Source organism: Salmo trutta, chromosome 37 (genome assembly GCF_901001165.1).
Source record: "Salmo trutta chromosome 37, fSalTru1.1, whole genome shotgun sequence".
Taxonomy (NCBI): Eukaryota; Metazoa; Chordata; class Actinopteri; order Salmoniformes; family Salmonidae; genus Salmo; species Salmo trutta.
The window spans coordinates 15,260,427-15,332,515 of record NC_042993.1 but is presented as its reverse complement, the minus strand read 5'-3'; the positions used below and the strand labels follow the sequence as shown (position 1 = coordinate 15,332,515).

The window sequence follows — 72,089 nt, the reverse complement described above, 5'->3', positions numbered from 1 at the left end:
ATCTCATACAGTATTAGCCTGGTCGCAGATCTGTTAGTGATGTTTTGGCAACTCCTATGGTTGAGTTGGCAAAACAGCACAAACTGATCTTGGACCAGTCTAATCATGTATGGATTCATACTCACACAAACTAAGCTAGCCATAGCATCATTCAACTATACACTAATCCTGTATGAAGTTCCAAGATTATAACAGCTAGCTGGAGGAACATTACAGCCAAATATGAGTGATGGTTAAAAACGGAGACCGCTAATTTTCTCAGATTAGCACTAATCTTAGATTGAGAAAAAACAGAGTACCTCGCAGCTAACGCTTCTTAGATTAACCAGGGGAGAGTGATAAATAGCTGACCGCCTGTCAGAGTCTTGAAGCCAACGCTTTCAGATGAGCCATCATCCTCAGATTGGGAAATAGCTGACCTAACCCCTACAGGCTAACACCCCCAGATTAGCTGGCCGTCAATACTCAGACTGACAGAAGCAAAGAAACATGGCTGCTGCTGCTGCTGCTGCTGAAAAGTCAAGCCATCGTCACCAGTCATTCAGGCTTACGGCTGCATCAAAGTATCTTCTAGGAGAATGTACACTGATCATGAGAAGTTAATGAGTTTAGAAGAAGTGTGAACTCGTCTTTAATCTTAACCGGAATTAGATTGAGTTAATGGGTTAATAGCAGAGGATGCACACAAGCATGTAGGCACACACACACACACACACACACACACACACACACACTGCCCTTACAAGGAGAAATGAGTAATGATGTTGGCTCTATATTTCTCCCCACCCTAGTGTGCCCTGTGAGGGGGTGGAGCAGGAGTGATGTAGCGTTGGCAGAAGGAAGACGCTTCCTCCCAGCTTCCCCCTGGGCCGCTCTGGAGAGAGGAGGATAGGGGGGTGTTCAAGGGTATCTGTCAATATCTTACTCTACTACCTCAGGAAGAAGGAGGGGAAAAAGAGCGAGAGAACAAAACACAGAGGCTTCTGAGGTCAAATGAGTGCTAGCGTAGGACATCTTGAAGTGATTTTCAAACGCGTTGCTACAAAACATGAGCTGGGCGGACAGGGAGGCAGGCAGGCCCAGAAGCCTTTTCCCTCACTGCAGAGAGTTAACATAGAAACACACCGCCTGGTGGAACTGCCTGGCTAGCTGTTTCACATGAGGGCTAAACGCCTTAGAGACAAAAAATACAGCATAAACTACCTACTGTAAATGTCATGCACAGTACACTAAAGACATATTATATGGAGTGAGCAGGCTATACTGACAGCAGAGATGTGAGCAATACCTTTTGGTTTGTTCCACAGTCATTGGTTTGATCATGAACAGACAGAAGTAGGACACCGATGCTTACATTAACCTACATACACCTGATCTGTAGTCCCTTCCAGTCACCTGATAGGAACACGGTGGTGGCAGTCTATTTTCACAGGCTCTCAGCAATTCCACATTCATTTCAGCGATGGATACATCTTAGAGAAAAATAGGCCTAAAGCAGAACAAGAAAGAACAATTGTTTACTCAGAGAGAAGTAAATGTATTCTTTTGTGACAGTATTGTGACCGAAGACATACATATGGAACTTGTTGTGTACAGTAGTCATGGTGATGTAGCCAATAGAAACATTTGGGGAGCTGACGCCATAATCTAGCCATCCTAATCAGATCAGAGGAGGAGCACCACAAAGCAGCCAGGAGACCACCCACAGAGAGAGACAGAGAGAGACAGAAAGAAAGAGAAAGTGAGAGAATATAGAAAGAGGGGAATGGAGCGAAAGAGAGAGAGAGAGAGTGCAGAGAGGAATGGAGTGGAAGAGAAAGAGAGAGAGAGTGCAGAGAGGAATGGAGTGGAAGAGAAAGAGAGAGAGAGTGCAGAGAGGAATGGAGTGGAAGAGAAAGAGAGAGAGAGTGCAGAGAGGAATGGAGTGGAAGAGAGAGAGAGAGAGAGTGCAGAGAGGAATGGAGTGGAAGAGAGAGAGAGAGAGTGCAGAGAGGAATGGAGTGGAAGAGAGAGAGAGAGAGTGCAGAGAGGAATGGAGTGGAAGAGAAAGAGAGAGAGAGTGCAGAGAGGAATGGAGTGGAATAGAGAGAGAGAGAGAGTGCAGAGAGGAATGGAGTGGAAGAGAAAGAGAGAGAGAGTGCAGAGAGGAATGGAGTGGAAGAGAAAGAGAGAGAGAGTGCAGAGAGGAATGGAGTGGAAGAGAAAGAGAGAGAGAGTGCAGAGAGGAATGGAGTGGAAGAGAAAGAGAGAGAGAGTGCAGAGAGGAATGGAGTGGAAGAGAAAGAGAGAGAGAGTGCAGAGAGGAATGGAGTGGAAGAGAGAGAGAGAGAGTGCAGAGAGGAATGGAGTGGAAGAGAGAGAGAGAGAGTGCAGAGAGGAATGGAGTGGAAGAGAAAGAGAGAGAGAGTGCAGAGAGGAATGGAGTGGAATAGAGAGAGAGAGAGAGTGCAGAGAGGAATGGAGTGGAAGAGAAAGAGAGAGAGAGTGCAGAGAGGAATGGAGTGGAAGAGAAAGAGAGAGAGAGTGCAGAGAGGAATGGAGTGGAAGAGAGAGATGGCAACTAGGGGCAACATTCCCAGTGTGTGTGTGTGTGTGTGTGTGTGTGTGTGTGTGTGTGTGTGTGTGTGTGTGTGTGTGTGGGTGTGTGTGGGTGTGTGTGTGTGTGTGTGTGTGTGTGTGTGTGTGTGTGTGTGTGTGTGTGTGTGTGTGTGTGTGTGTGTGTGTGTATGTATGCGAGTAGGTTCTGCTTAATGTCTGAGTGAAGTCAACTCAACGTCTGCTGCATTTCAGGAGGATCAGACTCACAAAGTGTAAATCTCTACCTGCTCAACAAACAGACAACCTAAAGTAACCTGGCATCGAAAGCTTGCCTGTCTAGGAAAATATACACACACACACAAACACACACTTGAATATATGTTTACAAAGAAGAGACCCTTGAGCTCCTCCGCAGTGCAACAGGACAGTGGGTGAAACTACACCCTCAGAAAACATTCACCCTGGTTCACAGAGAGGGATACTCCAACCCTACAAAATGGCCCCTAAAATGTCTCAGCCCTGAAAGAAACTGAGAAGAGGATTCTCTATCTAGCGTCTCACAGAGAGTAATTTCTGGTTTCAGAAACTATTCCTCTGACCTACTCTAACCTAATTTCATTCAGATTCCTTCCTTATCGTTCCCTCCCTACCACAGCTTAAAGCTTGATTTAATAATATTCGCTGCCTGATAGTATGGCTAAGCAGCTTACAGAGAGGAAGGTTAGCAGCACAGTGAGCGAAAAGTGTGAAATGATATCCTGCCGTCATTAAAGCCGGATGATTCCGGTCGGAATATTCAACATGCGGTACGGAACGGGAAGAAACCTCTGGGAATCATCTCTCTCTCCCGGGAACTACAGAGACCATAGAAATGAGTGAGACGTCAGTCGTCCTCTGATCACATTGTAAGAACTCACAGGTTTGGTTTCTCTCTATTTAAAAGCATATGGATCCTACCTGTTCTAATCTGCAGCCTAAGTTACAGCGGATCCAGTCCTACTTACAGATGAATGGTGGATATGTATCTGTCAGTGACAGGATCCACAATCTCCCAGTAGAGCTATTGTATATGATATCAACTACTGCACTGACTGCAGTGAAACATCACCTCTGCAAGGTCTCTCAGAACAACAGAAGGTGTGATATTTCTGATCCTGTCTATGATCCTGAAAGACAATGCATGTCATCTTTGATTATTTTATTTGAGTCCTCGACGATAACATTAAAGAGTGTTCACCATATGTTGTTGCCCACGGTGATGCTAACCGGGAGAGGGACGTTATCTAGATTCCTGGTGACCTCTGACCTTGTCCCTTATCTAGGAGACGCGGAGGACAGGAACGCTGTGGCTTGGGGATGGGGAGGACGGTAATCTTGAGACACATCCAGGGGCAGGAAGGGTGACATTGGCGAGCGCACCGCTAGGTGAATCGATAAGCCATAGGCGGCACCTGTGTGTGTTATCAGTGTGCATGTGCACATGCGTTATCAATGTTAGGGTGAAGGAAGGTTCTTATCGACACCATGGTGTTTCACACCGCAGGCCACTGCTGGTCTCCTGGTACTCTCCTCTCCTCCTCTCTTCCTTAGCCTCTACGGCCCTTACTCGTGCTTTTTTATCTTTCCTCCTGATTTCCTCACAGAGATGTGGCCTTTACGTTTCTTTTCCACACCTTTCTAGTTCAACAGTTATTGAATTCACGTGGAGATTTACTTGAACAATATTATAGGACATGAAAGTCAATGGGACCTGAAAGCAGGAACCAGTGAGTCAATCCCTGTAATCAACGCTACCACGCCCGCATGTTATCAATGTAGAACATTGATTGGATTTTTCAAAGTCACCAAAATACGGTGTTTTAATTGAACTTTGAACAATGAAGACTGTAACCAAAAATCAATAGGGGGTGTTTGTAGCTTGAGTTTTCTACGCATTTTGAATTCTCAATGGGAAGTGTTTTAACCGAATAACAATCACCACTGACCTTGGCTTAGAGACAGACGTGTGCGCTCGTGGGACAATATGACAATGTCATCAGGATCTGACAGCATTTCAAACGTCATTAATGGTGTGAGACAGACATCCAATACAAGCTATTCAAACTGTCACACCTCTATGTTACTCAGGAAAAATATGATATACATCCATAATGTCCCAGCTGCCCCTCCTCCTCTCCTCTCTTAACCACCAGTGGAATTCCAACCAGTTTCTAACAACAGACACTTGTGCTCTGAGACAGAAAGCAAGGCTAAAGTCTTGGTAAAGAACTGGAGTTCCATGGAGTCAGCAAGCGAGAGGTGAAGCAACAGGGAGAGAGTAAGAGAGAGTGCGAGAGAGAGTGCGAGAGAGCGAGAGAGAGAGAAAGATAAATCCATGGTCTATCTGGGTATTCTGCTGGGCTGTGTCCGTCCCCAAGGATCACCATGGCAGAATACGTGACAGCGCCTCTCTCTCTCCCTCCCTACCCCTTCTCCTCCTCCTCTCTCCCCCGTCTACCCCACCTAGCAGTTCCTCACTGGGGCTTAACTGTGACCCAACCCTCCCTACATCCCCTGACGGAGGAAACATTCACTATTCCAGGCATCTCTCTTCTGGCCATTTCTCTCCCTCCGCCCTTGGCACGCTAACATTCTAAGACCTGGGGAATGGCTCCAGCCTATACCATACTGCTATTCAAGAAGTGACTGACTGCTAGTGATGGCATAAAAGATGATGACACAGATGATGATGATGACAATGATGAAGGAGAGCACTGTTCCTCCCTTTGTAAAACCTTCAGATAACTCCCAAGGACCAAAAGGTGATTTGTTTCCTGTGAAATAAATGAGATTTTCCATCCGGTTCAGTCTTAACGGCTCCTCCACTAATATCGCTGGAGTCTTTAATGTGATAGATGAAGACGTTTATTGCATTCATTTCTGATCCTGACACCAAACACATGCAATTATTCAATGTGCCAGACTCCAATTCTGCTGAGAATAGATAATGAAGTTCTCGTGCGACAGAGACAGAAGAGAGAGAGTGTAAGAGAGAAAAAGAGAAAGGAGAAAATGAGGGAGAAAAGTATTATTAATAGCCAGAAATAATTGAAGACCTTGGCCTTAATCTAACAATATTTAGCAATTGTCATTATACAGAAGTTATTGTTTGCGTTGCAACACCTTTTAATTTCTCTGTGTGCATACAATGTCTGAATTGAAGACAAAGTGACACTCATGGAACTCGGCTTACATGTTAACTAAAATTGGATTGAGTCTATGGGGCAGCAGCTGAGGACGCGTGCGTGCGCACACACACACACACACACACACACACACACACACACACACACACACACACACACACACACAAACACACACACACACACACACACAGGCCATCCTTTACGATCTGCCCACTCTAATGGCTCAACATGATGCCCCCTGAGACTTCCTCTTAAGAAGAGGCAATTTCAGCATTCCTGTGTGTGTGTGTGTGTGTGTGTGTGTGTGTGTGTGGTGTGTGTGTGTGTGTGTGTGTGTGTGTGTGTGTGTGTGTGTGTGTGTGTGTGTGTGTGTGTGTGTGTGTTTGTGTGTGTATTACAGTGTCCCAGAGTTCTCTAACAGCCTTCTATAATAGAACAGTCATACCCACAGCAGTGTTATTTAACAATCAGCCAGGCCACATAGCACAGCGCCTGTGTTTCCACTAGAAGAGGGGAGCAAGGAGGGCAAGGAGAAAGAGAGAGAGAGAGAGAGAGAGAGAGAGAGAGAGGGGGGGGAGATGAAAAGAGAAAGATTGAGTGGCAGGGAGAGAGAGAAAGACAGAGACAGAGAGAGATATAGGGAGACAGAGAAAAAGAGAGAGGGACAGAAAGATGGGTAGAAAGGACAGAGAGCAGAGAGGTGTAGAGACAGGTAGAAAGAGGGGTAGAGAGGAAAAGAGAGAAGGAATCAGGGAGGACAGAGATAGGAGCAGGATGGGGAGAGAGAGGGACAAAACAGAGAAAGAGGGAGAGAGAAGAGGAGAGAGGGACAGAGAGAAGAGAGAGGGACAAAGAAAAGAGGAGAAAGGGGAAAAAGACTGCTGTGGATGACTGGTCTCTTTCTCTGGGAGTTATGACCAGATTATATCTCTTTCTGTGCCAGATACAGTCACATTACCTTGGAGCAACAATTTAATATCAAGACAAACTAACAGGGTACTGTTGCTAATTCTTCAGGCAGTGTAGTAGGCTAGCTACTCTGGGTACAATTTAATCAGACTCGTGGTGTTCTGCCCATGATGAATGGGCATCAGCTGAACAATGTAGCAAACAATGGGCCCTTCTTTAAGACACAAACACACGCCGGCTAATTCCTCTCCTTACTGCTCACTCAGAGACAACCTGGTGCTGCACAGGAAATGGCTATTTTTCTTTCCCAAATTCTTTAAAAAAATTCTCTGGCGGCAGAGACCATTTATAGCCAATGGTCCGGTCTATTTCCCAGGGCACCAGCTTCTTGGAACGGTCCGGTTCACATTATTTCACCACAAAAGTCCCAGTAGCATAAAATGGACTGGTGGTGGCGATATATCTAATCTATGTTCATCAGCGTAATCACAGGAAACATAACTAATGCCAATGTTAAATAACTTAGATTTTATATACAGACATTTTATATACAGCTAGACTCCAGTGCCAACACAAATAATGACTTGTCCAAAGCCCCAGTGATGGCAGTCTTAAAATGAGCATAATCACTTCCTCAGTGCAACCACAGAGCTGAGACTGCAGATTACAAGAGAGTGAGCGAGTGAGAGAGGGAGGGAGGGAGGGAAAGAGAGAGAGAGAGAGAGAGAGAGAGAGAGAGAGAGAGAGAGAGAGAGAGAGAGAGAGAAAGAGGGAAAGTGGGAAAGAGAAAGGGGGAGGGAGAGCAAGAGAGAGATAAAGAGAGAGAGTGAGACCAAATAATGCCATAATTAGAGGTCGACCAATTAATCGGAATGGCCAATTAATTAGGGCCGATTTCAAGTTTTCATAACAATCGGAAATCGGTGTTTTTGGACGCCGATTTGGCCAATTTTTTTAGACCTTTATTTAACTAGGCAAGTCAGCTAAGAACACATTCTTATTTTCAATGACGGCCTAGGAACGGTGGGTTAACTGCCTTGTTCAGGAACAGAACGACAGATTTTTACCTTGTCAGCTCAGGGATTCAATCTTGCAACCTTACGGTTAACTAGTCCAATGCTCTAACCACCTGCTTTACATTGCACTCCACGAGGAGCCTGCCTGTTACGCGAATGCAGTAAGAAGCCATGGTAAGTTGCTAGCTAGCATTAAACTTATCTAAAAAACAATCAATCAATCATAATCACTATTTAACTACACATGGTTGATGATATTACTAGTTTATCTAGCCTGTCCTGCATTGCATATAATCGCTTAGGTACACGTTGCTCCAACCATAAACATCAATGCCTTTCTTAAAATCAATACTCAAGTATATATTTTTAAACCTGCATATTTAGTTAATATTGCCTGCTAACATGAATTTCTTTTAACTAGGGAAAATGTGTCACTTCTCTTGCAAACAGAGTCAGGGTATATGCAGCAGTTTGGGCCGCCTGGCTCGTTGCGAACTGTGAAGACTATTTCTTCCTAACAAAGACAGCCGACTTCGCCAAACGGGGGATGATTTAACAAAAGCGCATTTGCGAAAAAAGCACAATCGTTGCACGACTGTACCTAACCATAAACATCAATGCCTTTCTTAAAATCAATACCCAGAAGTATATATTTTTAAACCTGCATATTTAGCTAAAAGAAATCCAGGTTAGCAGGCAATATAAACCAGGTGAAATTGTGTCATTTTGTTCATTGCACGCAGTCAGGGTATATGCAACAGTTTGGGCCGCCTGGCTCGTTGCGAACTAATTTGCCAGAATTTTACGTAATTATGACATAACATTGAAGGTTGTGCAATGTAACAGGAATAACATTTTGTTTTCGAGATGATAGTTTCCGGATTCGACCATATTAATGACCTAAGGCTCGTATTTCTGTATGTTATTATGTTATAATTAAGTCTATGATTTGATAGAGCAGTCTGACTGAGCGATGGTAGGCAGCAGCAGGCTCGTAAGCATTCATTCAAAATAGCACTTGCGTGCGTTTTGCCAGCAGCTCTTCGCAATGCATTGTGCTGTTTATGACTTCAAGCCTGTCAAACAACTGTGAAATGGCTAGCTAGTTAGCCGGGTGCGCGCTAATAGCGTTTCAAACGTCACTCGCTCTGAGACTTGGAGTAGTTGTTTCCCCTTGCTCTACATGGGTAACGCTGCTTCGAGGGTGGCTTTTGTCGATGTGTTCCTGGTTCAAGCCCAGGTAGGAGCGAGGAGAGGGACGGAAGCTATACTGTTACACTGGCAATACTAATATAAGAACATCCAATAGTCAAAGGTATATGAAATACAAATCGTATAGAGAGAAATAGTCCTATAATTCCTATAATAACTACAACCTAAAACATCTTACCTGGGAATATTGAAGACTAATGTTAAAAGGAACCACCAGCTTTCATATGTTCTCATGTTCTGAGCAAGGAACTTAAACGTTAGCTTTTTTACATGGCACATAATGCACTTTTACTTTCTTCTCCAACACTTTGTTTTTGCATTATTTAAACCAAATTGAACATGTTTCATTATTTATTTGAGGCTAAATTGATTTTATTGATGTATTATATTAAGTTAAAATAAGTGTTCATTCAGTATTATTGTAATTGCCATTATTACAAACAAATAAAAACAAATCGGCCGATGAATCGGTATCGGCTTTTTTCCGGGCCACCCAATAATCGGTATCGGCGTTGAAAAATCATAATCGGTCGACCTCTAGCCATAATAATAATAATTCAAAATCCAGAAAAGAGCTGTTAAATTCTACAACCACCTAAAAGGAAGCGATTTCCAAACCCTCCATAACAAAGCCATCACCTACAGAGAGATGAACCTGGAGAAGAGTCCCCTAAGCAAGCTGGTCCTGGGGCTGTGTTCACAAACACAAACAGACGCCAGGACAGCAACACAATTAGACCCAACCAAATCATGAGAAAAAAAAAAGATAATTACTTGACACATTGGAAAGAATTAACAAAAAACTGAGCAAACTAGAATGCTATTTGGCTCTAAACAGAGAGTACACCATGGCAGAATACCTGACCACTGTGACTGACCCAAACTTAAGGAAAGCTTTGACTGTGTACAGACTCAGTGAGCATAGCCTTGCTATTGAGAAAGGCCGCCGTGGGCAGACCTGGCTCTCAAGAGAAGACGGGCTATGTGCACACTGCCCACAAAATAAGGTGGAAACTGAGCTGCACTTCCTAACCTCCTGCCAAATCTATGACCACATAAGAGAGACATATTTCCCTCAGATTACACAGATCCAAAAATAATTAGAAAACAAACCCAATTTTGTTAAACTCCCATATCTATTGGGTTAAATACCACAGTGTGCCATCACAGCAGCAAGATTTGCGACCTGTTGAGACAAGAAAAGGGCAACCAGTGAAGAACAAACACCATTGTAAATAAATACAACCCATATTTATGTTTATTTATTTTCCCTTTTGTGATTTAACTATTTGCACATAATATGACATTTGTACTGTCTTTATTCTTTTGGAACTTTTGTGAGTGTAATGTTTACTGTAAATTTGTATCGTTTTTTTCCAATATTGTTTATTATCTAGTTCAATTGCTTTGAAAATGTTATCATATGTTTCCCATGCCAATAAAGCCCTTAAATTGAATTGAATTGAGAGAGAGAAAGAGTTCAGTCAGAGCCAGGGGCGGGCTTAGTGATTTGGAGGCCTCAGTCAGAGGCCAGTCTGTATTACCTTTTAATGTGAACACAACCAGTCATGATGTTTTTATCTGATTGTCAAATAATCACTTCAAAAGTAGGTTACCTTCGCACATTCATCCAAAATAATTCCAGCATCCAAACAGTGCACTGTGTACCCACCAACTTTCCTTCAATTCGCAAGAGGCTGAAACTATCTCACCGGCGAAAGCATCCGAGCTAGCGAAACAGCACCCCTCTGTCTTACAATATGTAGCCCATATATCTGGTTCGGGTTTCGTCGGAAGGAGTGTACCAAAGCGCAGCGTGGTAAGTGTTCATGATTTTTATTATCAAAAAACACTCAAACAAAATAACGTGAGGGAAAAACGAAAGCGCACAGTTCTGTCAGGTACAGAATAACAAAACAAAAAACAACTACCCACAAAAAACAGGTGGGAAAAGGCTGCCTAAGTATGATTGGGAACCTCTGATTGGGAACCCTACTCGGCCAAAACAAAGAAATAGATAACATAGAATGCCCACGCCACATCACACCCTGACCTAACCAAATGGACAAATAAAACTGCTCTCTAAGGTCAGGGCGTGACAGTACCCCCCCGAAAGGTGCGGACTTCCGGCCGCAAACCTGAACCTATAGGGGAGGGTCCAGGTGGGCATCTACCCTTGGTGGCGGCTCCGATTCGGGGCGTTGCCCCCGCTCCGCCCGCTGATCCCTCCGCTTTTGTGTCACCGGACCGTGGATCAACGCCGGAGGAACCGGACCGTGGATCAACGCCGGAGGCTCCGAATTGGGAACCCCCACTGGAGGTTCTGGAGTGCAGACCGCCACTGGAGACTCCGGACTGCAGACCGCCGCTGGAGACTCCGGACTGCAGACCGCCACTGGAGACTCCGGACTGCAGGCCGTCTCAGGAGGTTCCGGACTGCAGGCCGTCTCAGGAGGCTCCGGACTGCAGGCCGTCTCAGGAGGCTCCGGACTGCAGGCCGTCTCAGGAGGCTCGGGACTGAAGGCCATCTCAGGAGGTTCCGGAATCTAGGCCGTCTCAGGAGGCTCCGGACTGGGAACTGTCGCCGGAAGCTCTGGACTGGGAACTGTCGCCAGAAGCTCTGGACTGGGAACTGTCGCCAGAAGCTCTGGAACGGGAAGGCGCACTGGTGGCCTGATGTGTGGGGCTGGCACAAGTGGCGCCAGACTGGTAACACGCACCTCAGGGCGAGTGCGGAGAGCAGGAACAGGACACACCGTACTGGGCAGGCGCACTGGAGGCCTAGTGCATGGAGCCGGGACAGGTGGCACCAGACTGGTGACACGCACTTCAGGGAGAGTGCGGGGAGCAGGCACAGGACATACCTGACTGGGAACACGTACTTCAGGGAGAGTGCGGAGAGTAGGCACAGGACGTACTGGGCTGTGGAGGCGCACTGGAGACCTGATGCATAGAACCGGTGCAGGATATACTGGACCGTGAAGGCGCACTGGAGGTCTGGAGCGTAGAGCTGGCACAACCCGTCCTGGCTGAATGCTCACTTTAGCCCGGCAAGTGCGAGGAGCTGGCACAGGACGAACTGGGCTGTGAAGGCGCACTCGCGACACAGTGCGTAGAGCTGGCGCAGGATATCCTGGGCCGAGGAGACACACTGGAGACCAGGAGCGCTGAGCCGGCACAATCCGTCCTGGCTGAATGCTCACTTTAGCCCGGCAAATGCGGGGAGCCGGCAACAAGCGCACCGGGCTGTGAATGCGCACTGGAGATACAGTGCGCATCACCGCATAACACGGTGCCCGACTGGTCACATGCTCCCCACGGTAAGCAAGGGAAGTTGGCTCAGGTCTCAACCCTGACTCTGCCAATCTCCCCATGTGCCTCTCGTGCTTCCGTCGTTGCCGTGCTAGTTCCTCATATCGTCGTCGTTCTGCTCTCGCTGCTTCAATCTCCTCCTTCGGACGGCAATACTCCCCGGCCTGCCTCCAGGGTATGATTCCCAATCAGAGACAACGATAGACAGCTGCCTCTGATTGGGAACCCTACTCGGCCAAAACAAAGAAATAGATAACATAGAATGCCCACCCCACACCACACCGTGACCTAACCAAATAGAGAACTAAAACGGCTCTCTAAGGTCAGGGCGTGACAATATCTGATGCTGTCTGGCCAAAAAAGACATGCCAGACAGCGTCAGATAAATGGGCTACACATAATGTAATGTCCTCTGCTTAGACGACGATGGCAGTTTTATCAGCAGCACCTGCCTTTTTACTGAAGAAATGTGTATTGTATCCTCCTAGAGTCCAAGTACGCAGGGCTGGGTCAAGAACCAGTCTTTCCTAAATAGCAAAATGGGGTGGAGACCAGACGTAAACCATTGCAATGTTGCAAACTAGTATACGGACCAACTCTCTGCAAAATGTGTCCTATCCGGTCAGAAAACAGTGCCGAACATAACACCTGGGACCAATAGGCATGTGGGGGAGGGTTCTTGAAAACACCCAATCAAAATATTGCTGCTAGGAGCCAGAGGACCATTCAAACTGTTTTTGCAATACAAAATTCTCCACACAGCGACGCGATTTTGGAGGTATGGCAACGTGAGACTACTTCTAAACAAACATATGGAATTGTTTTAAGATGCTCATACCACGGACGATTTAGATATTTGATTTAGAATTTTAGGTTACAAAAATATTATTTGATGAAATATTACATTTGGCCTTACTGCTATTATCCTATAGAAACTAATTGAATGATATATTCATACATGAAAACCTGTATACCTTTGACGTGGAAATGCCCTATTCACTTCCATTCATTTTTCGCCCCGGTACCGAGTTACCTAATTTGACAAACATTGCTGTAGCTCTGCCACCTTCCGCCAACATCGGTGGATATCTCTATCTTAAACACAGATTGTGATGGAGATGTATTTATTGTCTCGAGTGGAGGGGGGGGAATTTATTTTAATATTATTTTAAAATGCCCAGCTCATGAGGTCCATTGATGATGTGAGGCCTGAGGCAATTGCCTCTTCTACCTAATGGTAAGTCCACCAGTGGTCAGATTCTCTATACACAAGCAGGGAGAGGAGATGCTCATTATGAACTGACAGGTGGTAGGGAGAGAGGGACAAGGAGAGAGAGAGCGAGAGAAAGAGACAGAGAGTGACAGAGAGGGCAGTGAGCACCAGTCCAGGCCAGTGTTATGTAAAGTCCTAAGAGAGATGTTGACCCGTGGCCTGGACCTCAGAAAGGAAAGAAAAGGACAGAGGAACATAGAGAGAGACAGAGAGAGAGAGAGACAGAGAGAGAGAGAGACAGAGAGAGAGACAGAGAGAGAGACAGAGAGACAGAGAGAGAGAGAAAGAGACAGAGAGAGGAGAAGAGACAGAGAGAGAGACAGAGAGAGACAGAGAGAGAGAGAGAGAGAACAGAAGGAGAGAAGAGACAGAGAAGAGAGAGGAGAGACAAGAGAGACAGAGAAGAGGAGAAAGAGACAGAGAGAGAGACATAGAGAGAGACAAGAGAAGAGACAGATGAGAGAGAGAGAACGAGAGAGAGAAGACAGAGGAGAAGAGAGAAGAGGAGAGAGAGAGACATAGAGAGAGAGAAAGAAGAGAGAGGACAGAGAGAGGACCAAACAGAGAGAGACAGAGGAGAGAGAGAAAAGAAGAAACAGAGAGAGAGAGACAAGGAGAGAGAGGAGAGAGAGAGACAGAGAGAGAGAGAGAGAGAGAGAGAGACAGAGAGAGAGAGAAAGAGAGAGAGACAGAGAGAGACACAGAGAGAGACAGAGAGAGAGAGAAAGAGACAGAGAGAGAGAGACAGAGAGAGAGAGAGAGAGAGAGAGACAGAGAGAGACACAGAGAGAGACAGAGAGAGAGAAAGAGACAGAGAGAAAGAGAAAGAGAGAGAGAGAGAGAGAAGAGAGACAGAGAGAGACACAGAGAGAGAGAGAGACAGACAGAGAGAGACAGAGAGAGACAGAGAGAAGAGAGACAGAGAGAGACAGAGAGAGACAGAGAGAGACACAGAGAGAGACAGAGAGAGACAGAGAGAGAGAGAGAAAGAGACAGAGAGAAAAAGACAGAGAGAGAGAGAGAGAGAGAAAGAGACAGAGAGAGAGAGAGAGAGAGAGAGGGCAGCAAAGAGTAATTGCCCATCACTTTTATAATCTGTGTAGGGCTTTGCAAGAATACAGGGACATGGGAGGAGGGGACATCCCCAGAGATTTTACACTACATGACTTCTAAAATCTTAACAACTTGGACGTGGTCACATTTCATGATTTCCTTGTCCCAAATCTTTCCTTCCTTCCATCCTCAACCCCAGGACGTGGCTGCTCACTTTACACAATGATTCCCTAGATGATCCTGCCCTGCGTTTCTCGGTTGTCGTAGGAAGAAAATGCTGACACGCAAACAGTGAGCTGTTTTATAAGTGTGCACATTATTATGTGCAGAAACATTTTTAAAAAGCCGGAGGCGCAGAATATGAACTTAAAATGAAATAATAACGATAATATGAATTTATCTTTTTGGTTTATGTCATGGTAGGACGCAGACGTAATATTGGTAGAGTTCGTTTTGCGTGGTGGGTGGAGATTTTACTTAAGGACCAATGGAATGAGCAAACTGCGCTTATCTGGGGCACCGGGCCATGTAAAACGAACTTGCACATTGAAGGCAGCCAAGTTCTCTCCACAGCTCCACCAATCTGTCCTCCATCACCTCGTTCCACACGGTGCGTGTTGTTGTTGCTTTCCTTCACGCCATCATTGTTTTGGTCTCACATGCTGACTGCTCATTGGCTATTGGCAGCAGTCCTTGCCCAATCTCGTCGTAGCACTGCTCATACTACAAGATGCACAACCAAAATTATCGGGACATATGACAGGGGTCTGGAGAACGCAACAGCCATCATCGGTGCGTCCTTGACCCACTCAAACTATGCGAGTCCCGACGTATTGATCCTAGCCCAAGTTCAAAGGATTTCACCCCGATCGGGGACGGCAAAAATGTGGGGAATTTGTGGCAAAATTGTGTAGTGTAGAGCTGTTCAGTTAGTTAATGCAATCCCTGGTTTGTCTGTACCATCACCGCCTTCATAAGCTGAACAGATAAGGTTATCATTAACCAAAGCAAGATCAGCAAACATTCACACTGGCTGCTGACTCCTCAGTCTCTCTACACCTTGTGTACTTGAATTTCCAACTGGAAAAGGGAAAGGCTTAGAGACCACAGGAGTTAAGCCTTATCTTTCACCTAGAACATCTCTTTAGATACCAATCTAAAGCACCGCATTGAGGGCTTGGGAAGAAAATCTATGTTACTTCAACACAAAAGAGCAAGCAAGCAGAATTTCCCTGCCAACGCATTTAACATTTACATCCTAGTGTCTACGGCCTTATCGGCTTCCTCATCAACACACGCGCGCATGCAAGCACACGCATGCTCGCGCACACACACACACGCGCGCATGCAAGCATTGTTATACATTGGGAAAACATTCTCTAATACTTTCATCATTCTGATGTTAGTTTCTCTGTCCACAGAATAATGTGTCTGGTTGGCTTCCTAGTGACAAACACTGGCCCAGAGGACTAAGACTACTGAGATGATAGGACAGCCCTGATGCAGTACACATAAATACATTACAAATCCTATCTAATGACTGTTCATAGAAATAAATTACTGAACTGCATACAGTACCACCACAGTATTGTCTGTCTATGAATTCAATCCATGATACCACACAATAAACACAATAGGCATTAACATCAAATATTGTTGTATTGCACTGAAAAATGTGCCAATCATTTCACCAGCTGTCCAAATTTCATTGGTTTTGAACTCACCTCATCAAAGCCACTGTCCTCTTTCTTGAAAGCTGAAAATAGAGAGAAGAAGAAAATCAGGCTCACATTGACATCTTTTGAACAGGGAACAAAAACAGTGACTACAACCACAGTGTGTACTCACTCATAACGAACACACACACGTACAGTACGCACACACACAGCCCTGTAATGGTGTCCTGATTTCCTATTCATGTGATATAGATTCATTATGCTTCCTTCATTAAGGCAGACACTCAGGCAGACAGTCCGAGGTCAATCAACATGATCCGACACTGGCAGCGTTCAGAAGAAGAGTTTGTTTGTGCTTTATTAGACTGACCTTTCAGACACTGCATCATCATTAGTGAATGGCTGGGAACACACCTGGGTTCACTTCAAATAGTATTGGAAATCTTTAAATATACTTTAGCTGTGCTTGATCGATCTTGCCTGGCGCAACAGAACCCAATAGAATAGTCCCAAAAGTGCACACCCCACCCAAATGGCATTCTAGGCAGGCTTAAACAAACACTAAAAGTAATTTTGAAAGATTTCAAACAATATTTGAACCCAGGTGTGGCAGGGAAAGAGCAACACAACACTAGCAGCCCATTGTTGTGACTGAGGAGCTCTTGTCTTCTCTCTCCACTATAAATATAATTACAGGAAGTCATAGTGATTGCACTGGACAGCTATATTCTTCGTATTTATGAAAAGGAAGGTAAACAATGCTGTGTTGCCGGTGTGATTGTTTCCTCCTTGACAGCTAGATGTACTGTATGGCACATTCAGTGCCAACCAGATCTTATCTTTAGCTTTGTTTTTAACTGTGAAAGACAAACCAATCCACATTGCCTGGGAGGAGTGCTGAAAAATGCTTTTCGGAAACATAGCCTAATATATCTTTTTAATTACAAATTTCTCATAATGAAGTCAATAATAATTATCTGATTGGAGGGTATCACAACTAATCTGTCAGAATGAGAAAGGGGAAGTTGCAGATGGGAGTAACAGTATTTTGTTTGGCCTTGATGTAAAATGACTTATTCATGTCAATGGCATTGTTTTGAGGCAGAGTCATCTAGACGCGGAGCCAAAGAATTGCATCTTTCTCATCATAGAACAGAGACACATAGAGGAGAGGAGAATTTCCTCAAAGTAGAAAACACAGCAGGATCATTACAACTACAGTAAATGGGGACTTGAGTCAATACACAAGACTCTGTACCATTGTTATTAGTTTGAACACTCCTTCACATACAAGTCTGACATATTGAACATTTCCAAAACAGAACTAAACACGGACTCGTATTCTAGAACATAAATATAAGATACTGTAAATGATATCACCTGTCTACAAGTCACTGTGTTATACCATGGTAAGGAGGCGCATAGAAAAGAAAGAATAGTCTACATCAACTGCATGCATTTCTGATCATCAAGTAAAGAACTGTGTGGGAGTCATACAACATAAAGGGAGAAAAACAGGGAGACAATTTTTGCCCAACTTCACTCGAAAGTAAAGAAGAAAAAACAAATACTCTCACACTTCAGAAAACCAAATCGGCCCATAACTTCTACTGCTTTCCTTTATATCCTACATGAAACATATCCCCCTTGAAGCTACAACTAAACTAACCTCCTTAAATCACTCAGGCTACATTTGTATTCCATGCTTATGGGATGAATGTGAATTTGTAAGCAGAGGAACAAGCTAAAATAAAATGCATGCCATTCTCTTTCCAAACAAAGACAACAAACGATGCAACGTTTCATCCGTGTGGGATATATATATTCATTATTCAACAGTAAAGCAAGTTATTATTTATGGTGACAAAGTAAAATATAAAGGTTAAATAAAGGTTAAATAAAAGTTGTTTTATATATATTGACATGTACAGTAGGCCAGGGTTCCACAACTGGTGGCCCACGGGTGATTTTATTTTTTTGAATAAAATCATACTTTTTTTATTATTGTTATCATTGTTGGACATAAAGAAAAAAATTGAGAAATCGGTTCCAAAGTATTCCCACACATAATACAGAGATATACAGTGTATGCGATCGTGTACAGATGTAAGAAAGGTTTAAAATTCTTATGTTTTAGTCAATTTGCAGTCTACAAATGATTTGTAATTATGTTCCGGCCCCCTGACCATCCGCTCAAGAAGAAATCAGCCAGTAGCTGAATCTAGTTGATGATCCCTGAAGTAGGCCAACAGTCTCATCCCAGCTAACCTCAGAAGGCTGCATTGTCATAGTGATGTACTGTAAATACACAGTAACAGTCAAAAGACAAGGATAGAGTTGTGATTTTGCAGATCCTACTGTACATGAGCTTAGCACAGTTAGCAATTGACATGCAAGGTGGTAGCATAGCCTGGAATAGCAAGGTAGGATAAATAGCCTACAATCATGGTCCACATCAAATTGGACCATGCTTGTAGCTTGATTGTAGCTAGAGCTACAATCATGCCAGCTAGAATGATTGTAGCTGGCAGCATCATTATAAAGTCCCCGTAAAACACCAGTCTTAACATCAACAGTGAAGAGGCGACTCCGAGATGCTGGCCTTCTAGGCAGAGTTGCAAAGAAAAAGCCATATCTCAGAATGGCCAATAAAAAGAAAAGATTAAGATGGGCAAAAGAACACAGAAACTGGACAGAGGAACTCTGCCTAGAAGGCCAGCATCCTGGAGTTACCTCTTCTCTGTTGACGTTGAGACTGGTGTCTTGCGGGTACTATTTAATGAATCTGCCAGTTGAGGAGAGGAGGACTTGTGAGGCGTCTGTTTCTCAAACTAGACACTCTAATGTACTTGTCCTCGTGCTCAGTTGTGCACCGGGGCCTCCCACTCTTCTTTCTATTCTGGATAGAGCCAGTTTGCGCTGTTCTGTGAAGGGAGTAGTTCACAGCGTTATACGAGATATTCAGTTTCTTGGCCATTTCTCGCATGGAATAACCTTCATTTCTCAGAACAAGAATAGACTGACGAGTTTCAGAAGACAGTGCTTTGTTTCTGGCCATTTTGAGCCTGTAATCGAACCCACAAATGCTGATGCTTCAGATACTCAACCAGTCTAAAGGACAGTTTTATTTCTTCTTTAATCAGAACAACAGTTTTCAGGTGTGCTAACATCATTGCAAAAGGGTTTTCTAATGATCAATTAGTCTATTAAAATGATAAACTTGGATTAGCTAACACAACGTGCCATTGGAACACAGGAGTGATGATTTCTGATAATGGGCCTCTGTACGCCTATGTAGATATTCCATTAAAAATCAGCCGTTTCCAGCTACAATAGTCATTTAAAACATTAATAATATCTACACAGTATTTCTGATCAATTTGATGTTATTTTAATGGACAAAAAATGTGCTTTTCTTTCAAAAACAAGGACATTTCTAAGTGACCCCAAACTTTTGAACAGTAGTGTAGGTTAAAGGATTACGGTTAGGGTTAAGGGAAGGGTTAACTAGAAGGGTTAAGGTTAGTATTAGGGTTATGAGGAAGGGTTAGCTAACATGCTAAGTAGTTGCAAAGTAGCTAGAATTCTAAACTTGTCCATGATGAGCTTTGAACTCGCAACCTTTCCACCCCGACCAACCAACCTACCTTCGTTTTTTTTGCCATAAGTAACAATCTGTCTTATGTAATCATACCAAAGGTAACATATTGTACTAATTTGAGGGTCCAGAATTTTCAATTACTATGTTACGTCTAGTCTATGAGACCAGGCTGAACTATGATGTGACATTGAGTGTGAGTGTATTATTAGGACATGTATGGAAATAATAATATCTACTGGAATACATTAGGGATGTCGCATTATGACTTGGTTACAAGAAGCCTAACTTCTCAAACTAAGCTGTAACGCTCTTTGTTAAACCGTCCGTGAAACACAGACAGACAGTGAGTGATCAATCAATGCCTAGATAGTGCAGTGCACCACGTTGATGCGCTGATGCAGATATCAGCGGCAACAGTGACCAACATGGACAAGGACAATCCATGCAGCAGAAAAGTCAATGCCGACCTTTTTTTCATGCAGCCTCATATTGGTAAATGTTTCCTCTTCTTGTTGCATCTGAGCCGTTAATTTGGGGGTCGACAAATCACATAGGGGGTGATTTTTGGTGAGCCTTTAATGCACCAAACCGTATAGACCAACAGCGGAATGAGAGAGAGAGATAGAGAGGGAGAGAGAGAGAGAGAGAGAGAGAGAGAGAGAGAGGAAGAGAGAGAGAGAGAGAGAGAGAGAGAGAGAGAGAGAGAGAGAGATGCAGTGTGTGTTCCTGCTTAGATGCCTGCGTTTACGCACGCGGACCATTTGGATAGCAAGCTTCTTCCAGTTTTACAATAAGCACATCAGCAATTACCGATGTTTATATGGCAGTAATGATAACACTCAACATGAACTACCCATTTACAATATTCACATAGCTAATATGATAGCCATGTATTTAGAATGCAATATGGTTAATGTAATTTACGGTCACAGTGTAACAATGTGTTGAATGGCAGCAACACAATGACAGTTATTGCCATAATACATCATCGTAATGTCGTAAAAGTGATTGCCACAAGTGTGAATGCCACCGGTGTTTTTTTGTGTAAAGCTTTTTGTAATAGTGAAATTCCACTATCGTCCCGACTAGCTGGGGAGGACATTATTAGAATAATTAACTTAGTTCCCTAGGCTACAGCAGCACCGTTTTCCATAACCGTTAGTACTGCGATAGGCTATGCATTGTTGCACTATAACCGCTACAGTAGGGGTAGGCTACTTACCTATGCGACTGAAGCTCTCTGACAAAGTTCTTCGCAACTTTTTCATTTTGCCGATTTTTTCAGAAGGTTGCGAAGCTGGCATCAGATCACACATCTTGACGGTTGTATTGTAGCAGACAGTGATCTTCACACAACTGGAGAGGAGAACAGGGTTCAAACCAAGGGGTTCTCCGTTCCACTACGCTGTCAAAAAACAGGAAACGTTTATGCTAACGCTTTTGTTTTCAAAAACACATTGGTGTACTCTTCTCGGGTTTTCTTTGTATCCAACTACATTTCTAAAGTCGGGATTTTCCACAAGATGCCGAGTATGAAGCTGTAAAAGAAAACATGCGCTGGCTGATTCTCTGTTCTCTCTCTGAAACTGAACGGGTTGTTGAGTTCTTTCTTTCTCCCAGTCTCTCTCTCACTCACTCTCTGCTCTGCCCCCCTGCAATCTGGTTGTCATTTTTGGGATTCTCTCTCTCCGGTTTGCGAGAGGGGGAAAAAAATACACTCCAGCAGAGCTGCAAGCCCCGCCTAGGATACCCAACGATTGGCCAAATAAGAACAGGGGATTCTGTGATTTGCCAATGATCTATCAATCATGCTTTTGTGCCGCTCGAATACAAAAAATATATAAAATTCTTTGCGCAGGGTTCATAGCCCAGGGAACCGCTGTTCAGATAAAAGTAACTCACAAACTATACTGTGGCATTTAGCCTACCACAATTAGTTTGGCTATTGCTGATTTATCAAAAATATCACTTAGCCAATGATGCAAATAACCTAATAATAACAATAATATCGAATACGATCAGGAATGTCTTCCAAATATCCTTTGTTTTAAAATATGATTGGATTATTTGATAATTTCATTGCAGTGTTGGGTGGTGTGAAGGGATGTTTGGGAAGTAGGCCAACCCTAGTAGGAAACCGTTAGAATGTATTGAAACTTTATGCAAAAAATGTTTTTATCACAGGCTCTAATGCTTTCTGAGAGGTGTCGAACTTGATATTAGGCCTACACCTGTTAATATAATTTCGCTTAATTTTCATTACCAAAGGACATGATGAGTCATTAAGCGCATTTGGCATCTCCAAATGATTGGTTACACATGGAGTCATACATTTATTGGATTAAGCAAACGCACAGATGCCAGTTTACATTTTATATATTTCTACGTGAACTCCAAAGACAACTGTTTTCTCCCACCTAGTTTCCCTTGGTGATGCAAATCTCCACCGAGGACCTTGAGAATTAAACGTGAAACAAAGCTGAGTTCAAACTGTCAATTATGTCAGCGAATGCGAGTGTATAACACCTGTATTCTCTGATATGTCTGATGGCAGTATCAATCACCTGTTTTGAGACCCACCTGTTTAGCTAACAAAAAATATATATTTATATATATACCATACTGTTCAAAAGTTTGGGGTCACTTAGAAATGTCCTTGTTTGTGAAACAGTTTTCAGCTGTGCTAACATCATTGCAAAAAAGGTTTCTAATGATCAATTAGCCTTTTAAAATATAACTATAGGCCAATAGCTACATAAGCTGTTTGAGCTAAGCTGTGATTTAAGGAATTACAGCATTTTGCAATAGAAAACAAACAGAAAACAATCATCCCACATGATCATATGAAGCAGCTAGAAGACTACATATTGTCTTTAATCTTGTTGTCCCCTCCAATGTTCAAGTGAAACCTCCATTTATATCTCTCAGATCAAGCTTCTCTTTGGCACGGTGATCAAAAAGTACTGCAAATTGAGAAATCGTGTGACTAAAACTGAATAAAAATAACAATCTATAATATGAAACAAAGATAAATTATATAAATTATATTATAAATGAAATTGCCAACTACTTTAATGATTTTTTTATTGCTATTATTAGCAAACTTAAGCATGACATGCCCGCAACAAACGCCGACCCTACACATCCAAGAATAACTGACCAAATTATGAAAGACAAGCATTGTAATTTTGAATTACGTAAAGTGAGTGTGGAAGAGGTGAAAAAATTATTGTTGTCGAGAAACAATGATAAGCACTTCCCTGTGGCTCAGTTGGTCGAGCATGGTGGTTGCAATGCCAGCATGGTGTTTGCAACGCCAGGGTTGTGGGTTCGATTCCCACGGGGGGCCAGTACATAGAAAAAAAAAGAAATGTGTGAAATGTGTGCATTCACTACTGTAAGTCGCTCTGGATAAGAGCGTCTGCTAAATGACTAAAATGTAAAATGATAAACTTGGATTAGGTAACACAACGTGCCATTGGAACACAGGAGGGACGTTTTGTGATAATGGGCCTCTGTACGCCTATGTAGATATTTCATTAAAAAACAGCCATTTCCAGCTACAATAGTCATTTACAACATTAACAATGTCTACACTGTATTTATGATCAATTTGATGTTATTTTAATGGACCAAAAAAGTGACCCCAAACTTTTGAATGGTAGTGTATAGACAGTACCATTCAAAAGCTTGGACACACCTACTCAATGAAGGGTTTTTCTTAATGTTTTACTATTTTTTACATCAAAACTATGAAATAACAAATATGGAATCATGTAGTAACCAAACAAGTGTTAAACGAATCAAAACATACTTTAGATCATAGATTCTTCAAACTAGCCACCCTTTACCTTGATGACAGCTTTGTACACTCTTGGCATTCTCTCAACCAGCTTCATGAGGTAGCCACCTGGAATGCATTTCAACTAACAGGTCTCCAAATTGGAGATTTTTGGTTCCAACCGCTGTGTTTTTGTGAGACGCAGAGTAGGTGAACGGATTATCTCCACATGTGTGGTTCCCACCGTGAAGCATGGAGGAGGAGGTGGGATGGTGTGGGGGTGCCTTGCTGGTGACTGTCAGTGATTTATTTAGAATTCAAGGCACACTTAACCAGCATGGCTACCACAACATTCTGCAGCAATACGCCATCCCCTCTGTTTGCTCTTAGTGGGACTATCATTTGTTTTTCAACAGGACAATGATCCAAAACACTCCTCCAGGCTGTGTAAGGGCTATTTAGCCAAGGAGAGGGATGGAGTGCTGCATCAGATGACCAGGCCTCCACAATCACCCGAGCTCAACCCAATTGAGATGGTTTTGGATGAGTTGGACCGCAGAGTGAAGGAAAAGCAGCCAACAGGTGCTCAGCATATGTGGGAACTCCTTCAAGCATTCCTCGTGAAGCTGATTGATAGAATGTCAAGAGTGTGCAAAGCTGTCATCTTGGCAAAGGGTGGCTACAATGAAGAATCTGAAATATAAAATATATTTTGTTTAACACTTTTTTGGTTACTACATGATTCCATATGTCTTATTTCATAGTTTATGTCTTCACTTTTATTCTACAATGAAGAAAATAATAAAAATAAAGAAAAAACCCTTCATCGAGTGTCCAAACTTTTGACTGATACTGTAATATATAATTTTTTGTTGTTGTCATGCATGTTATTTTCGCTTTAATATGTGTCACATATTAGTTTGCAAACAATGTAAAAAAAAATATATAGAGTTAATAAAGCCGCATACAAACATGGTCTCTTTTTTGCTTTCTTGAGTAAGGCAGCTCCAAAATGCAGATGATTCAGCCTAGCTCAGTCCTTTCTGTGGTGGAGGGGCAGCCAGTGGAAAGTACAGAGCTTAGGCATTGGTAATCTTCTCTAGTTTCTAGTTTTTTGGCTCAGTGTTCTGTCACTCATGGGGACACTATGTCACCACTGAATCTAGAGGGAGAGCTAGGCAGTACAAGCCCCCTTGGATCCTAAAGATTAAGGAGGCCATGGATTCAACCTTGTTTTTTTCAGAGTTCCCAGATGTCTTGAAAGCACCATAAATCCAGAGAATGCCAGCCTTTGATGACAAAGTTTCATTAAAAAAATTGCCTACAAGAAGGATCACTGCACCACCTTCCTGTTCAAGTGAGCACAACACAACAACGGTGAGTCCTAAAATGTCTTGTATGGTGCTGCATAAATTATGTCATATGCCAGAGAGATATGTATACTATAGCTAAGAAAGCAATGTTAAGTGTATGTTGTGTATTACGCTGTTAGTAGCCCATGTGGCTCGCCCTAGTAATTTGGTCCCTTTCCCCCTCACAACTTATTGTACTGTTCTGAATTGGTGGTGTGTATGTAGCCTACAGACTGTTTTAGAGAAATTGTATTTAAAAAAATGTATTTAACCTTTATTTAACTAGGCAAGTCAGTTAAGAATAAATTCTTATTTACAATGATGGCCTACCAAAAGGTAAAAGGCCTCCTGTGGGGACGGGGGCCTGGGATTAAAAATAAATAAATAAATACAATATAAATATTGGATAAGAGTGTCCATGATTGAGTCTTTGAATGAAGAGATTGAGATAAAACTGTCCAGCTCGTTCCAGTCGCTACCTGCAGCGAACTGAAAATAGGAGCGACCCAGGGATGTGTGTGCTTTGGGGACCTTTAACAGAATGTGACTGGCAGAACGGGTGTTGTATGTGGAGGATGAGGGCTGCAGTAGATATCTCAGAGTGAGGCCTAAGAGGGTTTTTATAAATAAGCATCAACCAGTGGGTCTTGCAACAGGTATACAGAGATTACCAGTTTACAGAGGAGTATAGAGTGCAGTGATGTGTCCTATAAGGAGCATTGGTGGCAAATCTGATGGCCAAATGCTAAAGAACATCTAGCCGCTCGAGAGCACCCTTACCTGCCGATCTATAAATTATGTCTCCGTAATCTAGCATGGGTAGGATGGTCATCTGAATCAGGGTTAGAATTGTCATCATCGAATATTGTAAGAGCTTTCATTGTCTGCTTATATGCCCCCTTCATTTATCCTATGGTTCTGACTTGGTGTACAGGGACACTACTGTAAGAATGGCCCATGTTCTGAATTCTATCGCTGTACATTTCAAAAGTGCTGAACAAATAGTTATATTGACTACGTACGTCTTAGCTCGCTCCTTAATGTCTTAATCAAAAAAAATTGGGGGAGTTTGCTCCACCAAGATTTACATGCTAAAATCTCCACTGGTATCAAGTACCACTGATCTTATCTGAATAGAATGAGCAGAGTTAGGAAATGAGGCTTATGACATGGTACAAACATGATCTCCCCTTCCTGATGTCAAGGTTTTAAAGCACAGGCAGGGAACTGCTCTGTTCCCCAGCCAACTTTCTTTGGGAAACATGCTAGGAATGTGGAGGGGTTTGTCAAGGCCATGTTGTTTTAATGTACACATACATTCCTCCAGGGAAGGCAGGGTGTCCACTGTCCTGTCCAAATCTGAGCACCTACATGGTTCTGTCAGTTTTATGACTCAAAGGGTTTCATTATTCAACGAGAACTTCTTCAATACAATTAAACATGATTATAAAGTATAGCCTGCTCCCAGATCTGTTGGTGTTCTTGCCAACTCCAAACACTGTCATGTTTGGCATGTCACTGAGTGACATGGCATTATGGCACAGACTGGCATGATGGCAATGTAAAGTATGCTATGTATTCCAAATCAATTGTGACAGGCTGTCCAGGGTCGGCCCTGTACATGTGAAAGGGAAATCCTTTGAGGTATTCTTATTCAATGTGTAACCCATATGAGACTGCCAATGAGTCAATTACACGATTCCACTATAAATAGGTGCACAGCATGTCTGCCCAAGAACCTCTTTATAACTGTTCAATAAAACCAATAAAAGTGATGAGCCTCAGATGAATTGATATGTCCTTAAATCTGCCTTGGACCACTCCAGAGTGGTAAGGCATCCACCTTAGTGTTTCATAATCACCTGATTTGACTTCTGCTCAGTATTTTCACCGTTTAAAAACGTCTGGTCTGGGTGTTGTCAGTCTGGGTGTTGTCAGTCTGGGAGTTGTCAGTCTGGGTGTTGTCAGTCTGGGTGTTGTCTGTCTGGGTGTTGTCAGTCTGGGTGTTGTCTGTCTGGATGTTGTCAGTCTGGGTGTTGTCAGTCTGGATGTTGTCAGTCTGGATGTTGTCAGTCTGGCAGTCTGGATGTTGTCAGTCTGGATGTTGTCAGTCTGGGTGTTGTCAGTCTGGGTGTTGTCAGTCTGGATGTTGTCAGTCTGGATTTTGTCTGCACTGCAAATGATGGAACTGAATAAAAGCTTTTCAGGAGATTTGCATGTCAAATCAGCTGGGCCTGTCCTTGTAGATTTAGACTGTGCACACGTGCAGAAGCTGCAACAACAAAGCATCGACTAGCATTAGAATTAGATTCCATTTAGATAGCAGTTTTGCCACTAGCCTAACCAAGTGTACACTCTCATATTTGAAACACATTTCCAACTGTTTTTGTGAGGGACTAGATCTACAATATACCTTTTTTACTAACAGCATTATCAAGTCCCTGCAGATTTTTAAACAAAGTTATAGGGATACTTCGGGATTTTAGCAATGAGGCCCTTTATCTACTTCCCCCAGAGTCAGATGAACACGTGGATAGCATTTTTCTGTCTCTAACTGATGTTAGAGGAAGTTTCGTAAGCCAATGGGAACTATACTGAACAAAAATATAAACACAACATGCAACAATTTCTAAGATTTTACTGAATTACAGTTCATATAAGGAAATCAATCAATTGAAAAAATGTATAAGGCCATAATCTACGGATTTCACGACTGGGAATACAGATATGCATCTGGTCACAGATAACCTTAAAAATAATTGGTAAGGGCGTGGATCAGAAAACCAGTCAGTATCTGGTGACAACCACTTGCCTCATGCAGCAAGACATAGCTGCTTCGCATAGAGTTGATCAGGCTGTTGATTGTGGCCTGTGGAATGTTTTCCCAATCCTCTTGAATGGCTGTGCAAAGTTGCTGGATACTGGAACACTGTCTTACACATCGATTCAGAGCATCCTAAACATGCTCAATTGGTGACATGTCTGGTGAGTATGCAGGCCATGGAAGAACGGGAACATTTTCAGCTTCAAGGAATTGTATATGGATCCTTGCAACTTGGGGCCGTGCATTACCATTCTGAAACATGAGGTTATGGTGGCAATGAAAGGCACGACACAATGGGCCTCAGAATCTCATCACGGTAGCTCTGCATTCAAATTGCCATCGATAAAATGCAAATCATTGTGTGTAGCTTATACCTGCCTAAATTTGTGCACAAAGAGAAATAAGGTTTTGTGCATATGGAACATTTATTTTATTTCAGCTCATGAAACATGGGACCAACACTTTACATGTTAAGTTTTTATTTTTGTTCATTGTAGCAATGACTGGAAGTCTATGGGTATCTGCTTGCGAAAGTACCTCCAACATTCTTCATACCGGACAGGCATAAAAATGCTATCTACGAATTCATCTGACTCAGCGAAAGTAGGTATAGGGCATCATTGCCTAAATCCCAAAGTATCCCTTTAATGACCAAACTTTCTATAGCAGCACCGCCATTAAGATGTCGAATGGCTATACAGGGCAGTAAATTGGCTAACATGAGGTCATTATAAGGACAGACAACTCCATTCAGACATTCGGTAGATTGGGGTGTGTTTATGAATAAAGGGTGGAGAGGCTGTGGACACCTGCACGTCAAACATCTAATTCCAAAATCATGGGCATTAATACGGAAGTGCTGCTGGGAAGGCTTTCCACTAGATGTTGGAACATTTCTGCAGGGACTTGCTTCCATTCAGCCACAAGAGCATTTGTGAGGTCGGGCGCTGATGTTGGGCGATTAGGCCTGGCTCGCAGTCGGCATTTCAATTCATCCCAAAGGTGTTCGATGGGCTCTGTGCAAGCCAATCAAGTTCTTCCACACCAATCTTGACGAACCATTTCTGTATGGACCTCACTTTGTGCATGGGAGCATTAATCATGCTGAAACAGGAAAGGGCCTTCCCCCAAACTGTTGCCACAAAGTTGGAAGCACAGAATCGTCTAGAATGTCATTGTATGCTGGAGCATTAAGATTTCCCTTCACTGAAACCAAGGGGCCTAGAATGAACAATGAAAAACAGCCCCAGACCATTATTCCTCCTCCACCAAACTTTAAAGTTGTCACTAAGCATTCAGGTAGGTAGCATGCACCTGGCATTCCCCTGGCATCCCCCAAACCCAGATTCATCTGCCAGACGGTGAGTGATTCATCACTCCAGAGAATGCGTTTCCACTGCTTTAGAGTCCAATGGCGGCGAGCCTTACACCACTCCAGGCGACGCTTGGCATTGCGCATGGTGATCTTAGGCTTGTTGTTAAGTCGTTAAAATTCTACATTAAAATAAACATTTTATTAGGAAATGTATTAGATTGAGCATAGATTATTATGTTCTTGGTTTATGAAATATATACAAAGCGCAAACGTAATCACAGATATTACAGTAATTTAAAACAAAGGCTCTTTAAATCAGATTTCACAAAAATACAAAGAATGTGCAGAAAGTTAAGAAGCTCCACTCAGTGCCCTGTCTCACACAGCAAACTAAATATTACAAACTTCCTCAAACTTCTTAATCGTGTGACAAATGTAACATTTTCTCAAACTGTAAATCATTTTCATTCAGAACCTAAAATGAATGAATATAAACTGCATTTAATAATTATAGGCAAAGGTTTGATTTAGATGAATCATGATGATAGACCGGTCTTGATATATAGGTGTTTGTGTGTCTCTCAGAGTAGGGCGTCTCTGCTCTCTAAGCTAAAACAGTCAGCAGGACAGGATGATAGTCAGTCCAAACAGGATGGAGCAGAGTAGAGCAGGGCCATCTGAACAACTTCTCTTCACACAGGTTTCTGGTTTACTCATTTTCAAACTTGCTGTATGGGTGGTCAGAGTCAGGGACAAGACCTGTAAAAACAAAGAGAGAGAGAAATAAAAAGGAGAGATGGGGAACATTAAAAAACAGTGATTAGAAGCTGTTGTGTTATGACTGGGCTGTGTAGGGGTTATACAGAGGCTGGCTAGAGCCTAGAGATCCTATTAAAAGTTCCAGAATGTGGTCAAAATGGCAACCATATTGGTCAGGGAAAAATCCAAAACGAGTCTAATTGGAATCAATGGCAGTAGAGGCATAATCCTGACTTTACATATGTAGGGGAAAAAAAGTATGGGACGTGATATCAGAAATTGTGTAATAAAATTGTCTACCTAAAATACTTTCATAATTATAAATAGAGTTTGTAATACAGTTTTTACAAATATTAGCAAACAGACCACAAATGTTTTGTTATCTTGGAAAATTATATTTGTATTTTTTTTTATTTAACTAGGCAAGTCAGTTAAGAACAAATTGTTATTTACATTGACGGCCTACACCCAAACCTGGACGACGCTGGGCCAATTGTGCGCTGCCCTATGCGTCTCCCAATCACGGCCGGATGTGATACAGCCTGGATTCAAACCAGGGACTGTAGTGACGCCTCTTACACTGAGATGCAGTGCCTTAGACCGCTGCGGCACTCGGGAACCCTAATGATACAATCAGTACCTTTTGCATTTACAACTTGTCTAAGACCCATCATCAACTGATATCAGCCAGTGTATGGATGTGGATTGACTGCATTGTTCGAATGGAATGTTGGCAAATTTGTTGTTAAGTTAAAACACTAATGGAATCATTCCTCTAAAACAGCCTGGCTAGCTAGCTAGCTAACAAACATACAGTGCAGATAAATTCTTCAAATTCATTATTTTACACAATATCTTATCACAGCACTGGCAAACCATGGTTGACCAACTCCCTGACAAAACGGCAAAAATGTATCCCATCATAAGAAGGTTCATGTCCATTGTAGTATTCTACACTGCTCAAAAAAATAAAGGGAACACTAAAATAACACATCCTAGATCTGAATGAATGAAATAATCTTATTAAATACTTTTTTCTTTACATAGTTGAATGTGCTGACATCAAAATCACACAAAAATAATCAATGGAAATCCAATTTATCAACCCATGGAGGTCTGGATTTGGAGTCACACTCAAAATTAAAGTGGAAAACCACACTACAGGCTGATCCAACTCTGATGTAATGTCCTTAAAACAAGTCAAAATGAGGCTCAGTAGTGTGTGTGGCCTCCACGTGCCTGTATGACCTCCCTACAACGCCTGGGCATGCTCCTGATGAGGTGGCGGATGGTCTCCTGAGGGATCTCCTCCCAGACCTGGACTAAAGCATCCGTCAACTCCTGGACAGTCTGTGGTGCAGCGTGGCGTTGGTGGATGGAGCGAGACATGATGTCCCAGATGTGCTCAATTGGATTCAGGTCTGGGGAACGGGCAGGCCAGTCCATAGCATCAATGCCTTCCTCTTGCAGGAACTGCTGACACACTCCAGCCACATGAGGTCTAGCATTGTCTTGCATTAGGAGGAACCCAGGGCCAACCGCACCAGCATATGGTCTCACAAGGGGTCTGAGGATCTCATCTCGGTACCTAATGGCAGTCAGGCTACCTCTGGCGAGCACATGGAGGGCTGTGCGGCCCCCTAAAGAAATGCCACCCCACACCATGACTGACCCACCGCCAAACCGGTCATGCTGGAGGATGTTGCAGGCAGCAGAACATTCTCCACGGCGTCTCCAGACTCTGTCACATGTGCTCAGTGTGAACCTGCTTTCATCTGTGAAGAGCACAGGGCGCCAGTGGCGAATTTGCCAATCTTGGTGTTCTCTGGCAAATGCCAAACGTCCTGCACGGTGTTGGGCTGTAAGCACAACCCCCACCTGTGGACGTCGGGCCCTCATACCACCCTCATGGAGTCTGTTTCTGACCATTTGAGCAGACACATGCACATTTGTGGCCTGCTGGAGGTCATTTTGCAGGGCTCTGGCAGTGCTCCTCCTGCTCCTCCTTGCACAAAGGCGGAGGTAGCGGTCCTGCTGCTGGGTTGTTGCCCTCCTACGGCCTCCTCCACATCTCCTGATGTACTGGCCTGTCTCCTGGTAGTGCCTCCATGCTCTGGACACTACGCTGACAGACACAGCAAACCTTCTTGCCACAGCTCGCATTGATGTGCCATCCTGCATGAGCTGCACTACCTGAGCCACTCGTGTGGGTTGTAGACTCCGTCTCATGTTACCACTAGAGTGAAAGCACCGCCAGCATTCAAAGTGACCAAAACATCAGCCAGGAAGCATAGGAACTGAGAAGTGGTCTGTGGTCAGAACCACTCCTTTATTGGGGGTGTCTTGCTAATTGCCTATAATTTCCACCTGTTGTCTATTCCATTTGCACAACAGCATGTGAAATGTATTGTCAATCAGTGTTGCTTCCTAAGTGGACAGTTTGATTTCACAGAAGTGTGATTTACTTGGAGTTACATTGTGTTGTTTAAGTGTTCCCTTTATTTTTTGAGCAGTGTATATAGTTACATTGTCTAGGGGTGGTACAGAGGCTGCCAAGGGGTGGTACAGAGGCTGCCAAGGGGTGGTACAGAGGCTGCCAAGGGGTGGTACAGAGGCTGCCAAGGGGTGGTACAGAGGCTGCCAAGATGGGAATGTGGTGCAGGTCACTAGGTGTTTGATCTCTGAGGATTGACTGAGTGAAAAGGCACACACAGGTAGAGATTTACACTGTGAGTCTGGTCCTCCTGAAATGCAACAGACGTTGAGTTGACTTCACTCAGACATTAAGCAGAACCTACTTGTTTGCACACACACACACACACACACACACACACACCTCGTTTGAGTAGCAGACAAATGCCAAGCGGTCCCTAATGTACATAGACTTCAGTTAGCAGGAGGCATGTGAAGGAGACCACCATCCATCACTCTGTCATATTGTCCATAAAGAAAATCACAATTGATGTGGAACTGCAACCAATAGTACAGAACCATGTTAACACATACACACCTCGAGAACGTGAAGGCAATGTATGGAAAGATCTCAAACTTGACAACGCATCAATAACAGAAATATTCACTATGAATATGGAGCAACGGGGGATCCTGTCTTTCTATCTGCTCTCTAGTCACTTTTCAGAGAGCTTTAGAGTTATGCTACCCCCTTCTCACACTTAACCAGAAGCAGATGTCTTCATACAACCCCCCCCTCCAGTCCCAGGGTCAGAGGCCTAGCATAGAGCAGAGGTCACAGTATCAGACCCCAGGGACACTCTACCCTGCTTGTCTCATAACTCCCATAATTCCTATAGACTGAAAAATGCCAGTGACTTTCCCAAAATGTCTAGGTTTTCCAAAAAACCTCCGTTGGATAATTCCTGGAATAAGCAGGAAGTCCGGGAATCCCACCCGCATTTCAGTCAACCTTGGGACTGACTGCAGTGCTCATATGTCCCATCATTCCTATTCACCCCAGGGAGCCCTCTGCCCTACAGACTGCTGGTCATTCCTAGTCACCTCACCCCTCTGCTCTCCCCACTCTCCTACTGTCTGACACACTGACTAAACCAGCTAACCGAGCCTTACGGGTTGTTACAGTATTCAGAATGAAGATATTACCTGAGACTGAGTTGGCCTGTGTGTTGTGCTGACCTGTACTAACATGCAGATGTTAATGAGATGCCCAGTATCTGACATCCAAAGTGTGATGCATCGTGTTAGAATTGATTTCGAGAGACTTGAGGTAGAGTAACCAATATGTGGGCTGCGTTGGCTTGCTTTGGGACACGTTCACTATGCTGAATAATGCATTCATGTGACCGAGGATGGAAATTCAATAAGCAACACCTTAGAAAATATGGAAATGGACGGCCCTATGGATAGAGGACAATGAATGCTGAACGCTCATCCCATCACACCCATGTAAAGTACATCAGGCCACAGAACAGTAAGAGGCTTGTAAATGTACAGTCTCAGAAGACTTTCATATCAGGTGAAGTAGACAAGGTCATTGGGTCAGGTTATATGAGGAGGTGTATCTTGGGTCTAATTGGTGTATCTAATTGCATAAGAGGTTAGAGGGACTTGGTTCATATCAGATACACAATAAGTTGCTGGTAAAAAGTTGAGACATACCACTGTATACATTTATGTAGTTCTGTCCTTGAGCTGTTCTGTCATGTTTCATGTTGTGTGTGGACCCCAGGAAGAGTAGCTGATGCTATGCAACAGTTAATGCGGATCCTAATAAAATAGCTCAAATAATGATATTATCGTAACTTCTATACATGTAGAGGGGGAGATACGTACCATACTTCTTGCGGATGTCATCATGCCTCACCTTCCTCTCCACCTTCCTGTCAGAGTAGAAGACAATGCTAGTCATGTTCTATCACACAGTAACAAGACAATAAGCAACACTGGAACATGTAATAACCAGCTAACAGAAGAACACAGCGCAGGATAATGAACAGTAGGAAATGAAGGATTTATAAAGTCTTTTCAGTCAGTACTTCTGGGCAATGAAGGAGATTGTGAATACAAGCCTCATACTATATAAACCACCAGTCAGTGAGCACTGTTACATGCACACAATTATTGTGGATAGTCAGATTAATACAATAGTTTGTTTTACACGTTGACATGTCTTGCAAGAAGAACGATTTCCCAAATAATCCTTACATTGACACATTTGAACGAGACATTTGATAAATGCAGAAAATCGCCAAACAAAATAAAATTCTACCACAGCGACCATGTTATTTTTTCAAAGCCTATTTGATTCTGAGGACATATAAAGTTTATATGTAAAAACAAACCGTTCAATTTTTCCTAACTCACTTCACTCGTGCATAAGAGGGAGGCTTGTGCTACCGGTGCTGGCACATGTGCAGATCAATTACACCGCTGGAACATGGATTAAGCTGTTTACATGCCCTAATAATTCCAGATTGCTTAGAAAAGCAGGTGTTATAGTCGGCGTATGCTTACTTCGATGTAGACCGTATGCTGATTAAGCTAAGCAGACTAAGGTGTTTACATGGCTATTGCCATACTTGGCCTACTGCCATAATCACTTTAATATCCAATTATTATTGTGCATGTAAACGTACTCAGTCAGTGGGTGTTTCTGCTAAACTTGTTACATGTTGTTTCCCACTGCCACTTTTAGCACCTCAGCTTTCTCACCAGTGACACTTCACAGTTCCTGCACCATACACCCCAGCCTCCTCAGAGGAGCCCCGCTTAATGGAAGAACTTTGCCCAAGCTGCAAATACCTTATCAAGTCAACTAATGGACTGCAGTGACTGCAGTAGTGGAAATATGAAATATGGATGTCAAAAGCAATCAATAACCAAAGTGGCATCTATATCTGTGCTCTACAAACCAAAAGTTGACTCCAGCCTCCATCTTGCTGAACAAAGCTGCCATGCCTTAGTGGCAGCATTAAGCCTTTAGACATCTGACATTATTTAAGGCGGCTTTAGTGTCATTGTTTACCTCCCCGTGGCCCCTGATAGAGGCTCGTAAACAACAAGACGCTGTGTTTTACACCGGCATTGCCAGCAGTAGGTGAAATACGAGCACAGGGCAGGCTGAGGCGCCTGCCACCCAGCCATCGCTCTAACTTTATGGAGGACACAAAGGAGGCAGGGAGGGGAGGTGGTTGTGATGGTTTTGTTGGCCCCTCCAGGGACGTAAATTCACTGGGTCCCAAAGTGGCAGTCCCACACAAAGACAGACAGTGTAAATCAATCTGGGCTCTTTAATGCCAGGTAGTGATCTGGGGAGCAGCAATCAGAGGAGGCAGGCAGGCTGACAACACAGGGAGCAGAGAGGAACAGAGAGGAGCAGAGGCTGTCCTGACCACCATCTGTCTCTCCCCCCCCCCTCTCAGCTGACTGACTCCCACATAACCATGCACCAAGGCAACAAGTGGGCGGGAGGAGGCAGGGAGAGTGACCGGAAGAAAATGAAAAAGAGCGAGAGGGATGAATACAAACTCAAAGACTCAAGTGCACTCTGTCTTTCTAAACTCGCTCTCTAACACTGTCTTAGACCTCCCTAAACCCCTTGGTTTGATAGGGAGTCAGGACAAACTTAACCTAAACCCTGTGTTATTTCAATGGGATATTCTCCAACATAAAGATACAGTAAGAGTCGGTGGAGTTTGGATGGTGGGGATGTGGTAACTTATGTCTGTTAAGTTGTTCTGTAGAACATTCCCCATCTGTGGCTCAGATGACAGAGGGCCCAGAGCTCTTAGCTGTGTCCTAACCTCTCCATCTGCAGACTCTGGGGACGTGCTGTAATCTCTCTAGAGGCTCCCTCCTCTCCCATGGTGCATAAAACAGGCCTGGGTCGTCTCTGTTCCCATCAGAACAGCAGGTCAGTACACCAACACAGACTATGGTGGTTTGATCCACATCAGGAACTGACTGAGTGAGTCTACTCTACATTCCCTGGCTTGATAGAAGAAAGGTTCAGAGGCTGGTTTAATTCAGAAACACACAGTGAGCCAAGACTCCCCAGTACACCACGCAGCATGTGACATGATAAACTTACTGTACCGACTGTCTTTCTGCATGACTGACTGCTCACCACGTTAAACAACACATCAAGCTATCCTCTGTGGACGACAGGCAGGAAAACATTTAAAGAAAGGCTGAAACATTTATGTAAAGGGGAGTGATTCAGTGTAGGAGGAAGTGTGGCTCAGAATCCCATTTCTACCACTACACTGTGTAGTAGCACGTTCTATATTTAAACACACACTGATCAAAGTGCAGCTGCTGAAGACTAAGAGCTGGAATCAGTGATTACAATCCTCTCGGTTGGTGTTTGGGGACACACACACACAGTATTTCTCCTGTGGACGGTGTTGCTTGAAGAGCCGCAGGCACAGCTCACCAACTGTTCAAATCCCCAACCCTGACAGTGAACGTCTCTATAGATCACCAGCAGCAGAGTAGAAAACTTTGAATCTGACCAGGTAGCTGTGGGAAGTGCTTTCCATCATTGAAACAGATACAAGCACCTCCCCAAAAATCTAAGCAACTAACAGTGTGGGCTCACACAAATCATTGTGTTGATAAAATGGTGCATCTTTTAGTAGTGGTTTGAAAGCCTTTGTGAAGCTGAGTGTGTGATAACTAATGAATACTTACCGTTCATCAGCACGCTGTCTGATCTCCTCTCTCCTCCTGGCAAACCTCTCCTCATCTCTGTCTGGCCTGGTGAGACACAGAGACACAGGCAGCGTTACAATCACCTTGAAACATCACATTTACAGACAGAGACACACCAGCACAGATTGGTCTGAGAACACACTTTCCTTGTACAGTATATGATATACTTTGTCTCCAAGTGGAAATGAGACTTAGTATTCCTTGTCAACAATAACACTGCAAGATCTGTTGTATAGAATGGCTGTTGCTGTTAACTTTGCATAGATGATGCCAACAAAAAGCAATCCTGTCATTCTGCTGCTTGTGTTTAACGCAAAAAGTGAGGCTGCTGTTGTGTAAGCTTGGAAAGGGGAGAGGTTCTGACAGGTGAGAGGTTCTGCTGGGGAGACGAGAGAGGTGTCATCTTTGTTAATTGGATGCAATCTTAAAATGGAACAAATTATGCCAATATATGCAGAGGCCTTCCAATGATTGGGAGGTGAGAAATATGAACTGTGTGGAACTTCATTTTGGACAGACATGTTGTTTCATCTTCACAGCCTTCATGTTTAGTTAGGATAGATGATTGAGATGCACAGAGCGGCTGCATTTAAATGGCTGCCAATCAGGGTGTCAGGCCAGCAAGCATTTGATTGACATGCCGTTTTAAAACATTCCACTTTGTAATGACAGTTTCTTCTTCCTCCCTCCTAGCGTCGCATAACAAGCAGGGCAGGATCAGCATCCAGCACTGCACCTACCTGTTTTAATAAAAGGGTATAACCACTGTACATGGATGGTGCATGTTAATAGAGATCTGCATTTTGAATAATCTGATGCTGGATGCAACAAAGGATATGCAGAATATCAGCACAAATATGAGTAGTCTGAGGTATTGAAAGACATAGTTATTAGTGTGGAGGTTTTCCTAGGATTATGAACAAGACCGACTGATAAAACCCTTGCCATTCTTTGCAAGTATGCCTTAATATTAGGCTAGACAGGGCAATTCGGTGACATCACTTCCTGTCTTACCCCGATTGATGTTTCTTGCAGCAACAGCAGCAGCAGCAACAGACTGTGATGCTGATGATGATGGTCCCACCTAACACTGCCATGGCGATGATCAGAGCCTCGAAGTTCACTGGAACAGAGAAAAGGTCAAGGGTCAAAATATGAACAAATAACAACATGCTTCAAAGTTATTTGACTTAAGTGAATTTCACAACAAACTATCCTTTATCAAGGATGAAGAGAACATTTCATTATTTGATTTGATTCTCTTTTAGTCCCCATTTGGACTAATCTTCCAGGAGTCCTTAAACATTAAAATACAATTTATATACAAACACATTTCACATATAACACACTATTACAAACGTACATAGTATACTAACATAATGAACCAATAAATACTCAAATCTAAAAAAATATTGATTCTTCATCTACTGTAATCCCACAACATTTCTGTGTATTATATTTAAATCATTTTAAAATATGTTTAAATTTATATATTGAAAGGTTTCTGATTTGCTCAGTTAATTTATTCCATTTCTTTATTGCTCTAAATCGAAATGTTCTTTTGCCCATTTCTCTTTTCTGTCTGGATAACGCATAGATGGTGGACAATCTATTCCTAGTATTTACGGAATGTCTGTCTCTTACCAACTGATTACCGTTGTGAATAGAACTTGGCTGTTTTAAATGATGTATATGAAATAAAATAAGCATGTTTTTTTCAATTATCTTGTTGATTGATGACCAACAAAGAACATTGCGCATGACTGCAACAGAAGAACCATATCTCCACCGTAAAACAATCCTTGCTGCTTTGTTCTGTGCAATCTGCAGCCTCCTAACTTCACTTGATGATGCATTTCCCCAGACCACAGAACAGTAGTTCACCTGACTCTCAATTAATGCTTGGGTTATTTGCTTAAGAATTTTTCCTGGAAAATATGTAGCTATCCTTCTGATTATACATGCTGTTTTAATATATATATATATTTTTACATAGATTAGTTATTTGAGACGACCATGATAAGCAGTTGTCTAGCTGCACTCCCAATAGTTTGGTTTCTGCCACTTCTTCAATTTGTACTCCTCCCATACTTAATTGTATCCCATGCTGTTTTGGCCTTTTCCTAGTGGAACAGACCAACATAACTTTGGTTTTCTTGGTGTTTAAAACAAGTTTGTTCTGGCAAACCCACTCCCTGATATTCTCCAAATCTCATTGTAAAGCTTGCTGTACCTGTTGAACCGATTGTCTTGCTGCATAAATTGTAGTATCATCTGCAAATATAGTAGCTTGAGTTTCAGCTAAGGCATAGGGAAGGTTGTTGGTATATATTACATAAAGAAGTGGTCCAAGGCAGCTGCCCTGCGGTATTCCACAGTTTAACACGAGGGGAAGAAAATGAACCATTGATATAAGTGGACTGTTTCCTGTCAGTTAGATATGACTGTACCCAATTCAATGCTACCTCCTTAAAACCATAATGCATTAATTTTGTCAAAATTATTTCATGATCCACTAAATCAAATGCTGCACTGAAATCTAAAAATAGTACACCCACAAACTTGCCTTTATCCATAGCATTGAGCCAGTGGTCAGTCATGTCAACCAATGCAGTGGTAATGGAATGGTTTTTGCGACAAGTATGATGATTGGCTGTAATCAGATCATTATTTTCCATGTACTCCCATATTTGTTTACTCACAATACCCTCCATTATCTTACTGAGTGTAAGGAGTAGACTAATTGGTCGACTATTGGCAGGAGTAATGGGTTCTTTGCAGTCTTTCGGACTAGGACACAGTTTTGCATGCTTCCATACATTTGCAAACATCCCCTTTTCCAGTGACCAATTAAATATGTATCTCAGTGGAACTGCAATCTGGGGAGCAGCACAGCAAAGCAAAAAATTGTCCATAAGGTCATAACCTGTAGATTTCCCATCAGGTAATGACTTCAATAGGTTTAACACCTACTCCACTGACACCGTTTGCAGACTAAAAGAGCAGATCTTGTTGCTCATAATATGATCATCAATCCATTGGGCAATAGCTTGTTTGGAAGAATGTATGTTTACATTGTTGTTCAGTAAATTCATTTTCTTTGTAAAAAAAATAAATAAATAATCAGCAAAATTGGCAATATCAACTGGTTTTGTTATTCTTCTCCCATCAACCTCCACACTAGATGGGCATGACGAGATAGATGTACCAAGTAAGCCCTTAACTGTGTTCCATACCTTTTTATAATAATTTTTCTAATCAATAAAAGCGATTGAATTTAACTGCATACTTACGCAATGTTCTATAATTCTGTTCATCAATTTCTAATTTTGACTTGGCTGCTAAGAATTTTGACATATTTCTTTAAGAAAAAGCCTTACCCAGTTCATCATCAATCCATGGAGATGGACGAGCACCAACTGTACTCTTTCTTATAGGGACATGATGGTCCATTACTTCAGTGAGCAAATCAATAAAACATTCTGTAGCGCGATTTAAATCATCCTCTAGATAAATCAGCTCCAAATCATTTCGAAATAGCTCATGATTAAATGTTTTAAAATTTCTCTTGACCACAATCCTAGGGGGTTTCTTTGGAACCTTGGTGTTCATGGTTATGGTCACAGTATTATGGTCTGTCCATCCCACTGGAATTGATGTGGCTTTTAAGCATTGCAATGGTATATTACAGAAAATCTGATAAATGCATGTGTCTGAACGATGACCCAACTTAATTGATGATCTAGTAGTATCATTAACCATTTGTTTCAAACCACAGTTCTCCGCATATCTCATCAATTTTGTTCTATTCTAATTATTGTGATCCTTCCAATTTATATTAAAAATCACCCAAGATAAATACATCTCTGTTACTATCTGTAGCCTGGTCAAACCCAGTACATAAGTCATCCAGATAGGACACCTTAGAGCTAGGAGGTCTATCCACACATCCCACCAATATGGCTGCCTGGTGAGGCAGATGTACCTGAGCGTATAGTGCCTCTACTTGACATACATTAAGGTCATCCCTCCTCTTAAAAGGTATATGATTCTGAATATACAGTGCTACACCCGCACCATTCCTATTCCTGTCCCTTCTAAGTAGACTATATCTATGAATGTTAATTTGCCCATCATTTACAGATGCATCTAAATGCGTTTCGGTCAAAGCCAAAATATGAATATTATTTATGTTGACCAAGTTAAAAACCTCATGTATTTTGTTAGGAAGGCTACATACATTAACCTGAGCTATATGCAACCCTTTCCTTATCAAGTGGAGATCAATAGAGCATGTATTCGTTAAGGTTGAAGTTGTCATGATACACTACAACACACAAACTCAAATTTGAACATTAAATCAAAATAGCCAGGGAGTTACTCTAGAGTCCCGATACAATTGCCCGTTGATATAAAGTTTCAGGCAACGTTTTTCCTTCATGATGGGATATAGTTTTTTTCTCCTTTCATTGATCTCGGTGGGGAAGTGATCATTCATTCCAAAATCAGTGTTTCTGAGTTCTCTGCCCATGTTCTTCGTCATTTCATTTTGCTTAAATTTGCCAAAACATGCAATAATAGCCCGTGGCCTATTTCCAGAGGCCTTACCTATTCTATGGACTCTGGAGAAAGTGACATTACGCACAACATCAGTGGGCAGTTTTAGTTGAGTTGACATAAAGTCTCGGACTGTGTCCTCACAGCCTCTGCTGTTGCCATTCTCCGGTATCCCTGAAAATATTAGATTGTCCCGCATTGATCGACACTGTACATCAAGCAAGGTTTCTTTAAGTTGTTTGTTCTCCCTTTGTACCACCTCCACCTTGCTATGAATAGAGTCTACAGTACCTTTTTCAGCGCCGTGTTCTTTCCTTAGATCATCAATCTGGCGTTGGCTGAATTCTAGACTAGCACATAATGCATTGATGTCCTCTCGTAATATATCCAAGATACCAAGTTCGGCAAGCCTTTCATTGATGATTTTAACAAGTCAACATCCATATCTGTAAACCTCTCCCCACTCGCGCCCTCTTACTAGGGGATGGTTTGGTTCCATCGTTGATACCTATTGGCCAACCTGGTTTTGGTTTGTTTTGTTGATTGGGTTGGTTGTCCTTAACAATGCTTGAGTCCTCCGAAGCCAGCGACATGTTTCTAAGAGTTTGTAAGTATCAGAGTTAAACACACAAACATATTGTTCAGCCGCAACTGCGGGGCCTAGCGACTGCTAGATGCTATGTTGATGTAACATGCCACTGTATGTTTTCCTCCAAGCATCCCAGCTCTAAAAATGTCTATTCATTGACTTATTATGAGACCATAAGTGGAAAAAAATACCCCCCCCTCCAAAAAAAATGCAGGAAATAGAAAAATAATTAGTTACAGTTATAGTCACTGTTGCGTCACCAACCACCAAACAGGAAATGGGCTGTCTTCATCATTCTAGATTGCAGCCGATAATGTGATTATGCATTTATTCTATCAATATGTAGGTATATGACTAATAAACCCATGAGGAATCAAACAGATCCAAATGAGGGGTGCAGACTGCACTGATGCTGATTGGTTGAGCAAGTCAGATATGCAGTATTATTTAATAAGCCTGAGCAATACCAGCCTGTGATTGAGCGATATGAAAAACTCAGTTTGGCACTCAGACTACTAATTCAACAATGCACCTTTGTTAGACAATACTGCCACCAGCTGGTGTGTTTTTCAAATTACAAGTGGGGTTTTATGCCAAGATTTTTTGTACTTGCTCGATTTGGTTTGGACAAAAGAAATGTTGGTCAAGAATTGTAGCATAATATTCTTCTTACCTTTAGGTTTTGAATGCACGAGTCACAAGTTGAGAAGGCTTTTTAAACTGATTAGTAACTAGTTTGGACGAAGATGGTTGTTTCCAGATTCTCATGTCATAAAACATTGTATTCTCAATTAAATATGCCAATATTTGTGGCAGGGAGATTTTTTTACAAAACAAAATGAAAAGATCTCTTCTTTAATTATTCAAATGATTATAATACTGTGGAATGTATGTTATTCCTTAGTATCTAGCCCTGGTATCTAACCTCATGCTCAGAAACCAGCCAGACACCCCATGCTGTTGTCATCTGTGGCCCAGAGGCCTGTGATCAGAAGCCCAGCAGGCAGCTCCAGCAGGCAGCCCCAGTGTGTGTGTGTGTGTGTGTGTTTATGTGGATCAGTCAGTGGGGTGGCTCTAATCAACACAGAACAGCCAGAGGGGGCAGGCTGGCTGACAGACATCTACTAGGCCTGAACGAGCCACAGCCTGTTCACCCCGCTACCATCTAGAAGGCGGAGACAATACAGGTGCATCAAAGCTGGGATCGAGAGACTGAAAAACAGCTTCTATCTCCAGGCCATCAGACTGTCAAATAGTCACCACTAGCCGACCTCCGCCCGGGTACCTACCCTGAACCTTAGTCACTGTTACTTGCCAGCTACCACTAAGTACTCTACCTTGCACCTTAGAGACTGCTGCCCTATGTACATAGTCAATGAACACTGGTCACTTTAATCATGTTCACATACTGCACACGTGGATTGTACAATATTTGCACATTATTCTTTAAAAAAAAATTATTCAAGCTCTGTTAAGTTGGTTGTTGATCATTGCTAGACAGCCATAAGATTTAAGCCGATTTAAGTGAAAGCTGTAACTGGGCCACTCAGGAACATTCAATGTTGGCTTGGTAAGCAACTCCAGTGTACACTGAGTGTATAAAACATTAGGAATACCTGCTCTTTCTATGACATAGTCCGACCGGGTGAAAGCTATGATCCCTTATTGATGTGACTTGTTAAATCCACTTCAATCAGTGTAGATGAAGAGGAGACGACAGATTAAAGAAGGATTTTTAAGCCTCGAGACTATTGGAGACATGGATGGTGTATGTGTACTATTCAGAGGGTGAATGGACAAGACAAAAGACTTAAGTGCTTTTGAACAGGGTATGGTAGTAGCTGCCAGGCGACCGGTTTGTGTCAACAACTGCAACACTGCTGGTTTTTTCTTCTTCATGCTCAACAGTTTCCTGTGTGAATCAAGAGTGGTCCATCAGCCAAAGGACATCCAGCCAACTCGACACCTGTGGGAAGCATCTGAGTCAACATGGTCCAGCATTCCTGTGGAACGCTTTCGAAACCTTGTAGAGTCCATGCACAGACTAATTGAGGCTGTTCTGAGAGGAAACAGGGGGTTGTTCCTAATGTTTTAGGAAGGTGTTGTTCATAATGTTTTCTACACTCAGTGTGTTTTAGGTTATTGTCTTGCTGAAAGGTGAATTTATATCCTAGTGTCTGGTGGAAACCGACAGACAGGGTTTCTTCTAGGATTTTGTCTGTGCTTAGCTCCATTCCGTTTATTTTTTTTATCCTGAAAAACTGACCCAGCCTTAACGATTACAAGCATACCCTTAACATGATGCAGCTACCACTATGCTTGAAAATATGGAGTGGTACTCAGCAATGTGTTGTACTGGGTTTGCCCCAAACATAACACTTTGCATTCAGGGCAAAACGTGAATTGCTTTGCCACATTTCTTTCACTATTACTTTGGCGCCTTGTTACAAACACAATGCATATTTTTTAAGATTTTTATTCTGTAAAGACTTCCTTCTTTTCACTCTGTCAATTAGGACAGTATAACAGCATACTGTACAATGTTGTTGATCCATACTCAGTTTTCCTATCACAGCCATTAAACCCTAACTGTTTTAAAGTCACTGAACAGTTTCCAACGTCTCAGGCAACTGAGTTAGGAAGGACTCCTGTATCTTTATAGTGACTGGGTATGTTGATACACCACCGAAAGTGTAATTAATAACTTCAAGTTCAAAAAGGATATTCAATGTCTGCTTTTTATTTTATTTTGACCCATCTACCAATAGGTGCCCTTCTTTGCGAGGCATTGGAAAATCGCCCTGTTTTTTGTGGTTGAATCTGTGTTTGAAAGTCACTGCTCGATTGAGAGACCATACAGATAATTGCATGTGTGCAGTACCGAGATGAGGTGGTCATTCAAAAAACAGGTTAAACACTATAATTACACTTTGACATTATGGGGTATTGTGTGTAGGCCAGTGACAAACAACCAAACGTAGAAAAGTCAAGAGATGTGAATACTTTCTCAGCAGCCAGTTTATTAGGAACACCACCGAGTTCACGAAAATGGATCGCTCCTACAGACAGTGAGCCACATGGCAGTGGCTTACTATATAAAGCAGGCAGACAGGCAGAGGCATTCCGTTACTGTTCGAACATTAAAATGGGAAAAACTAGTGACCTAAGCGACTTTGAGCTTGGTATGATCGTCAGTGCCAAGCACACCCTTTTCCAGTATCTCAGAAACACACAGCAGTGTTTAGGGTTTACCGAGAATAGTGCGACAAAAAAAACATCCAGTCAGTGGTAGTCCTGTGGGCGAAAACAGCTTGTTGATGAGAGAGGTCAAAGAAGAATGGCAAGAATTGTGCAAGCTAACAGGCGGGCCACAAATAATGGGACAGTTCAAAAGTTGTGTGCAGAACTTGTCAGTCCTTGTCAGGGATGGGCTATTGCAGTAGACAACCACACCGGGTTCCACTCCTATCAGCTAAAAACAAGAAGAAGCGGCTCCAGTGGGCACACGATCAGTACATGGTTCATCCTGCACAGCGTCAACGGTATAGGCTGGTGGTGATGTAATGGTTTGGGGAAAGCTTTCCTGGCACACGTTAGGTCCTGTGATACCAATTGAGCAACATTTGAACACCACACCCTGTAAAATCCATGGACCAAAGAATTCAGGATGTTCTGTATGCAAAGGGTGGGGGGGGTCCAACCCAGTGCTAGATGGGTGTACCTTATAAACTGGCCACTGAATGTATATATTTATATTCCAGACTCAGACATTGCTCATTCTGATACTTCTTAATTTCTTTATTTTGGGGGATTTGTGTGTATTGTTTTGTATTGTTAGGTATTACTGCACTTTTGGAACAAGAAACATAAGCAATTCGCTGCAGCTGCAATAAAACCTGCAAAATATGTGTATGCGACCAATAAAATTTGATTATGAACTATGCCAACAAGGCTCCACCATTCACATTCAGATGTACTATTATGTATTAATCTGACTGTTGCTATATTGACCTGAACAGACACCCAACAAAGCATGTGGCCCGCCATGGGCTGATGTGGGTACAGGGCAGGCTTTTGTTCTAGCAAAGCAGTAACACACTTGATTACACTAATCCATGTCTAAATCGAACACAACAATAAGTTGATTAGTACAATCAGGTGTGTTCTTGCTTGGGTGGGACTAAAGCCTGCACCCACATCAGGTCGTCTAACGGGAGGTCCCATCATGTAAAACTTAATTTCACTCACCCCAACACATTCCCCATCGTGCCTGTGACAGTTTACACACTGCAGGTGGAGGCAGAATGTAGCTCACTGGGTAGTCTGTGCACGTGTAGTTGGTCATGCACCACAGGCACTGAGAAAAGACACTCATCATTAGCCTACTACTTCAATTCTCAAAGACGTGATATGTGCAGGATCACCTATTCCCAGCCTTCACCCATGTCCTTGACTGTGTCCATCATTTATTAATATTACTGATGGGGGGTGGGGAATTGAAAATTGCATATCAAGATATTATTTTTGACGATATATCATATTGCATTGTTTTCACAATATCACTATATTACTTTTGAACAAGTTGGCTGTATCTACACCAAAACTCCAGTATTTTTCCTTCAAAGTGTTTTTTCCATCTTTTTAAATTGGTAGCCAATTTGTTTACAGCACTTTTATTTCGATGACTGATCAAAACTTGTTTTCTCATGGCTCTCTCTTGTCCCTCTGCAGCAGACATACGGTGCGCAATATGTTTGGAACATCAAATCGCAATACATATGGAATAATGAGAATCACAATATATATCGTATCGGCATCTAAGTATCGTGATAATATCGTATGGTGAGGTCCCTCGCAATTCTCTGCCTTTATTTATTGAGTAACTTAAATGGATTCAGACATTACTTTCAATGATGTGACTCTTGTACAAAATGGTACACATTGACTAATATATATATATATATATATATATATATATAGTTTTCTTGAACATAGCCTGAGTGCTATAGTTAGTAGCAAGACTATAATGTATATGCTTTACAAATAGGAAGTGTTACATAATATTCTGCTTACCTTTGGGTGTTGAACGCATGAGTCACAAGTTGAGAAGGCTTTGCAAGCTGAAATGAAATGTGTGTTCTTATTTGAATTCAGTAAGTCTTAGCTGTGCCATGCTTAAAACTAGGCTAAATCACCATACTGTCTACAATTGTGCATGTCACACCAACTCAAAGTTGATGATTTTGGCTAACCTAGCAAGCTAACGTTAGCTGATGACGCATTTCAGTTGTAGTTAGCTAGCTAGCCATCGAGACCTTACAAGCGACATATGGCAAACAAACAAATAAATGAAACGAGCAACGACAACACTGAATCATGCTGTTGATACATTTCGTAACCAAAAATGTAGGAATAGTATCTTACAATTCAATGGCGTTGGCGTAGTACTAGTGTGACAGTCTGCTCGGCTCACGAGGATACAGGCAACGGCCACAACAACAAGCATTGAGCGCATGATTCCTCTCTCTGTTTTATTCATGTTATGATGCTGTTTTGAATGACTCTAGCTACACGTTCACTTTCTAAAACAAGCAAAAACGTAACTCCTGGAGTTGTCAAGACCAAGCTAGGAAATCTAAACAAACGACAGAGTTAGTTCCTGGTTCTCCCCTTAGGTTGAAGATACTTTTCAAAAGGATGAAGAAGAACTTTTCAAAAGGATGAAGAAGAACATACTGACACCTACTGCAGTGCAGGGCGCAGTACAAGCGAGAGTGCTCACATTATCCACCAGGTTGCAGTACAACACCATCAGTCTGGTACCTGCAGAGGAATAAAATATGAATTGCATTTGTCATAGAAATAGTCAGGGTAACTATCAAACCAGTTTCCCATTGAGACCTCACGGGGGTGAGATCTCATTTCCGTCGTCAGATTTAATATGATTCTATGTAGTTAGACTCCATGCCAATAAAGCCTTTTGGATGTAATTTAATTGAGAGAGATAAAGGTCATATGTATCTAATTCGAGTCTAATCTGGGTGACCTTCCCACCTTGCACGCATTCACCACAGTGGTGAATTAACAGGTTAAATGTCGATCCCAACTCATGGTGGTAATGATGCAAGGCTCTTCTTAGAGCTCCAACCTGGCTATCTACAGCAAGGGTTCTGGGGTTACATTTGTGCTACAGTATAGAGAACAAAACTAGCACCTGCCACATTCATCTGTGCTACAGTAGAGATAACAAAACTAGCACCTGCCACATTCATACAAGGTCGATGCCCTAACAACAATGGCAAAAGATAATTGCTTTAATATATAGAGCCAAAAAGCTTTAGATCATTTAAACCAGGCCTAATTCTAGACTGAATTGGTGTCTAATAGCTATCAATTGCCTTGTAATAACATGTTTTGAATGAATAGACTCTCCAATGCCTATAAATAATAATGGATTGTGTTATATCTGTGAGTGAAATGCATTGCTGATCATTATACAGTCAAGTCAATAATTATTGGCATCCTTGATAAAGATCAGCCAAAAATAGTGTATAAAATAAATAATACAAATACTGAGCTATACCGTATGCATTTAAAAAATATATGTATATTATTTTAGACTAATACAATTGCTCGGAGAAAGACTTTGTTTCACAAATAATTTGTAAAAAATCTAAAAAAGATAGGGGTCAAAATTATTGGCACCCGTGTTTTCAATACTCTGAGCCTTTTTCTAAAATGCTTTGTTAGATTGGAGAACATGTTGGGAGGGATCTTAGCCCATTCCTCCATACAGAATAGTCAGATGACATGAAAATTAAGCTCTTTGGCCACACCCCGGTGTGGGTTCATGGGCATTGAAAAACAGAAGCATGTAGAAAAGTACCTGATACCTACAGTAAAGTATGGTGGTGTGTCTTTAATGCTATGGGGCTATTTTGCTTCCGCTGGTCCTGTGGACCTTGGTAAGGTCGACGGCATCATGAACTTTACGAGGTAGCCTACCAGGACATTTTATGAAAAAACCTGGTTGTCTCAGCCAGGAGGATCTAGAATTTTTTATATCCTAGATATTCTTTGTCGGCTCTTATGGACTAGCCTCTTCAATTCATACCACAGGTTTTCAATGGGGATGAAATCTGGAGACTGAGATGGCCATTGCACAATTTTGATTTTGTAGTCAATTAACCATTTTCTTTGTGGATTTTGATTATTGCTTGGGGTTATTGTCTTGTTGGAAGATCCACTTGTGGCCAAGTGTCAGTCTCCTGGCTGAGGCAACCTGGTTTTTGGCAAAAATGTCCTGGTCGGTTCCTGGTAAAGTTCATGATGCCATCGACCTTAACAAGGGCCACGAACCCACACTGGTGTGTGTGACCAAAGTGCTCTATTATCATGTCATCTGACCATTCTGTATGGAGGAATGGTCTACGATCCCTCACAATGTGTTCTCAAATCTCATAAAACATTTCAGGAAAATGCTCAGTGTCATTATCCTCGCATGGGTAGGATGCTGGTGCACTGAAAACAGGGGTGCCAATCATTTTGATCCCTATCTTTAAAAAAAAATAGTATTACTTTTTATACAAAATCTCTTTCTCTGAGCAATTGTATTTGTATAAAATAATATAATTTTCTAATTGTTTTGAGCAATATACCTCACTATTTGTATTATTTATTTTATACTCGCAATTGTAAATGAGAACTTGTTCTCAACTTGCCTACCTGGTTAAATAAAGGTGAAATATATATATATTTTTTAAACTGTCTTTTTTGCTCATCTTTATCAAAGGTGTCAATAATAGAGGACCTGACTGAATCTATTTTTATTTCAGACAACGTTTTCACTTAATTAGAATTTCAGGGACATAATGACTATAACGCAGTCCTGATTTATGTATATAATGTTGAGAAAAACAATCTCGCCAGACAGGCCTTAGATACAAGACGAACACCCTAACGAACTGCATTAACTGCGTTAATAGTAGGCAGGGTGAAACAGGGTTATTTCAGACTGGCAATGTCCAGAGTTCCAGTCTGTACCAGACCAGATTCTCCAGTCATCAGTGTGCAGACCATGAGAAACTTTAATTTCCTTTCTCTGTCTCTCCCTCATTCCTCTTCCCTTCCTGCTCTCTTCCCATCCAGCTGTCTGTCTCCCTCGCTCTCCCTGTCCTCTGGCTCAGTGGTGTGTTTCCAAGAGATAAGACCCTTGCTCATTTCACACATGAGCAGAGAAGAGTTTGGGGGTGGTTGGTGTGTATTTGCGTGTATGAGAGAGAGAAAGGACAGAGGAAGTGGGAAAGTGTGAGTATTGGAGTCTAACTTGGAATCACAGCCTCTCCTCCCATTCTTTCTCCTTTTTCCTTTTCTCTCGTCAAAGAGGATGATTGGTTCTCCCAATGGCTGGGTGTGTTCACCAGACCAATTTGACAGATACTGGAGACGTGGCCCATCTCTGTCACTCTGTAGCTTTTACAGATTCACCGTGTTCACTCCCAACACCAGGGATCAGATCAACAGTTGTAGTGCACTATGCTAGGGATGATTAGGTGCATTTCCTTCATGTCTTATATACAAAACTTCACAGCAATACATTGCACCAGGTTTCTGACAAAGGACTACCCCCCAACAAATCTACATCTATGCAATTTGGTTGTTTGAATGGAAAGAAATCTCTCTCTCTCTCTCTCTCTCTCTCTCTCTCTCTCTCTCTCTGTCTCTCTCTCACTCTCATTAATAGAGAGAGTAAATGTTGAAGAATGACCTGCCAGTGCCCACAGTCGACTAGGCCTGTCGCATGAAGGCAGAGAGAGGACAGTGGCAGACACTACTTGAAAAGAGTTGTTCATGCAAATACTACAAGCTAATGAAGAGTTTTCACTGTTCTCCGACTGCTTCCTTTGTCTCCCCTGCACAGCCTGTTCTGATGAGAACCTGGTAGGAGGGGTGGGGGAAAGGAGGGAGGACAGGAGAGCTCACTGTGCACTGTTCATTCATACAGACAAACAAGACATTCAGATCCTCAGGGACCATGGTGAAGGTGCCACTTCTGGGTATCATATAGAAACCTTAGGGGTTTTAATCTTTAAAAGGTATGCTTGGTTGCTCTGTCTCATTTTTGGTTCGCTCTCTGAATACTGGACTCTGACCAGTCTTGTCATAGCTGGATGGCTAACTGTGAATCTGCTTCATCTAAGGTTTCACTATGCATTCAGAACTCTTATGCAACACATATCTTGATGGTAAAATTCCAAGGATCCCAAAATGCTTGTCAATTCACTTCCTGAACTTGGAGGTCTAGCACGAGTCGGCTGTAGTGTCTTGAGATTTGGAATGAGAACGCTGAGGTTTACAGGGCACCAGTACCATAGAGAGTGAGCAGGGTTCCACTCCATTCAAAAGCCCCAGAGGACTACTGGAGGTGCAGAGGCTAATCAAAGTCTGGTTTGATGCTCTGGATGTTCAGTGGACTGCTCAATTTTAGTATTGCAGAAGCTGACCTTCTTCGGGACTTAACTTATGCAGCGCTAGTTGGAACTAGGAAAGTCTTACATTTCCAACATGCTAACTGGTTCTAGTTATACACGTGCCGCGTTCAAACAGTTAGCAGGTCGGACATTTCAGAGTTCCCGACTAGCACGTGAACGTGGCACAAGAATATGAGAACTTGTTGTTTATCCACATAATATAAGGTTGGTGTAAAGAAAGTCAGTCAACAATGCGTTGGAGAAGGTGTGGTACAGTGTGTGTGTGTTCTTGTTATTAAATCAGACAGTAAATCCGGTTCACCACTCCACTCAATACCTACATGTTTATACCACAGGAGGTTGGTAGCACCTTAATTGGGGAGGATGGCTCATAGTAATGGCTGAAACGGAATAATTGGAATGGTATCAAACTCATCAAGCACATGAAACCATGTGTTTTATACCATTTAATTCACTCCATTCCAGCCATTATTATGAGCCATCCTCCCCTCAGCAGCCTCCTGTGGTTTATACAGCACATACTGTACACCTACAGGACAATATATGATTAAATATGAAATTGCATTGCTGCCATATCCCCAGTGGAGTAATGAATGAATCCGTTCTGGAACTGGAGACATGGAGACAATCACCGATCTACTGTGAGCCATATGTATCTGTCCCAGAGCCATATACAGATACAATATGTCTCTGGATCTGTGTATTTGTATAATAATAATAATAATAATACTGTAATAATAAAAACCCCACATACAGCCATGAAATGGAAAAGACATATTGCTGCCAGCTTCCCTTCTTCTCCTTACACCACTATAGGTGAGGCGAGAACCGTGAGACTCTCTGTAATAATAATGACAGTGCCAAACTTATCCTGACTGTTCTGCTGTGGGTCTGAAGCCTGGTGTCTGAGGTACTGTACCTGGCTGAACACTGACTGACTCCTATTGCCCTCCAGCAAGGGACACTCCGACAGGCCCTCTACCCATCAGGCCCCTGGGTGGCGGGGACGGCAGCCTGTATCTGTTTGTGGTATAGGGTTATTACAGAGCTGCCAGCCACAGTGAAGCCGGTCTACGCCTCTATGGTGTAGGGTTATTACAGAGCTGCCAGCCACAGTGAGGTCAGTCTAAAGTATGTCTGTGGTGTAGGGTTATTACAGAGCTGCCAGTCATAGTGAAGCCGGTCTAAGCCTCTATGGTGTAGGGTTATTACAGAGCAGCCAGCCACAGTGAGGCCGGTCTATGTCTGTGGTGTAGGGTTATTACAGAGCTGCCAGCCACAGTGAGGCTGGTCTATGTCTGTGGTGTAGGGTTATTATAGAGCTGCCAGCCACAGTGAGGCTGGTCTATGTCTGTGGTGTAGGGTTATTACAGAGCTGCCAGCCACAGTGAGGCCGGCCTCTGTCTGTTGTGTAGGGTTATCACAGAGCTGCCAGCCACAGTGAGGCCGGTCTATGTCTGTGGTGTAGGGTTATTACAGAGCTCCCAGCCACAGTGAGGCCGGTCTACAGTATGTCTGTGGTGTAGGGTTATTACAGAGCTGCCAGCCACAGTGATGCTGGTCTCTGTCTGCGGTGTAGGGTTATTACAGAGCTCCCAGCCACAGTGAGGCCGGTCTATGTCTGTGGTGTAGGGTTATTACAGAGCTGCCAGCCACAGTGAGTTCGGTCTATGTCAGTGGTGTAGGGTTATTATAGAGCTACCAGCCACAATGAGGCCGGCCTCTGTCTGTGGTGTAGGGTTATTATAGATCTGCAAGCCACAGTGAAGTGGCCTCTGTCTGTGGTGTAGGGTTATTACAGAGCTGCCAGCCACAGTGAGGCCGATCTATGTCTGTGGTGTAGGGTTATTATAGATCTGCAAGCCACAGTGAAGTGGCCTCTGTCTGTGGTGTAGGGTTATTACAGAGCTGCCAGCCACAGTGAGGCCGGCTTCTGTCTGTGGTATAGGGTTATTATAGATCTGCAAGCCACAGTGAGGCTGGCCTCTGTCTGTGGTGTAGGGTTATTACAGAGCTGCCAGCCACAGTGAGGCCGGTCTATGTCTGTGGTGTAGGGTTATTACAGAGCTGCCAGCCACAGTGAAGGCTGTTTCTGTCTGTGGTATAGTGTTATTATAGAGCTGCCAGCCACAGTGAGGCCAGCCTCTGTCTATGCAATAGTGAGAAAGATGAATATTGTGCGAATGGGTGCAATCATTCGCCCACTTGATTGTCATATTTTAATTTATATTTATTCTGCTCTGCCCCTTACTGCCTTGGTACTGCTGTCCTTATCAGAATATAACTAACTACAGTCATCAATGCTGTTATCAAGGAGAAAGAATATATATACGGATGTCTGTGCATCAAGGATGCAGAAATACCACCATCCCATCTGCCCCCATTTAACATAGCCTACATTTGCTTGAACAGTCGCTAACATTATATTTGGTTGTCATCTTTGCAAAATACCTATTTTGGATGCAGCAATTGTTTTTGCTAGAATGCTAACGGTCATTGACATACGCTGTAACAAAAGCTAGCCAAAGAGCCATTTACTGGTTTTTGAGTATATTGCAGTTGATTTGTGACAATGACACAAACATTATGTTAAGCAGGACATTCATACATTCATACAATCCAATTATAATCCAGAGGTATTGTGAAATGCATTTATAAGCAACATGTAAATGAAGGCTTGTTTTCTCAGCGCTCTTTGAGAACTCCAGTGATCTGCTACCAACATGGCCCGCATTGCCCGTTTACAAACACACAAAGGGGTCTATTTAACATTGTACTGGAAAATAATGTCTGGAAATTGGACTGAATCTCTTGGGTTTAAATCCAGAGTTCATGATAAAGTATAAGGAATGGGAATAAGTGGAGGTGGAGTGGGAAAGAGAAAAGGAGAACAACAATGATTGGTGCATAATAAGAAAAGTGGGCTGTATCTCATAGTAGAAGGTGATTGGTGCATAATAAGAAAAGTGGGCTGTATCTCATAGTAGAAGGTGATTAGTGCATAATAAGAAAAGTGGGCTGTATCTCATAGTAGAAGGTGATTGGTGCATAATAAGAAAAGTGGGCTGTATCTCATAGTAGAAGATGATTGGTGCATAATAAGAAAAGTGGGCTGTATCTCATAGTAGAAGATGATTGGTGCATAATAAGAAAAGTGGGCTGTATCTCATAGTAGAAGGTGATTGGTGCATAATAAGAAAAGTGGGCTGTATCTCATAGTAGAAGGTGATTAGTGCATAATAAGAAAAGTGGGCTGTATCTCATAGTAGAAGGTGATTGGTGCATAATAAGAAAAGTGGGCTGTATCTCATAGTAGAAGATGATTGGTGCATAATAAGAAAAGTGGGCTGTATCTCATAGTAGAAGGTGATTGGTGCATAATAAGAAAAGTGGGCTGTATCTCATAGTAGAAGATGATTAGTGCATAATAAGAAACGTGGGCTGTATCTCATAGTAGAAGATGATTGGTGCATAATAAGAAAAGTGGGCTGTATCTCATAGTAGAAGGTGATTGGTGCATAATAAGAAAAGTGGGCTGTATCTCATAGTAGAAGATGATTAGTGCATAATAAGAAAAGTGGGCTGTATCTCATAGTAGAAGATGATTAGTGCATAATAAGAAACGTGGGCTGTATCTCATAGTAGAAGATGATTGGTGCATAATAAGAAAAGTGGGCTGTATCTCATAGTAGAAGGTGATTGGTGCATAATAAGAAAAGTGGGCTGTATCGCATAGTAGAAGGTGATTGGTGCATAATAAGAAAAGTGGGCTGTATCTCATAGTAGAAGGTGATTGGTGCATAATAAGAAAAGTGGGCTGTATCTCATAGTAGAAGGTGATTAGTGCATAATAAGAAAAGTGGGCTGTATCTCATAGTAGAAGGTGATTGGTGCATAATAAGAAAAGTGGGCTGTATCGCATAGTAGAAGGTGATTGGTGCATAATAAGAAAAGTGGGCTGTATCTCATAGTAGAAGATGATTGGTGCATAAAAAGAAAAGTGGGCTGTATCTCATAGTAGAAGGTGATTGGTGCATAATAAGAAAAGTGGGCTGTATCTCATAGTAGAAGATGATTAGTGCATAATAAGAAACGTGGGCTGTATCTCATAGTAGAAGATGATTGGTGCATAATAAGAAAAGTGGGCTGTATCTCATAGTAGAAGGTGATTGGTGCATAATAAGAAAAGTGGGCTGTATCGCATAGTAGAAGGTGATTGGTGCATAATAAGAAAAGTGGGCTGTATCTCATAGTAGAAGGTGATTGGTGCATAATAAGAAAAGTGGGCTGTATCGCATAGTAGAAGGTGATTGGTGCATAATAAGAAAAGTGGGCTGTATCTCATAGTAGAAGGTGATTGGTGCATAATAAGAAAAGTGGGCTGTATCTCATAGTAGAAGGGTGAAGATGAGGAGGGAAAAGAGAAAGAAAAGAGACAGCAATATGATTCAAATGATGCTCTCTCTTCTAAAACTAGCTCTCAAATTGAGCTGCGGAAGCTCCAGGTAAAATTGTCTACATTTAACAAGAGGGAGGACTGCACCTGTCATTAGAGCTGTACTATAAAATGACATATTTTCTATCTGCCGTGCAAGAGGCTACATTCTTTAATGACCTAGCAATGTCCTTCCTGTCAGTTGTTTTACATTCATATACAGCATTCAGTAATTGAATAGACTATTGGATATGCTGCTCAGGTACATTCATTCATACTTGGATTCTTGGAGATGTTATGGTCAAAATATCTCCATTGTACACATGAGTCACCCACATGAGACAGGTCTATATGAGAAAGAAAGAAGGAAAGAGAGAAATGAGAGAAAGAAAGGACATTGCTATGGGATGTCAAGGTCTGGGGTTGAGAAACGCACCCTGTACATTCATTTATTTGATCTAAAAAGTACAATATATGCTCTTCACTTCATAAGCAGAAGAACAAATGACATTGTCACAATACATTCAGGAAACAAACACAAATCAAGCATGTTTTTTCTCCTTTGTCTTTGTATAATTTTTCTCTCAAACGTCTTCCACCAACACCATTCAGCTCTGCCATTAACGGAGCTGCAATAATGGGGGCCGAGAAAACGTGTTTAGAGTGGTAGTGTGTGTGTGTGTGCGAGAGAGTGTGTGTGATATAAATTATGCAGTCATAAATCACGCTGTGGGGTGGGCAGAAAGGCATTAACATACACCAGTGACGTGCCAACAAACAACGGTCTAATTATTAGCCAATTATCTGGTTTAATAATGCCTTTCCAGGACCAGTCTGACGACCCGTCGCCACGGTGATGAGGATCATAATGAATTGGTTAATACGTGTACATTAGATACTGGGAGGTTACATGTTGTCACAGAGAGGCGTCTCAGGGTCACCTTGCGACTGCAAGGAGGTGTCAGAGCTCTGAATATGGCTGCCCCAAAGGGCTGTCTTCCACCTGCTCATTCAGAGAAAGACCAACTCAGTGTTCATAATTAAACCTTTTAGTGGTTAGATCATGGACAAGGACAAAAAGGCCTATATTCATCTCCTAATACCACATTTTAACTGTGACAATGTTTTGTTCCACAATGGATCTTTGTCAGGTCAAACATGCATGGTTTTAGTCACACATATTCTGTGACACCAGCCAGTGTTTTTCAGCCATTTGATGGACACCTGACCTTATTCTAACATAAGTGTGATGTATGTCTGCTGGGTATTATTCTGTGGGTGAAGGCCTTGACAGACAGATCATGTAGCAGATAAATGGACTGCATCACAAATCAGATGTGGTTTCTTCTCCTCTGAAAAGGTCTTATCATAGCTGACATTTCCCATCATACTGCAGGGCAGAATCAGACCTGGGTCTCTTCTACTCTGTCTGACAGGGCATCATACTGGTAGGTAGTAGTACAATAGCTAAATGGTGTTTTCTATTTTCACACTGAGATGTGGTGCTGGCCACAGGTCAATGGGTTTTACCCTCGCCTATCCAAACCTTCAAAATAACACCCCAAACACTGTCTCGACCTGCAGGAGCAACCTCAATAGATACGGTTGGTTGCTGCAGTCTCAAAGCAATTGGCCAGCCAGTTTAAAATCAGCCCACCCTTTTCTTATTTTTACTTCAAAAGACCAACCAGCACAACCAATCCAGCCAATGCTACCCATTTAGATGCCCATGACAGACTACCATTACATCCAATCCAGTTCCCACACCTTCAAAGTTACCAATGGTGGACCACCAATCAAGTTCCCGCCCCTCCGATGCTCCCACTGGCCAACCACATCCAATCCGATTAACACCCCTCCCACACTCTCAATGGTGGACCACCACATCCAATCCAATTTGCGCCCCTAGGTCGACCAATCCACTTCCCGCCCTGTCGTTGCTCCCAATGGTGTACCACCTCAACCAATCCATCTGCTGCCCCTTCAATTCTCCTACTGGAAGGGGAAATAGTACTGGTTTATTAATTCATTATTTAATTGAAATTTTCTCCGCTTAGTTAATCACCACACTGGCCTGCGGGAGGATGATTGGCGTGTAATTACAGGCTGTTGGTACAGACAAGTGCAATGTGTGCTTTCTCTACGGTTTCCCTCTCACTCTCTATCTCTATTTTGTCCCGCTCTCCATCTACTCTCTCTCTCGTCTCTTAAGCTCTCGTCTCTTTGTTAATCTCCATCCTCTCCTCTCTCCACGTCTCTCTCTCCATCTCGTACCATCCTCTCTTCCCCTATTCTTTTCCATCTGCTTCCTATTCTCTCTCTTTCCTGTCTCTATCCTCAATTTCTCTCCTCTTTTCTTTCGTCCTGGCACTTCATCTTCTCTCTCCTTCGTCTATCTGTCTATCTGAGGAGATATCATCTCCCTAGGGAGTGTGTGAGTGGGTGTTAGTTTAAAAAAGATCTCTTTATTTCTCCTTTTGCCAGTGAGTGAGATAAGCCTGGAAGAAGAACCGTTCGGTTTTCAGTTCTGTAATAATTTTCTGTCAATCTATCGAGGCTGGTATCAGGTCTGAGCCAAAGGGCGAGTTAAACTTCTCTGTTCATTCTGTTGAGGACACATGTTAATAAAGCAGGCCTGAGATAACAGTAATTACCTCTATGTGGCTTCTGCTCCGCTCCTCGCTGGGGACACACTGTACTGTACTGCGCTGGGCTGGGAGAGAGCGGTCTGCCTCTAGTCAAGCCATTACGTCGCGAAGATTAATTCTGTTTTTCGTTAGAGTACACCCTCAATGATACACCAAATGTAACATTCCGCCTCTCCTCACCCCTCCTCCTCATCTCCCTTCCTCCTCACCCGCCTCTGTTTAACTCCCTCTACTTCTCTCTCTCTTCTTTCTCTCCCCTACCCCTCTCTCCCATTCACTCTTCTTTCCTCACTCCCTCCTCCTCACCTCACTTCCTTCCTCACCCGCCTCTCTCTAACTCCCTCTGCTTCTCTCCTCTCCCCCTTCTCTCCTCTACCCCTCTCTCCACTCTTCCCTCTTCTCTCCTTACTCCCTCCTCCTCACCCTGTCTCCCCTCCCCACCCGCCATTCTCTTACTCTGCTTCTCTCCCTCTCTCCCCTCCTCCCCCTCTCTCATCTCCCCTCTCTCTCCTCACCCCTAACCTCCTCTCATCAACCCTCTTCCTCCCTCCTCCTCACCTCTCCATATTAGCATCGTCCTCACCTCTCCAACCCTCTTCCTCTCCTCTCTTCACTCGATCACTCCCTCTGCTTTTCTCCTTGTCTCTATCGCCTCCATATTAGCATAAGTAATTAGAGATTACTATGTGCCTGCATGGGGTGCCAATTTAAAATGAATATGTTGCTCTCTTTGATTCGTTTGGATTTGGGAGCTGCCTGTCAGGTACAATTATGATAACGCTTAGGGGTGGTAGACTGGAGGGTGGGGGATGAGGGGCTCGGTGGGTGGGTGGGTGGGGTGGGGGGGGGGTGTTGCAAACCCCCCCTCTTAAACTGTTATCTCTTTCTGTTTTTTGTTCCCAACTCTCCAGAGCTCTGTGAAGACTAAAGAGCTGTGGAGAGGAACAGAGGGCTGCTGGTGAATACTGAAGTATAGTGAGTCTGTGGGGCCAGTGGCGGTACAGGAAGATGAATGGGAGTTGTGACTCTGGCTCCATGTAATTCCATTGATTTAACTTCACAGGAAATCTGCAAGAAACACAGGGATCTATACCCACTTAAACTGACAAATAACACTTGCTTTAAATAAAGGGCCATGCCAAAACAGGCGAACAGACTGAAAAGTGCTCTCACACAGTTAAAGTAACAGCATTTAAGTTTTACCCAATCAAAAGCATCTGATTTGTAGACGTGAGAAAGTTTCAGTAGGAACTGCCATGGACCATGAATTCATTTTGACCTACTAAATGAACACTGAACAAGTTACAGACGTAAATAAATAGATGGACATTGACTCATGCTTGCACAACACACACATCACTTCTGTCACTTTAAAGTAACCCTGGGGCCGATTGTTGTTCAACACAAGAGATTTCTTCGACCTGGCATCTTCTGTGACTTCCTACTTTGCATGAACGACTCTTTCACGCTCGGGCTGGGGAGAGATGGTTCTGTTCATCTTTTGGAGATAATTTTTTGTTTTCATGCAGAGGGCCCGCTGACAGGGGTGTGTGAAGATGTGTGTGAGCATGTGTGCGTGTGTATGTGTGTGCGTGCATCCGTGCGTGTGTGTGTGTATGCTCCCACGAGGCATACTTATTAAACCTGCTTTGAAAGGAGGAGCAGGAAGGCAGGCACATTTTTTTTTACTGTTCTGACAACATAATTTGCATTCTGTAATTAACTGTCTCTCTCGCTCCCCGCCCCTCTTTTTTTACTCCCCTACCCTCACTTTTCTGCAGGGGTTAGTGTCTGAAGCTTCTCAGCCTGTGAATTAGGTCTGTGTTGCCCTGGTAACAGGTCTTTATCAAAGACCAACACACTGAGGTGGGAGAAAAGCCGACATCTGAGGTGTGTGTGTGTGTGTGTGTGTGTGTGTGTGTGTGTGTGTGTGTGTGTGTGTGTGTGTGTGTGTGTGTGTGTGTGTGTGTGTGTGTGTGTGTGTGTGTGTGTTTGTGTGTGAGTGTGAGATTGTGTGGGTGCGTGTGTTTGTGTGTCAGTGTGTGAGTGTGGGTTTGTGTGTGTGTGTTTGTGTGTGTGTGAGTGTGAGATTGTGTGGGTGTGTGTGTTTGTGTGTGTGAGTTTGTGTGGGTGCGTGTGTTTGTGTGTGTGTGAGTGTGTGGGTGTGTGTGTTTGTGTGTCAGTGTGTGAGTGTGGGTATGTGTGTTTGTGTGTGTGTGAGTGTGAGATTGTGTGGGTGTGTGTGTTTGTGTGTGTGAGTTTGTGTGGGTGTGTGTGTTTGTGTGTGTGTGAGTGTGAGATTGTGTGGGTGTGTGTGTTTGTGTGTGTGAGTTTGTGTGGGTGTGTGTGTTTGTGTGTGTGTGAGGGTGTGTGTGTTTGTGTGTCAGTGTGTGAGTGTCGGTCTGTGATTGCATGACTTTTTTTTCTGAACTGGAAAGAATAGGAGAAAGAAAATGAAGCTGGAGAAACAATGACATTGGAGTTTCCACAGCAGGTTGATTGCTGCAGGCAGGCAGGCAGGCAGGCAGGCAGGCAGGCAGGCAGGCAGGCAGAATAATTGCAGGTGGTAGGGCCTCTCTCTGATAACAATCCATCAATGCTGCCATGCCGCTGCGACAGCCAGGGTCCTGCAGAGTAATGCTCATTCACAACTACTGCACTCACTGCCACCACACTGCAGAGGGACTGCATAAGGGTCTCCATATACCCCCTTCTCAAATTCCTCTACAGAAATACTGCATACATAATAACATGCCACCTCAATGTGTTAGTGCTGTAGAAACATGCTAGAAAACCCTGAAAACCAACTTCCACACTATTTCTGCCTATACTACTATCAACTATTACAACTCACACTAACATTACCACTAGCTAATAATAGAAACATTTATACAAAAAACTCTATTGATGTCTTGGCAGTGTTTGTCACTTCTGCTGCCTGTGTATGTGCGCATGTGTGTGAGTGTGAGTGTGTATCCCAACCCAGCAAGGGGTTTATCCCAGCCCAGATCGATCACTGCATAGTAGGGGAACACTAAACAGTATACTGCTGTGAGTCCCTGCCTTTTGTCTGCTCCCTCCCTTCCCTCTGTGTCCTCTGAGTGGGAATGGAGTCATGGCCATTAGCCAGCGTCCAGGAGAGTGTCCATGTAATGGCTATTGAACGGGCCGCTCCACTCACAACGAGAGGTAATCAGAGCCCTGTATAATTACACACCTCTCCTCTCCTCACCTCCTAAAGACCAGCCATTGTGCGTTGAGCTCTCCACTTTATAATGACACAGGTAGGGGATGAGGCAGGGTGGAAGGTGGCTGGAGTAAGGGGGGGGGGGGAGTCACAGATGCAATCATGTACCAATAGTGGAGGTGCATGAAAATGGTGGCCACTATGCACTTAACACAATTTTCTCGTTTGCTAAGTTCACTGTAATGTACATTGCTCTCTGTGACTCTTTCTTTGTATGGTCATTAGCACAGTAAACATGATCCCAATTTTGGCTCCGAGACGAAGACAAAAAATGTATACATGAAAAAGTAGATTGTGCAGGTTTATTGGTGCATTGAACCATGTAACACACCGTAGATTAAAAACTCTATGAACAGTGCTAAAACAATGACGTCATATCTAAATTCTGCAACCTTTCTACACGTTCGCCATTGCAAAGAAGAATTTGCAATTTAGTTTTACTATGAGTGGGTTGGCTAGTAAAGATACAGAGCAATACTTCATCTCTTCTTCTGACCAATAGGTGGTGAGAGCACAAACAATTTGGACTTTTTATTTAATATTAAAAAAAATATTTCACCTTTATTCAACCAGGTAGGCCAGTTGAGAACAAGTTATCATTTACAACTGCGACCTGGTCAAGATAAAGCAAAGCAGTGCGACAAAAACAACACAGAGTTAAACATGGGATAAACAAACATACAGTCAATAACACAATAGAAAAAATCTGTATACAGTGTGCGCAAATTAAGTAAGGAGGTAAGGCAATAAATAGGCCAATTGTCACAGCTGTCTGAAGAATGGGACCAAGGCGCAGCGTGTGTATTGTTCCACATTTTATTTAAACTGTGAAACTATGCAAGACATAGAAATAAACTTAATAAACAAAACAACAAACCATTTATGTATTTATTTATTTATTTACCTTTATTTAACCAGGTAGGCAAGTTGAGAACAAGTTCTCATTTACAATTGCGACCTGGCCAAGATAAAGCACAGCAGTTCGACAACATACAAAAACACAGAGTTACACATGGAGTAAAACAACATACAATCAATGATACAGTAGAAAAAAATAAGACTATATACAATGTGAGCAAATGATGTGAGATAAGGGAGGTAAAGGCAAAAAAGGCCATGGTGGCAAAGTAAATAAAGTATAGCAAGTAAAACACTGGAATGGTAGATTTGTAATTTGAAGAAAGTTCAAAGTTCAAATATAAATAATATGGTGCAAAGGAGCAAAATAATAAATTAAATAAATAAATACAGTAGGGGAAGAGGTAGTAGTTTGGGCTAAATTATAGATGGGCTATGTACAGGTGCAGTGATCTGGGAGCTGCTCTGATAGCTGGTGCTTAAAGCTAGTGAGGGAGATAAGTGTTTCCAGTTTCAGAGATTTTTGTAGTTCGTTCCAGTCATTGGCAGCAGAGAACTGGAAGGAGAGACGACCAAAGGAGGAGTTGGCTTTAGGGGTGACCAGAGAGATATACCTGCTGGAGCGCATGCTACAGGTGGGTGCTGCTATGGTGACCAGTGAGCGGAGATAAGGGGGGACTTTACCTAGCAGGGTCTTGTAGATGACCTGGAGCCAATGTGTTTGGCGACGATTATGAAGCGAAGGCCAGCCAACGAGAGTGTACAGGTCGCAGTGGTGGGTAGTATATGGGGCTTTGGTGACAAAACGGATGGCACTGTGATAGACTGCATCCAGCTTGTTGAGTAGGGTGTTGGAGGCTATTTTGTAAATGACATCGCCGAAGTCGAGGATTGGTAGGATGGTCAGTTTTACGAGGGTATGTTTGGCAGCATGAGTGAAGGATGCTTTGTTGCGAAATAGGAAGCCAATTCTAGATTTCACTTTGGATTGGAGATGATTGATATGAGTCTGGAAGGAGAGTTTACAGTCTAACCAGACACCTAGGTATTTGTAGTTGTCCACAAATTCTAAGTCAGAACCGTCCAGAGAAGTGATGCTGGACAGGCGGGCAGGTGCAGGCAGCGATCGGTTGAAGAGCATGCATTTAGTTTTACTTGTATTTAGGAGCAGTTGGAGACCACGGAAGGAGAGTTGTATGGCATTGAAGCTCGTCTGGAGGGTTGTTAACACAGTGTCCAAAGAAAACCATGACGAAGAGGTGCAACATACACTTACTCAAAATAATCTCCCACAAAACCTAGTGGGAAAAACAACAACTTAAATATGATCCCCAATTAGAGACAACGATGACCAGCTGCCTCTAATTGAGATCATCCCCCCAAAAATAACATAGAAATACAGAAACTAGAACCTCACATAGAAATACATAAACTAGACAAAACCCCCAACATAGAAAAAAGAAACTAGAACCAACATAGACATAAACTAGACAAAACCCCCTGTCACACCCTGACCTACTCTACCATAGAAAATAAAAGCTTTCTATGGTCAGGACGTGACACCAATAGTGGTGAAGTAATTACAATTTAGAAATTTACATTGGAGTGATACAGTTGAAGTCGGAGGTTTACATACACCTTAGCCAAATACATTTAAACTCAGTTGTTGCACTTCCTGACATTTAATCCTCGTAAAAATTCCCTGTCTTAGGTCAGTTAGGATCACCACTTTATTTTAAGAATGTGAAATGTCAGAATAATAGTAGAAAGAATTATTTATTTAATATTTAATTTATTTCATCATATTCCCAGTGGGTCAGAAGTTTACATACACCCAATTAGTATTTGGTAGCATTGCCTTTAAATTGTTTAACTTGGGTCAAACGTTTTGGGTAGCCTTTCACATACTTTCCACAATAAGTTGGGTGAATTTTGGCCCATTCCTCCTGGCAGAGCTGGTGTAACTGAGTCAGGTTTGTTGGCCTCCTTGCTTACACATGCTTGTTCAGTTCTGCCCACAAATGTTCTATAGGATTGAGATCAGGGCTTTGTGATGGCCACTCCAATACCTTGACTTTGTTGTCCTTAAGCCATTTTGCCACAACTTTGGAAGTATGCTTGGGGTCATTGTCCATTTGGAAGACCCATTTGCGACCAAGCTGTAACTTCCTGACTGATGTCTTGAGATGTTGCTTCAATATATCCACATAATTTTCCATCCTCAAAATGGCATCTTTTTCGTGAAGTTTATCAGTCCCTCCTGCAGCAAAGCACCCCCACAACATGATGCTGCAACCCCCGTTCTTCCCGGTTGGGATGGTGTTCTTCGGCTTGCAAGCATCCCCCTTTTCCTCCAAAAATAACGATGGTCATTATGGCCAAACAGTTATATTTTCGTTTCATCAGACCAGAGGACATTTCTCCAAAAAGTATGATGTTTGTCCTCGTGTGCTGTTACAAACCATAGTCTGGATTTTTTATGGTGGTTTTGGAGAAGTGGCTTCTTCCTTGCTGATCGGCCTTTCAGGTTATGTCGATATAGGACTCATTTTACTGTGGATATAGATACTTTTGTACCTGTTTCCTCCAGCATCTTCACAAGGTCCTTTGCTGTTGTTCTGGGATTGATTTGCACTTCTCGCACAAAGGTATGTTCATCTCTAGGAGACAGAACGCGTCTCCTTCCTGAGCGGTTTGACGACTGTGTGGTCCCATGGTTTTTATACTTGCGTACTATTGTTTGTACAGATGAACGTGGTACCTTCAGGTGTTTAGAAATTGCTCCCAAGGGTGAACCAGACCTGTGGAGGTCTACATTTTTTTCTGAGGTCTTGGCTGATTTCTTTTGATTTTCCCATGATGTCAAGCAAAGAGGCACGAGTTTGAATGTAGGCCTTGAAATACATCCACAGGTACACCTCCAATTGATTCAAATTATTACAATTAGCCTAACAGAAGCTTCTAAAGCCACAACATCATTTTCTGTAATTTTCCAAGATGTTTAAAGGCACAGTCAACTTAGTGTATGTAAACTTCTGACCCACTGAAATTGTGATACAGTGAATTATAAATGAAATAATCTGTCTGTAAACAATTCTTGGAAAAATTACTTGTGTCATGCACAAAGTATACTGCTCAAAAAAATAAAGGGAACACAAACAACACATCCTAGATCTGAATGAATGAAATAATCTTATTAAATACTTTTTTCTTTACATTGTTGAATGTGCTGACAACAAAATCACACAAAAATAATCAATGGAAATCCAATTTATCAACCCATGGAGGTCTGGATTTGGAGTCACACTCAAAATTAGATTGGAAAACCACACTACAGGCTGATCCAACTTTGATGTAATGTCCTTAAAACAAGTCAAAATGAGGCTCAGTAGTGTGTGTGGCCTCCATGTGCCTGTATGACCTCCCTACAACGCCTGGGCATGCTCCTGATGAGGTGGCGGATGGTCTCCTGAGGGATCTCCTCCCAGACCTGGACTAAAGCATCCGCCAACTCCTGGACAGTCTGTGGTGCAACGTGGCGTTGGTGGATGGAGCGAGACATGATGTCCCAGATGTGCTCAATTGGATTCAGGTCTGGGGAACGGGCGGGCCAGTACATAACATCAATGCCTTCCTCTTGCAGGAACTGCTGACACACTCCAGCCACATGAGGTCTAGCATTGTCTTGCATTAGGAGGAACCCAGGGCCAACATATGGTCTCACAAGGGGTCTGAGGATCTCATCTCGGTACTTAATGGCAGTCATGCTACCTCTGGCGAGCACATGGAGGGCTGTGCGGCCCCCCAAAGAAGTGCTTCTCCTGCTCCTCCTTGCACAAAGGCGGAGGTAGCGGTCCTGCTGCTGGGTTGTTGCCCTCCTACGGCCTCCTCCACGTCTCCTGATGTACTGGCCTGTCTCCTGGTAGCGCATCCATGCTCTGGACACTACGCTGACAGACACAGCAAACCTTCTTGCCACAGCTCGCATTGATGTGCCATCCTGGATGAGCTGCACTACCTGAGCCACTTGTGTGGGTTGTAGACTCCGTCTCATGCTACCACTAGAGTGAAAGCACCGCCAGCATTCAAAAGTGACCAAAACATCAGCCTGGAAGCATAGGAACTGAGAAGTGGTCTGTGGTCACCACCTGCAGAACCAGTCCTTTATTGGGGGTGTCTTGCTAATTACCTATAATTTCCACCTGTTGTCTATTCCATTTGCACAACAGCATGTGAAATGTATTGTCAATCAGTGTTGCTTCCTAAGTGGACAGTTTGATTTCACAGAAGTGTGATTGACTTGGAGTTACATTGTGTTGTTTAAAACTTCTTGGGGCTATGTGGGACGTTAGCGTGCCACCCGTGGCGCACCCTATCAACAGCAGGTGCATTTCAAGAGCGGCAAATTTGAAACCAAATAAATGTCAAAATTCAAATTTCTCAAACATACAACTAACTTACACCCTTTGAAAGATAAACATCTCCTTAATCTAACCACGTTGTCCGATTTCAAAAAGGTTTTACGGGGAAAGCATAAAGTTAGGTTATGTTAGGAGAGTACATTGACAATAGCTGTGTGTAATGTATTGTCGATTCAAAGACAGGCGTCACCAAAACCATAAAATCAGCTAAAATTATGCACTAACCTTTTACAATCTCCATCAGATGACACTCCTAGGACATTATGTTAGACAATGCATGCATTTTTAGTTCTATCAAGTTCATATTTATATCTAAAAACAGCGTTTTACTATGGCGTTGATGTTCAGGAAATCTTTTCTCTCCAATACCGGCAGTCAAGTCATGACAACAAAATAATTAATTAATATTAGAAAACATTGGTAAAATATTATATTGTCATTCAAAGAATTATAGATTTACATCTCTTGAACGCAATGGACTTGCCAGATTTAAAATGAACCTTACTGGGAAATCACACTTTGCAATAATCTGAGCACTGCGCCCAGAAAAATACGCATTGCGATACAGACTAACCGCCATGTTGGAGAGATCTAAAATCGAAAATACTATGTAAATAATCCATTACCTTTGATTCTCTTCATCAGATGTCACTTCCAAAGAATCCCAGGTCCATAACGAATGTAGTTTTGTTCAAAAAAGCTCATCATTTATGTCCAAAAACCTCCGTGTTGTTAGCACATGATCTAAGCCAGCCGGACTTCACTTCACTTCACGAACGGAAAAAATATATTTACGTTCGTTCAAACATGTCAAACGTTGTATCGCATAAATCATTAGGGCCTTTTTTAACCAGAACATGAATAAAATTCAAGGCGGACCATTGGGTTCTCTTTTAAAATGTTTCGGAATGAGAGTACCCACCATCAACTCGCACGCCAGGTGTCTAATGGGCCATCACCGTTCCAAGGCTCTTCTTCGGTCAGATCTCACTGTAGAAGACTCAAAACACTTTGTAAAGGCTGGGGACATCTTGTGGAAGCAATAGGAAGTGCCAAAACATTCCTCAGCCCCTTTGTTTTTCAATGGTATAGGCTTAAAGTCAATTCAACACATCAGGTATCCACTTCCTGTCAGAATCTGTCTCAGGGTTTTGCCTGCCAAATTAGTTCTGTTATACTCACAGACACCATTCAAACAGTTTTAGAAACTTTAGGGTGTTTTCTATCCATATATAATAAGTATATGCATTTTGTAGTTACTGGGTAGGATTAGTAACCAGATTAAATCGGGTACATTTTTTTATCCAGCCGTGAAAATACTGCCCCCTATACCCTAACAGGTTAAGTGTTCCCTTTATTTTTTTGAGCAGTGTACTTCTCAGATAGAGTTCAGTGTGTCAAATCGGAGGGCCTGTTTTAGGTACCGAGATGAGATCCTCAGACCCCTTGTGAGACTATATGCTGGTGCGGTTGGCCCTGGGTTCCTCCTAATGCAAGACAATGCTAGACCTCATGTGGCTGGAGTGTGTCAGCAGTTCCTGCAAGAGGAAGGCATTGATGCTATGGACTGGCCCGCCCGTTCCCCAGACCTGAATCCAATTGAGCACATCTGGGACATCATGTCTCGCTCCATCCACCAACGCCACATTGCACCACAGACTGTCCAGGAGTTGGCGGATGCTTTAGTCCAGGTCTGGGAGGAGATCCCTCAGGAGACCATCCGCCACCTCATCAGGAGCATGCCCAGGCGTTGTAGGGAGGTCATACAGGCACATGGAGGCCACACACACTACTGAGCCTCATTTTGACTTGTTTTAAGGACATTACATCAAAGTTGGATCAGCCTGTAGTGTGGTTTTCCACTTTAATTTTGAGTGTGACTCCAAATCCAGACCTCCATGGGTTGATAAATTGGATTTCCATTGATTATTTTTGTGTGATTTTGTTGTCAGCACATTCAACAATGTAAAGAAAAAAGTATTTAATAAGATTATTTCATTCATTCAGATCTAGGATGTGTTATTTTAGTGTTCCCTTTATTTTTTTGAGCAGTATATTTAGTGAACCAGGCGAGGCAGTCATTAGAGAAACCAAGGCTGTTGAGTCTGCCGATAAAAACACGGTGATTGACAGATTTGAAAGCCTTGGCCAGGTCGATGAAGACGGCTGCACAGTACTGTCTTTTATCGATGTCGATTACGAAATCGTTTAGGACCTTGAGCGTAGCTGAGGTGTACCCGTGACCAGCTCAGAAACCAGATTGCATAGCGGAGAAGGTACAGTGGGATTCGAAATGGTCGGTGATCTGTTTGTTCACTTGGCGTTCGAAGACTTTAGAAAGGGTAGGATAGATATAGGTCTATAACAGTATGGGTCTAGAGTGTCTCCCCCTTTGAAGAGGGGGATGACCGCGGCCACTTTCCAATCTTTAGGAATATCAGATGATACGAAAGAGAGGTTGAACAGACTAGTAATTGGGGTTGCAACAATGGCGGTGGATCATTTTAGGAAGAGAGGGTCCAGATTGTCTACCCCAGCTGATTTGTAGGGCTCTAGATTCTGCAGCTCTTTCAGAACATCAGCTTTCTGGATTTGGATGAAGGAGAAGCGGAGGGCTTGGGCCAGGTGCTGTGGGGGGTGCAAAGCAGTTGGCCGGGGTTGGGGTAGCCAGGTGGAAAGCATGGCCAGCCGTAGAGAAATGCTTATTGAAATTGTTGATTTATCAGTGGTGACAGTGTTTTCTAGTCTCAGTGCAGTGGGCAGCTGGGAGCAGGTGATCTTATTCTCCTTGGAACTTTGGACTTTGGCACGGAATAGACTGGTTCTGCACTCATAAACGAAGAAATCAAGGCTTCAAGAAAATTAAACTGCTGATATAACATGGGCCCAAGGGCCTATAGAAAACCAGTCAGTGCGATTGGTAGGTCTGGCTATCTTGCCTCACAGCTTTTAGAGACTGAAGAAGGCCCAATAACCCTGACCAAGGCAGCTTAACTTGAGTGTTGCTTCTGTCATTAAACCAAATCCTTGCTTTCATGGACTGATAGCGTTTATAGTATGGCGTGCATGGCTATCATTTGAATAGTGCCGGTTCTGTGGTCACTAAGTGTTCTGACTTTGATCTGCATGCTGTTCCAGTCCCCCTCTGTCATCTCTAATAGGAACGGCCCTAAATAGAGGCCTTCTGCAAAACTTACACACATTCTCTTTTTCTCCTCTTTCCTTCTCTTATCACCAATTTAGCATTTATATTGCCTATGATTATACATTCCCAAGCATTCCGTTTATAGGGACTGTTGTATCATTTCAGACACACGCAATCTCACTGATGCATCTGTTATAACATCATCGTGGCCCCTGTGAACCCAGTACCCTTCAGATGGCTTTTATTTCAGACCAGGTTTCCTGAGCTGGCTTTGGTGCATTAGGGGATTATTTTCTGATTTGCTCAATTCATTGTGTGCTATTGTTAAATATTTCTAAAATAGAGAAGGGTTTTCATACAAAAGAACTGTCAATACTCCCACTTCCCATTTTGACTTGTACTTGTTCACTCAGAGAGACCCATGAGTGATTGACAGGCTACCCAGATTATTTGCATTGTCCCCCCCACCACCTCTTTAACACTGCTGCTACTCTCTGTTTATTATCTATGCATAGTCACTTTTACTCTACCTACATGTACATATTACCTCAACTATTTTTTACTTATCTATCTTTTACATGACACTTATTTTTCTTTAAACTATATTGTTGGTTAAGAGCTTGTAAGTAAGCATTTCACGGTTAGGTCGGCACCTGCTGTATTCGGCGCATGTGACAAGTACAAAGTCATTTGATTTGATGTTTACAGGTTGTCCCTGAGAGACAGAATGTATTTGAAGATAGGCCTGTTCTCTATGACAGGGAGAGAAGGTTTTCTTAGTCAAGCGGGAATCACAACAGGTGTCCTGCTAGGTAAAACAAGTGTCCTCTGTCCTTTCTAGTGTGCTGTCTCACACACTTCTCCTATGACAGCAGGACATTGTCCATACTCACTCCCCTGTTGTCTCCTCTCTCTCTCTCTCTCTCTGCCTCACCTCTCCCCCAACTCTCTCTGTATCTGTGTCTGTCTCTCTCCCTCCACTAATCATCAGGGGTGGGTACATGACAAAACTAACTGGAAAAGTCTTAACCATTTAGAAAAAAAGGCATTTCTCCCAACTCCTGTGTGCTTCTTTGACTGTTGGGTTCTGGCTTGTCCTTATCAGTGTGTGTCAGGGTGGAGGGAGAGAGCTACAGAGGAGAGAGAGGAGGAGAGAGGAGAGAGGAAAGAGAGAGAAGGGAGAGAGGGTAGAGAGAGAGGAGGGAGAGAGGAGGGAGAGAGGAACGAAGCTAATCCAAAAGAGCTCTTCTTCGCTAATCTCAAATGAGATGGAAATCCGGCCCGATTCAGAAGACCAAAACATGCAGCCTTCTGCTGTTCGAGCTGGCTTAAAGCAAAAAAAACAATCATTTACAAATATGATCAATTAAAAATGAATAATGAAATGGAAAAAATACAGAGTAAGAAAAGTATTTTGAACTCAGTAGCCACTGTTTTGGATTTTCAATGCAGAAGTTTGCATGTGTTGACTACATAGAATATACATATTTGATAGGATCTCTGTGGTGTTGAGTTTGTTCTTGACATTCATGACCCTCTTTCTTTTCTTCATTTACAGCTAATTCCCTTGGTAGTGTGAGCTTAATTATGTGCAAATGAATAGTTGTCCTTCCATGTAGCACAGCTGTTGTCATGCCTCCTTCTGAGGTTAGGAGGATAAAGAAGTATTAGGCAGAGAAACAACGTCTACCTGTTCACCCTCTG

The 72,089-nt window shown here is 42.7% G+C and overlaps 2 protein-coding genes across 2 annotated transcripts in view; both read right to left on the bottom strand.

Annotated features, from left to right (window-relative positions):
- Window positions 1–21,466, bottom strand: part of LOC115177480 (cyclin-dependent kinase 14) — a 207,782-nt gene extending 186,316 nt beyond the window's left edge. Inside the window, exons 1-2 of the mRNA XM_029738290.1 lie at window positions 20,998–21,466; window positions 16,223–16,254 (exon numbers count right to left, since the gene is read on the bottom strand). Coding sequence (XP_029594150.1) covers window positions 16,223–16,254; window positions 20,998–21,091 — 126 coding nt within the window. The 5' untranslated portion in view covers window positions 21,092–21,466. The remainder of the gene's footprint in view (window positions 1–16,222; window positions 16,255–20,997) is intronic.
- A 7,763-nt stretch (window positions 21,467–29,229) lies between these two features.
- LOC115177527 (pituitary tumor-transforming gene 1 protein-interacting protein-like) lies at window positions 29,230–47,855 on the bottom strand. Its single transcript, XM_029738401.1, has 7 exons — window positions 47,565–47,855; window positions 47,214–47,260; window positions 46,389–46,497; window positions 38,009–38,117; window positions 36,974–37,039; window positions 34,115–34,161; window positions 29,230–29,806 (listed from the first exon to the last, which is right to left on the bottom strand). Exons 1-7 carry the CDS (start codon window positions 47,677–47,679, stop codon window positions 29,757–29,759), a joined length of 543 nt encoding a protein of 180 aa, XP_029594261.1. The 5' UTR covers window positions 47,680–47,855; the 3' UTR covers window positions 29,230–29,756.
- Between the last annotated feature and the right edge of the window lie 24,234 nt (window positions 47,856–72,089).

Bases quoted from the DNA above. Each gene is read 5' to 3' on its own strand.
- LOC115177527 (XM_029738401.1), bottom strand. From the start codon at position 47,679: ATGAATAAAACAGAGAGAGGAATCATGCGCTCAATGCTTGTTGTTGTG. The intron at 38,118-46,388 runs GTGAGTGAAATT...TCTCTGTTCCAG, and splicing joins ACGATGGGGAATGTGTTGGG to TGAACTTCGAGGCTCTGATC. The intron at 29,807-34,114 runs GTACGTATCTCC...TTGTTTTTACAG, and splicing joins TGACATCCGCAAGAAGTATG to GTCTTGTCCCTGACTCTGAC.